Genomic DNA, 72,089 nt, shown 5'->3' on the forward strand with positions numbered 1-72,089 from the left:
TTGCTATTCCAACTCGAGGGTTGATTGGGCCAAACATGTGTGTGATATGAGGGTATTCCATCCTAGGGATGCATGGACCCATCGTAGGCATGCTTGGTACTAGCCCGAGGCTGATTGGGCCAGGTATGAGTGTTCGTACTTGTTAGCTGGTTGTTCATGTGAGTTGTTTCGGGAGCTGAAGGATGCATTATCCTGTCAGCATAAGAGGATTCGCTTCAGGAAGGGGGGGGATGATGGGTCCCTGATATTTTGGATGATCAGGATTTTTTACAGGGTTGGCAAGGTAACATATAGGATAGACCTTCCGGAAGGGGTTCGGTTATATTCACATCACTTTTCACGTCTCGCAGCTACGAAAAGATGCATAATAGATGAGAAGACGGTTGTATCGCTGAGTGATATTCAGGACTGAGAGCACTTGAACTATGTAGGTAGACCAATGACAACATCGGAAAGGATCCGAGTAGACTTGGGTGCCGCAGTCCAAGATGCGGAAGCATTATCCTGAATTGTTCGCCGCAGCAGGCTTCGAGGACGAAGCCTATTTCAAGTGGGGGAGAGTTGTAACATCCCAATATTTGTCATTTATAGTCCCTGGGGATAGAGGGGTGAAGCCATGAAAAGCCTAAGGGCTAAATTGCAATTTTGGGATCAGGAGGAGTACGCTGCGCGTACATAAGAATACGCTGAGTGTACTAGGCACGCTCTAGTACGCTGGGCGTACTCATGTCAGAAGGAAACCCTAAATTTACGGTTTGAGTGCTATATAAACATCCTTATGAGCTCATAACCCTCCCTTACCCCAGCCTCCATAGTTTTGAGCCGTTTTACCCAACCCCTAATCCTTTCCTTGAGTGTGTGAGCTTATAGAGTGTGTTTTGAGTAGTTGGAGAAGAAGGTGTTGCATCAAGAAGTTGGAGCAGGAGAACAAGCTTGTAGATCTGAAGTTTTTTGGTGCCCTAGAAGCTCCAGAAGGTAAAAAGCTTCAAACTTTATGCTTGTATGATATAGATCTTTCCATTCTAGCCTTAAGGAACCATTTCTTGTCCCAAAAGTCCCAAGTTGGCACATGATGTGATTTGGACGAGATGAGTTGTCCTTTCAGACCCTTGAAGAGGTCCTAAGTGATAAAAATGAGGTCCCAATAGCTAACTGTGTTTCATGCATGGAGTAGGAAGGTCTTTATGGATTAATACCATGTGTTAAGAACTTTCTGGACGTCCAAAGTGTGAAAGTTCGAGACTTTATGATTCTTAGGCATATTTGGTCAATGGATCTGAAGTTTGGGCTTAAGTGCTTAAGCCATTAAGCACTTATTAGAGTTTTGGCAAAACCTCGCGTACGCCCCGCATATTTTTTGTACGCCCATCGTACTGGAGTCAACCACCCCAATGGTGGTCAACGCAAATGGAAGTACGCCCAGCGTACTAGAGGAGTACACCCCGTGTACGCCCTCTATTGGGCTTTTGACATTTTGGGCTTTGGGGATTGGGCCACTCTTGGGCCAGTTTGACATGGGCCTTGCTGGACTTTCTGAACAATGATGTTTTGGGCCAGTTTTGGCAATGGATTTTAGAATGAGGCCCAATTAGGTAGTTGGGATCAATTTGGAAAATTGGGCCATAAGCCCAAATTGGGCCATTAATGGGCTTATGTATATGGACTTTTGGATAGTGAATTTGATATTGCGTCTTGGCCCAAATTAGAAATGGACTATGTGGATTCTTAGTCAAGATTAGTATTCCCATTTATTGATTTAATATTCGTTATTTTGGATACTTGGGATTTTGGTGAGACAACGATTCGGGAGTTCGATTCATCAGTTGAGATCGACATTGCGAGGTGAATTATCCTCACTATACTCAAGGGTCTAAGGCACCAAGGCCGGCCCTTTGAATTGTTATTCGAAATTGTTGTTGTTATGATAGTTTAGATCGATATCCTGACTTAAGTCAGATGCTACATCGATCTTGGTTCTCTGAACCATGTAACATACTCATCTTAGTCGGACTCGACATGATATGACCACTAGGGTCAGAATAATAATCATCTTCTTAGTCATTATCGAAACGATGGTAACGACATACATGAACAAAACAGAATCAATTACTAGCGTCTTGGTAACCTTGTGACTTTCCCAGATCCAAGTGCGAGTCCTGTGCTTCCGGTAGTATAGGCATCTACTACCATTCACACCTACTCATACTTGTCCCAAGTATTGTCTCGCAGCTTTCCAAGTTACTATCACAAAAACAATTTTAACACATAAAAATGTGTCCAAACAATCATAAAATTTCCCCTAGACTCTACTAGGACTTCCTCCATGCGTATCTTCAATCATCAATTATGTTTCAACTCGGTTGGTGGTGGAAATTCCATACGATGGGATAACTTCATGGATTATACCAAAAAAATTTCTTTCTGCTAATCGAAAGTGCACTTCTCCGGTACTAGACGTATTATTTATTAGATGCATTCTAAAGGCAAGATATCACTCTTAAAATATCTTCCGATAGGTATCATTCAATATCGTAAGCCTTCTCATTTCCTCCATTTGCTCAGTCTGCTATGAGTCCTTATCATAAAATTCTATACACCAAAGCAGGCGTTCGGTGTATCGAGACGAGAATATAGATAGAGGAAGATTTAGACGCGTATTCCTCCTTATTACTCCAAAAAGTTACATGCCAATTCTAATATAGTAATTAAACGTTTAGAAACTTGAGCACATAAAATTTCCAGATCTGGTCGGCAACAGACCATAGATCCGATCAAACGATAGCATAAAGCATCACAAATCATTTAGCACATAAAAGCATTTTAGGCATCTTCCCTAATTAAGCTAGTGCTTGTGTCTATTCAGGTGTACTTCGTAAAATATATTAGACACGCTCCTCACGATCATCGCTTAGCATTTTAAGTTTAAGTCTAGAAATAAATCGTTATTCCTAGTTCGCTTAAACTAATGCTCTGATACCAACTGTGACATCCCCATTTTCACGGCCAGAAAAGACCGATTTGTTTATGCTTTATTTTGAAAATCAAAGTATCTTTTAAAGAAATATGTTGCAGAATTTGTTCCCAGAAAAACATGATAAATACGTTATCAAAGCATTTCCGAAGAAATGTATTTTTATCCATTTTAAAACATTTGGGATGTCATCGTCAATACAGAAACATAAGCATAAACAGAACTTACATTCATTTACACTAGGGATCTACATCTCTTTTAAATCCCTCAGTGTAAAGTAGCTTCATATCGACACCTGTGATACAAATAAGCTTGAGTGGGTCAGGTTGGGAAACTTGGTGAGTACATAGGGTTTTCAACCCACAATAATATAATTATTATGTTAAACATCAAACAATCAACCCAATTACCCATCCCCATTATCTTCTTTACTCTTAAGGATCTACCCTAAGATCCAGCTATTCCTCATTCATTCATTCCTAAGGAGTATCCTAAGGAATCGACACTAAGTCTGCATAGTCGCCAGGGTTTATCTCGTTTATTGACAATATCGTTTTCGAGAGTCCACTCGTAATACCTGTCAATGGGGTTTTAGAGTACACCGGGTGAACACATAGTTCACAACACCTACAGGTTGCGAGCCTGCTAGTGTTCCACTAGATTGTCTAGAATAGTCCGTGGTTGTCATCCATACTCTGCTAGATGACGGGGCCATCGCTTGGATCATCGTATGGCTCATCGTTTTGGCTCATCGTTTTGGCTCATCGCTTTGGCTCATCGTTTTGGCTCATCGCTTTGGCTCATTGTTTTGGCTCATCGCTTTGGCTCATCGTTTTGGCTCATCGCTTAGGTCATCGCTTCGCACCATATTTTATCACTCATATATCATCGCTCATCATCATCTCATATTTCCTCGCTCATCATTTATCTTATCTTTCATCGCTCATCATTTATCTCACCTCTAATCTACCCATGTTTTACCCAACACATTTTGTAGATATAAAATACATATACAATTTAGATCATTTAAAACATGTATAAAACGTTTCATCCAGCATAGACAACAAGTATTCAGACAGTATACACACATAGCACGTAATTTATATAAAATACTTCATATCTATGTGTAAGATGAAAGTAACTATGCACTCACTTGTTGAGGTGGTGATTCCAAATTCGGGCAGCGCTTCGCTTCTAACGATTCTATTTTCCTTTGACGAAACCTAACATTATTATCGCTAAGTTTTAGTCTAATCTTTATTGCGACTAATTATTAGTCTAGATTCATCATTAAATCAAAGTCTACTTTCATGATCTATCAAGTAAGGAACAGCCAGGTAGGATCATATCAGAGGTAGGGTCCGTTTGGTATACGAAGTATACTGTTTGGAAATCCCACTTTAAACACCTCACTAAATCACAGCCTAGACATCATTCCCGTAAGTAGATCAATCAGTATAACGACTTTGAATCACTGATAATTATTATTTCTAGGTTCATAATAACGATATTATATTTAAATATAAGCTATATTTAAAGTAGGGTAGGCGTATCTTACTTACAGCGGGTTTTTATTAAAAACCGGGCTTCGTTGGAGCAGCGTTTCCGAGCCGTAAAGCTCTTTTTCTCGGAGCCGTCGGGTGCTCCGGGGCTTCCTTCTAATGCTAGGGAGGTTCCCTAGACTTGGGAGGGGTTTAATGAGGTTAGAGAGAAGTTAGAGAGAGAAAGAGAAGGTGAAAGGTGTGAGAAATATGAAGGATTCACCCTTTATTTATAGATGTTTTATCGTAAAGTAGTCCCTAAGTTTCGTCCGCAACTTCCGCGTACGAGCTCCGTTTTCTACGTTCTTTACATCCACGCGTTGGTATTTACGAGTACTACAACGTTCATTTAGACCCCGTCGGCTAATTCCCATTCTATCTCAGATTTACAAAACTGTATCGAATTTGTCGCGCTTGAAGAGTAGAGACTAAGTTTCGTCCATATCTTTAACATGCGAGCTCTATTCTCGACGTTATTTATATCCATGCGTTGGTATTTACGAGTACTACAACTTTTATTTAGACCACGTCGGCTAATTCTCATTTTATCTCAGATTTACAAAACTGCATCGAATTCGTCGCGCTTGAAGAGTAGAGACTAAGCTTCGTCCATATCTTTCGCATACGAGCTCCGTTTTCGACTGTATTTTTATCGTTTGACTCCTATTAATGATATCTTCATTTCTCGTTTAGATTATTTTGGCTAAAAATCGACCGATCTAAAATTCGAATTTTCGGGTTGTGCACTGTTATGCTAAATCTTAGAAAAATCATAACTTCCTCATACGAAGTCAGATTTGGACATTCTTTTTATGCACACTCTCGGTTCAACATATACTAAGAATTTCATTTAGATCACTAAGGCTAGAAAGTATTTTATCGTAAATTCACTTATTACGATTCCCGGTGTCGTGCCGGTTTTGCCGTAAAACTTTGACGGGTCATAACTTCTTCGTTATAACTCGGATGTCGGCGTTCTTTATATGTACGGCACCCTTGTGACATATACTATAACTTGTTTAAGATTACTCCTTCTAAATAATCTTCCATAAAAAAATAATTTTTGACGCTCATTGTCTCTAAATTTACTAGCCCGAATCTGCGGGCGTTACACGTATCTTACCTACGAGGGGGTTTGGCTAGAAGTCGTGCTCTGTAGGGGCAGAATTTCCGAGCCGAAAGCTCTTCTTCTCGGAGTCGTCGAGCGCTCCGGGGCTTTCTTCTAGCGCTAGGGGAGTTTTTAGGAGGTTTAGAGAGAGTGTAGAGAGAAGAAAGAATGAGAAAGGTGTGAAGAAAATGAGGGTGAGAGAGGTTCTATTTATAGGGTGAAATATGGCTGAACTTGGTGCCACATTTCACCATCTGGTGGCAAGACTTGGGGAGAAAGCAATGGCCAAGATTGTGCCACGTCACCCATTTTCGCACAACACACTTCCGACTTCTAAAATCAGTAACTTTCGCATACGAGCTCCATTTTTGACGTTATTTATATCCACGCGTAGGTAAAAATAAGATCTACAAATTTCATTTTGACTCCGTCGGCTAATTCTTGACCGATCTTAAATTTAACAGTAGGAGGACATTATACTGTTAAATGACCGCGAAAAATTCGTAACTCTTTCATACGGACTCCGTTTTCGTCTTTCTTTTTATCGTTGACTTCCTATTAATGAGATATTCAAATCTCATTTAGGTCACGTAGGACAAAAACCGCTCGATCTAAAATTCGAGTTTCGGGTCGTGCACTGCTATGCCAAATCTTAGAAAATTCATAACTTCCTCATACGAAGTCAGATTTGGGCGTTCTTTTTATGCACGCTCTCGGTTTAACGTATATTACAACTTTTGTTTAGATCACTAAGGCCAAAAAGTCCTCTATCGTAAATTCACTATTTACGTCTCCCGGTGTCGTGCCGGTTTTGCCGTAAAACTTCGACGGGCCATAACTTCTTCGTTTGAACTCGGATTTCGGCGTTCTTTATACGTACGGAACCCTTGTAACATATACTACCACTTGGTTAAGATTAATCCTTATAAATAATATTCCATCAATAACGCATTTTTGATGCTTCTTGTCTCTAAATTGACTAGCCCGAATGTGCGGGCGTTACACCGATGGTTGAGTGCCTGGGGTATTCCAACCCGTTGGTTGATTGGACCCATAGTATGCTGTTTGTTATTATATGTGTATTGTTGTGTGTATGAGTATTTTGGGGGTAACTCACTAAGCTTTCGAGCTTACATTTATCGATTATTGTTTCAGGTACAATGGATGACCATGGGAAGATAAAGGCGTGATTGTGCACCTCCTCATTTTTTTTGATTTGGTTCTGGGGATACTTTGATGTCTAAACTATTTTGAAAACACTTTGTAATTATTAATGGTTTTGAATGGTTGAAAAGGTTTTAAATTGGCTCGAATTTTATGGATGTTACAAATAGTTTATTTTTTTATAATGTTTCTTGTATTTATTTTTTAAATGTTGCACAGGTGATGGCTACAAGGTGTGGTCAAACCTGTCTAGGATCAAGGATAATTTGGTAACTCTTTAAATATTACACTTTATTAAAGAGTACAAACGAATATTTTTGACTTTTGGTTCCTTATGAAAGAGGCAAGGGTATAATGGTCCTTTAAATATAAAATGTTTATTACCTTCTATGTCTACAACATAATTACCACCTTTTGATTATGTTTATTAAATATGTCATAATATTTTATTTGATCTGAGTTTATGATTTTTAGGTGTATGGAATTGTAAGAGTTAGAGACTGTTTTCAATTCATTAATGTCATTGATTATTTCAATATATTTTGGGTTGTAAGTGCTTTGGATGTTGAAGCTTTTGATTGTATTGATAAATAGTAGTTAAAGGGGGTTGTTTTTTAGATTACTGATTATATATATATATATATATATATATATATATATATATATATATATATATATATATATATATATATATATATATATATATATATATATTAAAATTAATAACATTATCTCAATCATTCAATATGGAAACCATCATTCGTGAACTGAATAATGCTTAATTGTTTCTTTCTGTATTTTGTGTGGCAGATTCATTGGTTAAAGCCTTTGGCACCAAGGCGATGATATATATTTTACTCTATAGAATCCTACACAAAATGTAGTGACATCTTCAAGGGTATCTTACCTAACTTTTCTAAAGCCTTTGTCATCAACAAGTTCTTTCAAGAGGTTAGTTTTGACTTTTCCTCTTCATTTCAATTGAATGACTAAGCTCAATGCACAATGTCTATGTGTTTATATATTTTATATAAAGTTGGAGGTTTTGAATGGTATTTCCGGTGCAATTGGAAGTTGTTATACCCAAACGTATACAAGTGGTGAGTACCTCACTTCATGTTTTTTTGGTTTTCATGTTTTAAGAATTAATATGCTCTGGATAAAAATCGTACCCCCTGTTTGAGTCCAAAATCAAAATTGTTTTTTTTTTTTGTACATTAAAGCTCAGTTGTAGGACAGTGTTCTGGAAACAAATTTCATTAATAACATTGAAGTTTGCAAAAAAGGTCATTAATAGCACCGCACTTTGAAAAAATTACTTCGAGGACGAAGTCTAGGTCAAGTGGGGGAGAGTTGTAACATCCCGAGATTTGCAGGTATTTCCGAATCCCCTTTATTATTATTATTTTGTCATTGGTAGTCCCTGGGGTTGGAAGAGTCAAACAATGAGAAGCCTAAGGGATAAAGTTTCAACTTTGAGACCAAGAAGAGTACGCTAAGCGTACATAAGGTACGCTGAGCGTACTAGGCATGCCCTAGTACGCTGGCGTACACTTGTGTACGCTGAGCGTACTCACGTCAGATGGAAACCCTAATATTAAGGGTTTGGGTGCTATATAAACGTCCTTATGAGCTCAAAACCCTCCATCACCTCAGCCTCCATAGATTTGAGCCGTTTTCCCTAAAGCCTAACCCCTTTCTTGTGCGTGGGAGCTAAAAGTGTGTGTTTTGAGTAGTTAGAGAAGAAGGTGTTGTTGGATTAGGTGTCTAAGCCCATAACTATAATTGGTATGTACTTGAATTGATAGCAGCACAGTCCTTTTGGGTTGCCCTCAACCTAGCAACTGGACAAGGAAATTATGAAAGGAGAGATATTAATTTATAAGATTAATAAATTAATATAAATGATTTATTAATATGTTAATGGATTAATATATTAATTAGAAATCATTATGTTTAATTAATTGTTAGCCAGAAATTAATCAGAATTAATTTTGGGGTTAAAAGAATTAATTATAAAGTGCAGGGACTAGTTTGCAATTAACTAATAGTTGAGTGGAAGGTTCCAGAACCCCCTTGGAAGGGGGTGGACGAAAACCCTAGGGGAAACCCTAGAGAATTCGTCCAAGGGCTCCAAGATAAGGCCTTGGGTCTTGCTTAGGCCCTAAGCAAAGGATAACTAGGGTTTTCCCTAAACCCTAGTTCCCTCAACTATTTAAGGAGCCTCCTGGCTCACATTTTGGGTACTGAATTCTTTGGAAGAAACCCTAGTGGCCGAAATTGCATACTCCCTCCCCTCTCTCTTCTTCTACTTTCCTTCTTGCTAGTTCTTGGGTGTGACTCCATTAGAGGCATTACACTTGTGGTGCTAAAGCTTCCAAGAAGATCAAGATCAAGATCAAGGGAATATCAATTGTTTGCTATAACAATTGAAAGGTATGTAAATCCTAAACCCTAGTTTACTATTTTCGAAAATAGCCCCTCTCCTCTAGGGTTCTTGTTTTGCAATTCAAAGTTGTATGTTCAATAGTTAAAACATAGATCCAAAGTAGGTTGCATGTGAACTTAGGAATTGTTTTCTAGTTTAATTGTTGTACATAAAACCCATCAGTGGTATTAGAGCCATTGTTGTTTTAAATTGAATTGCTACAATTGTTGAATTGCAAATTAGGGTTTATAGCTATTAAACCCTAAAGGCCAATTTTTCGATTTCTAGGGTTTTGGATCAAAGGGTTTTTTCGAAAACCCTAGCCTCCAAAGAACCCTAATCGAAATTAGGGTTAGGGTTTTGAAAACCCTAGCCTCCTCCCTTGTAAATTTCGAAATTTGCTTAGAAGTTTTAGGGTTTCTTGTTTTGGATAATTGTTACTTAATTAGATTAATTGGATAATTATCCTTACCCTATTTTTCGAAATTTAGAGGGATAAGGATTAGGATTAAATTAATGGATTAATTAAATTAGATAATCCTTACAAGATTTAATAATTTGATTAATAGTTAATTAAAAGATAAATATTAAATCTAGTTAATTGGTTTATTTAAATTTAAATTTAATAGCTTAAATTTCGAAATTTATAAACCCTTGAAGTTTTAAAATGTTTTAAAACACACCTTATATATATATTATAATTAAAAGTTTAATATTATATATGTATAAGAATATGGTCAGTCAAATCGCTAGTATGCCTCATTCACGAAGCTAATCTATAAGGGGGGTATAAGGAAACTGCCTATAAAATGGTAGTTGAATGAGTGTCCACTCTCACCCACCGCTTCCTTGATTAGTGGAGGGTCGTTAGCAAAATGGATTTGATAGGAAAACTACTTCTCATTAAAAGTATAATGATATTAAAAGTACTAGAACGTTATTTTCAAAATCCCAACTCTAGTTACTTTAGGAAAAATGTGAAAAGTATGCTAATCCATGAAATTGCACATTATGCTTTATTGGTCGTTAGTGGAGCGTGTGTGGTTAACCAGCACACTAAAAGGCACTAATAAATAGTAGTAATGGGTATCTCATAATTGTCATTTTGATGGAGCGTGTGTGGTTTACCAGCACATCAATAGTTAATGATAAAGACAATGAGGTTACCAAGCACATTTGCATGGTTATTCACATCTTGTTTGTGATCCTCGGCATCCCAGTCACAAATAGAAGAGCATAATCTGAGATTAAAACATGCCATTGAATAGTTTCAATGTATCTCAAAAGAATTAGGAATTTCACTTCGTTTGTTTCGTCTAATGGTGGAATTGGTGAATCGTCATTCACCTACCTTTATGAAATTTGCACTTGGATCTCGGCATCCCATTTCTAAGTTGTGAATCTTCATAGTTGGATCCTAACCTTGATATTATATCTTTGGGTTATTCTATTAAGGTATCTTGAAATCTAACTAAAACTTTCTTTTTTTTCAGATGTCAACTCCTGGAAACACTTCTGCTTCATCCTCCTCCAACCAGAACTTCTCTTTGCTCAATATCTGCTCCAAAGTCGTTATGGATGGCTCAAACTATAACGATTGGATGCGCAACATCAAGATGGCTCTTCGTTTCGAGAACAAAGAATATGTTCTTGAAAAGGAGCTCAAAGAGCTTGATGAGAATGAAGCTACTCCTGAAGATCTTGCTGCCTACAAGAAACATTACGATGATGCTACCAAAGTGGCATGCATCATGGTGGCAACTATGTCCCCAGAACTGCAGAGGTACTATGAGGACTACTGGCCTTTCGAGATGAACAAGGACCTTATGGAAAAGTACCATAAGCGAGCTCGTCAAGAAAAGTTCGAAGTAGTCAAGTCACTCATGGCTTGCAAGATGAAAGATGGGGAGTCGGTTGTGTCACATGTGCAAAGAATGCAACGCTACATAGAGCGTTTGGTCAAGCTCAATATTCACTTTGATGAGGAATTGGCCATTGACATGGTCTTGAACTCACTTCCTGAATGTTATGGTCAGTTTATTCTAACTTACCATTTGAACAATACTGAGCAGACCTTGGCCCAATTGCACAACTTGTTGCAGACAGCTGAGGCAGGGATGAAGGGTAAAAGTATACCCTCCACACCTACGAGTGCCCCTGTTTTGGCTATTGGACAGGGAAAGGGGAAAAAGAGGAAAGGTCCTCCCAAGCAAAACTGGAAGAGCAAGGCTCAAGCTGGGTCATCTAGTAATGGCCCAAAGGCTAAGCCCAATGGTTCCACTCCCCATGTTTCTGATCCAAAAGAGGCAGTTTGCTTTTACTGCAACCAAAAAGGGCATTGGAAGAGATCTTGCCCACAATATCTGCAAGATATCAAGGATGGCAAAGTGAAGCCATCTTCGGCAGGTATTTACACTATTTCTGCTAATAACTCATTATCTTCTCGTTCATGGGTCCTTGATACAGGATGTGGTTTTCATATCTGTTCTGATTTGCAGGGTCTAAAGGAAAGTGGGGAGATAGAGCGAGGAAGGATAAACCTGATCATGGGAAACAGAAAGTCTTCACCAGTAACCAAGATCGGAGTTTATCAGCTTCTGCTTAGTAATGATGTTAGATTAGATTTAATAAATTGTTGCTATTCGTCTGAGATGACGAGAAACATTATTTCATTTCATGCATTGTTCAGACAAGGTTTTACATATTCTTTTAATGATTTGAATGGTTCAATTTCTGTTTATAAGAATGGTGTTTTTATGTTTGAAGCTTTGCCTTGTAATGGTGTGTATGAAACAGTGACTTGTGTTGATAGCCTAGGAAATAGTGTACTTAATATTGACTTGTCTAATAGTGTAGACAAGGCATGCTTGTGGCATTGTCGTCTTGGACACATTAACAAGAAACGCATAGCCCAACTCCAAAAGGATGGAGTGTTGGAATCATTTGACCTAAATTCAGATGATATGTGTGAATCTTGTCTTTTGGGAAAGATGACAAAATCACCATTCACAGGGTCTTGTGAAAGAGGTGAAGGTCTTTTGGATCTCATACACACGGATGTGTGTGGGCCCTTCAGATCAACTACAAGAGATGCTAATCGATTCTATGTGACTTTCACTGACGATTATAGCAGATATGGATATATCTACTTGATCAAGCATAAGTCAGAAACTTTTGAAAAGTTCAAAGAGTTTAAGCATGAAGTCGAAAATCAATTGGGCAGAAAGATAAAGATACTTAGATCCGATAGAGGCGGGGAGTATCTTAGTATCGAGTTTAACGACTATCTGAAAGAATGTGGGATAGTCTCACAATTGACTCCTCCTAGGACACCACAGTTAAATGGTGTAGCTGAGAGGCGCAATCGAACCTTGTTAGACATGGTTCGTTCTATGATGAGTCGGGCTTCGCTTCCTATTCACTTCTGGGGGTATGCCTTAGAGACAGCCGCCCACATCCTCAATCTTGTCCCTACAAAGAAGGTTGCCAAAACACCTCACGAAATGTGGACAGGGAAAGTTCCCTTGTTAGCACATATTAAAGTCTGGGGTTGTGAAGCTTTCGTAAGACGAGAGACTCACGACAAGCTAGCAGCTAGAAGTGAGAAATGTGTTTTCATTGGTTACCCAAAGCAGTCTTTTGGATATTTGTTCTACAGGCCTAGTGAGAACGTGGTCTTTGTAGCACGAAGAGGAGTCTTTCTTGAAAGAGAGCTCATATTCAAAGAGGACAGTGGGAGCACTATTGACCTTGAAGAAATTCAAGAGTCAGCCAATGAAGGAACCTTAGATGACACTAGCACTCAACCAGAGGAAACAGTTCCTGTTGAACCAATCGATAACTCATTACCTCTTAGAAGATCCACTAGGGTGAGTGTGCCACCTGAGTTGTATGGTTTTCATATTACTTCAGATGGTGACACATTCATAAGTGACAGAACACTGGTAAACTTAGATGAACCAGTCACTTATAAGGAAGCAATGGCAGGCCCAGAGGCTTCCAAGTGGAAAGAGGCAATGGACAGCGAGATTAAGTCCATGTATGACAACCAAGTTTGGAATTTGGTTGATAGTGCACCAGGTCGTAAGACAGTTGGGTGCAAATGGATCTTCAAGAAGAAGACAGACATGGATGGAAATGTGCACACATTCAAGGCTCGACTGGTTGCAAAATGTTTCACTCAAACCCCAGGGGTTGACTATGATGAGACCTTCTCGCCAGTGGCTAAGATTAAATCTATTAGGATATTGCTCGCCATAGCTGCCTTTCATGATTATGAAATCTGGCAGATGGATGTCAAAACTGCTTTCCTTAATGGGAAGTTGGCTGAAGATGTTTACATGAGTCAGCCAGAGGGTTTTGTTGATGCAAAGTTCCCCAATAGAGTGTGAAAGCTTGAGAAATCCATTTATGGATTGAAACAAGCATCTCGCAGTTGGAATCTTTGCTTCCATGAGAAAGTCAAAGAGTTTGGTTTCTCTAGAAGTGAAGATGAGTTTTGTGTGTATATCAAGGCTAGTGGGAGTATAGTAACTTTTCTGGTGTTATATGTCGATGACATATTACTCATTGGTAACGACGTTCCAACCTTGAAAGAAGTTAAGTCTTGGCTTGGAAAGTGTTTTGCCATGAAAGACCTTGGAGAAGCTGCCTATATTCTTGGGATTAGAATATTGAGAGATAGAAAGAAGAGACTAATTGGACTTAGTCAGAGCACATACTTGGATAAGGTACTAAAGAGGTTTAGTATGGAAAATTCCAAGAAGGGAGAGCTACCTATCCAAAGCAATACCAAATTGAGTAAGAATCAATGCCCGAGTACAGATGTTGAAATAGATGACATGAGTCGTGTACCTTATGCTTCCGCTGTCGGATCGATCATGTACGCTATGACATGTACTCGCCCTGATGTGGCATTTGCTTTGAGCATGGTCAGTCGCTATCAGGGAAACCCAGGTAGAGCTCATTGGATAGCAGTTAAGAATATACTCAAGTATTTGCGAAGGACAAAGGACTGGGTTCTTGTGCTTGGTGGCAGTGATACTTTAAGAGTAGACGGTTACAGTGATGCCAGCTTTCAGACGGATAGAGATAACTTCCGTTCTCAGTCGGGCTGGGTATTTTACTGAATGGAGGAGCAGTTACTTGGAAGAGTTCCAAGCAAAATACGGTGGCTGATTCTACTTGTGAATCAGAGTACATAGCAGCAAGTGAAGCGTCGAAAGAAGCAGCTTGGTTGAGGAACTTCATCGGGGATCTCGAAGTTGTTCCAACCATCCAGGAGCCTATGGAACTGTTCTGCGATAATGAAGGAGCGGTTGCCTTGACAAAGGAACCGAGAGATCATGGTAAGACCAGACATATCGACAGAAAGTACCATTTCATCAGACATAGAGTAGAAGAAGGCCATCTTATAGTAAAGAGGGTGTCATCTGAAGATAACCCAGCAGATCCTCTCACAAAGGGTCTGAGTAGGGCTAAGCATATCCAGCATGCTCGGAGCATAGGACTGAAAGATGATATTAGTTTTAGTAGTTAGATTAGTTTCTGAAACTTGTAACAAAGTAAATGTAATTGACTTTTGGTGATTAAATAATAAAGTATTATTTATAAGTTTGGCTACTACCTTTTGTCAATTGTTTATTATTGTGTTTCATTTTTGCATGTTTTACTTCCTGAATAATGAGATTATTCAAACTCCACAGTCGCTCGTACTCTTGGAAGTAAGTAGTGAATTAAGACTGTCATGAATTGGATTGCAGATTGTCTAAGGATAGACATGGCAATAGAATTGCTGCAACGTTCATGAGTACTCAGAAGATGAGATTTGAGTATTGGATAAACCCTCGCTCAGAGTATTACTTCATGGAATTCATCACGAGTAATACTGAGACGATAATATCTTATAATCTTGAAACGAAGATATATGAGTTGTGATTTACAAGTCGGTCATACATTGGTGATACGAAAACGCATCAGTAACTTGGTGTTATAAAACGTATTGTCATGCATAATTTGATGAATAAAAGACACAAGCATATGAGTCAACGTTTATTCGTTCCTTTTGCCCTAACAGGAAAAGCGATATCTGTGGGCCCCTCGATGATTTGGTGTTGACTTATGTGCTGGGCCCAGCCAGGACTAAATTGATGTGTTCGATTAGAAGTCCTACATCATCACAAATCAGGAATCGGGAAACATAGATTCTGGACAAATAGATTGATTACATTCCATGTCTTTTGTCTGGGGATATCAAGCAGAACGAAGGGTTATATGATCACTTATCTTAGGACACGTAACTGACTGGGTCAGAGTTCGGCAGTAGCTTTTTGGAAGCTACAATTTGCTGGTCAAATTTAGAAGGCATACTAGCAATTATAGTTACAGACTTATCCAAGTGGGAGACTGTTGGATTAGGTGTCTAAGCCCATAACTATAATTGGTATGTACTTGAATTGATAGCAGCACAGTCCTTTTGGGTTGCCCTCAACCTAGCAACTGGACAAGGAAATTATGAAAGGAGAGATATTAATTTATAAGATTAATAAATTAATATAAATGATTTATTAATATGTTAATGGATTAATATATTAATTAGAAATCATTATGTTTAATTAATTGTTAGCCAGAAATTAATCAGAATTAATTTTGGGGTTAAAAGAATTAATTATAAAGTGCAGGGACTAGTTTGCAATTAACTAATAGTTGAGTGGAAGGTTCCAGAACCCCCTTGGAAGGGGGTGGACGAAAACCCTAGGGGAAACCCTAGAGAATTCGTCCAAGGGCTCCAAGATAAGGCCTTGGGTCTTGCTTAGGCCCTAAGCAAAGGATAACTAGGGTTTTCCCTAAACCCTAGTTCCCTAAACTATTTAAGGAGCCTCCTGGCTCACATTTTGGGTACTGAATTCTTTGGAAGAAACCCTAGTGGCCGAAATTGCATACTCCCTCCCCTCTCTCTTCTTCTACTTTCCTTCTTGCTAGTTCTTGGGTGTGACTCCATTAGAGGCATTACACTTGTGGTGCTAAAGCTTCCAAGAAGATCAAGATCAAGATCAAGGGAATATCAATTGTTTGCTATAACAATTGAAAGGTATGTAAATCCTAAACCCTAGTTTACTATTTTCGAAAATAGCCCCTCTCCTCTAGGGTTCTTGTTTTGCAATTCAAAGTTGTATGTTCAATAGTTAAAACATAGATCCAAAGTAGGTTGCATGTGAACTTAGGAATTGTTTTCTAGTTTAATTGTTGTACATAAAACCCATCAGGTGTTGCATCAAGAAGTTGGAGAGGAAGACAAGCTTGTAGATCTGAGGTTCCTTTGTGCTCTAGAAGCTCCAGGAGGTAAAAAGCTCCAACATTTATGTGTGTATGATGTAGATCTAGTCATAGTAGCTTTTTGAAACCATTTCTTGTCGCAAAAGTCCCAAGTTGGTGCATGTTATGATTTGAACGAAATAAGCTGTCCTTTCAGACCCTAGAAAGGGTCGTAAGTGATAAAAATGATGTCCCAATGGCTTAAAGTGTCCCATGCATGTAGTAGAAAGGTCTTAATGGGTTAAGACCATGTATTAAGAGCTTTCTGGACGTCCAAAGTCTTAAAGTTCGAGACTTTATGGTTCTAAGACACATTTGGTCGATGGATCTGGAATTTGGGCTTAAGTGCTTAAGCCATTAAACACTTATTAGAGTTTTGGTAAAACTTGCATACGCCCCGCATAAGTTCTGTACGCCCAGCGTACTGGGTCAACCACCCCGATGGTGGTCAACGCAAGGCGGAGTACACCCAACGTACCAGAGGAGTACGCCCCGCGTACGCCCTCTGTTGGGCTTTCGATGAATTGGGCTTTGGGATTGGGCCGCCTTTGGACCTGTTGGACTTGGGTCTTGCTGGACTTTCTGAATAATTGTGTTTTGGGCCAATTTTGGTAATGGATCTTAGAATAAGGCCCAATTAGGGAGTTGGACCCAATTGGGAAAATTGGGCCATTAATGGGCTTTGGATATATGGACTTTTAGATCATGGATTTGGTATTGGGCCTTGGCCCAGATTGGAGAAAAGGCAATAATGGACAATTACCCTATGGGAGACCCTTGGTCAAGATTGATATACCAATTGTTGACTTAGTATTCGTTATTTTGGATAGTTCGGGATTTTCAGTGAGACAGCGGTCAGAGACTTTCAGTCCAGTTTTGCACTCTTGTGAGGTGAGTTTTCCTCACTATACTCAAGGGTCTAAGGCACCAAGGCTGGCCCTTTGGATTGTTATCCTGTTTTGTTACTGTTATGATCTGTTAGATCGGTACCCTAGTAGATAGGATGTTTCTATGTGATTATGATATGTTAGATCGATATCTTGGTAGATAGGATGTTTTTTATGCTTAGTGATCTGTAGATCAACTTGACTGTCTGTAGAATGTTATGTGGTTATTTGATATGTGTGCACATGTTTGATTGGTGGTTGAGGCATCTGCTTAATCATGAGCCAACAGACATGGGCATTCCAACCCGATGGTTGTGGGCTGAGAGTATTCCATCCCAATGATGATTGGACTCTTAGTATGTGGGCATTCCAACCCGATGGTTGTGGGCCGAGGGTATTCCATCCCGAGGATGATTGGACCCATAATATGTTGGCATTCCAATCCGATGGTTGAGGGCCTGGGGCATTCCAATCCAATGGTTGATTAGGCCCATAATATGTTGTTATTGTATATGTGTTATATGTTGTGCGGGTATTTAGGGGAACTCACTAAGCTTCGGGCTTACAGTTGTTGATTTTTTTCAGGTACTTTAGATGATCGCGGGAAGGCGAAGACGTGATCGTGCACCTCCTCATGTTTTTATGATTTGATTTCTGGGATACTTTGACATGAAACTATTTCGAAAATAATTTGTAATAATTATTGATTTTGAATGATTTAAAAAGTTTTAAATTGGCTTGAACTTTATGGATGTTACAAAAACATTGATTAGTTATTAGGATTATATATATATATATATATATATATATATATATATATATATATATATGTGTGTGTGTGTGTGTGTATTTTTGATATGTCCTCCCCTCCCCCTCCGCGTTTTACGCGGGTCATAATCTAGTAGTATAAAATACGAAAAATATGTAATGTTATTATGATAAATGAACTTTGTGACCAAAAATAATATATATATATATATATATATATATATATATATATATATATATATAAAAGTTCAATTGAGAAAATAAAAAAGGTTGAGAATGGGGAATTATTCTCAGCCAATCATTTATTTTTGCCGCAAAAGCCTCCAATAGACCGGCGGAAATGAGGAAGGAATATACATGCGTTTTTCATCAAAACATATTTCCTTAAACTATGATAATCATTACCTTAATATATACAAAAACATAGTTTTTTTTTTCGTTTTTTTAATTTTGAAGGAGCTATTTTTATCGAAAAACGATTTTAAATATATCAAAATTCATAATTTTTTATTCACTATAAATAGACATCCATATTGATATAACTTTAAGATAAAATAATTTTTTTTTATAGTTTCAACTCTTGTTATTAACAAGTGAATAAAAATGCATCAGATTTTTACTACAGTACATTCGTTATTCACTTATGAATAAAAAACATGATTAATTTTTTTTATAGTTTAAATACCATTCATATATAAATATAACATACATAAACTCTTTACATTTTACATCAGCTCTCGTAACATGTTATACTCACATATGAATAAAACCTGTATTAGTTTTTTCATAAGTTATATTCATATATGAAAAACACATTTATCATAATTTTGTTACAGTTTATTTGTTATTTATATATTACTAAGTAGTTCAAAATTTTAAAACACGTCGTCTTTTATTAACATACTACTTATTCATATTCGAATAACTAATGAACCGTAACAAAAATCTGATAATTTTTTTAATTATATATGAACATAAAATATGACGACCACTAATACACATTTTATTCATATATAAATATAACATGTGACGAAAGATGATGTAAAAAAATATATTTTAGGTAACAAAGTTTTATTACGTGATATATTTATATATGAATGATACTTAAACTGTAAAAAAAGTTAAACATACGTTTTATTCATAAATGAATAACAAATGTACTGTATTAAAAATCTGATCGATTTTTATTCACTTATGAAAAACGAGAGTTGAAACTCTAAAAAAAATAAAATTTTTATTTTATCTTAAAACTATATCAATATGGATGTCTATTTATAGAGAATAAAAAATTATGAATTTTGATATATTTAAAATAATTTTTTGATAAAAATAGCTTTCTAAAAATAAAAAAACAATAAAAAATATTTGTGTGTATATTAAGGTAATGATTAACATAGTTTAAGGAAACATGTTTGGTTGAAAAACACATGTGTATCCGTTATCTATTTCTGACGGTACGCCTTAGTTTTTACGACAAAACAAATGTGTGGCTGAGGCCTGAGAATGATTCCCTCATTCTCAACCTTTTTTTTTCTCAATTGAACCCTCTTCTCTCTCTCTCTCTCTATATATATATATATATATATATATATATATATATATATATATATATATATATAAACATTATCGGGTGATGACTCGTTTTAAAGTGAGGACTCGTGAGAATACTTTAAAAAAATTGAAAAAAAAAATCTAAAAAATACAAATCATAAAATCGAGCATAATATTATATTGAAGAGAAAAAAAACTTTGGAAATTTTTTTTTGGATCATTAAAATTGAAGCATGGATTATAAAAATGATCCATGATTCAATTTTTATGATCCATAATTCAATTTTAATGATGCAATGTTTTTTTCCAATTTTTTTTTCTCCCGGATATAATACTATGCTCGATTTTATGATTTGTATTTTTTTTTATTTTTTTTCAATATTTTTAAGGTGTCCTCACTTTAAAAAGAGTTTTCACAGGAACCGGAGTATATATATATATATATATATATATATATACTAGGTATGTTTGAGGCCCGTGCTAAGCACGACCCACAGAGGATAATTTGCGTATTTCATGCACCGTTGTCGAAAGTGTAATGTGCTAATAACTAAAAAAGTGAAAGTACATTGTTATAATCAACGAATATATGGAAGTTCATTCCTGGGTCATGATAGATATTTCAATGTACAATGCATAAAAAGAAAATGAAACTGGAAGTACATTGTTATAATCAACGAATATATGGAAGTCTATTGCTAGGTCCTGATAGATATTTTCATCTTATTGAAAACTCATCATCATCATTGGGATTAAACGAAAAATACCATGTTTGATTTTTGTATTCTTGACTTCAGCCACTTCTATATAGGGTTTGATAAAAAGTTCAATTGCACATCTTCGTCTTAACAACCTTTGGTGTAACAAAGCAGATCTTATCACCATTATATTTGGCTACACGATATGCAAAAAAAAGCAAATTGGTTTCATGTTTGCAAGATCCCAATCAAGTCCAACTTTAATTTCATCCAACTCTCCTATCTCTTTTCGAACTGTGCACACATCAAGAATAACCAGAGTAGGATGCTACATGGACCATCCCCATCATCATTTATAGTCTTTCCAGTTCAAAGACTTGTCTTTCTTCTTCTTTCCCCTGATGCATTCATGCTCTACCTAAGATAAATACAAAATGACACAAAATATATATTATTACTATAAGAAAAAACTCAAAATCTGAATTTAAGGAAGGTCGAGTGTTCCTCCATGGAATAGGTCTCTAAAATTTCGGTAATTTTAAAAACTATAAGCCCAAGTAATATCCAAATCCAGAAGTTTATAGTTTGTTGAAAAAATCACTAAAAAGAAAGAACATATGACTCACATTCTAAAAGTAATTATACCGGATAATAACACTTCAATTAATACCACTAATCAAAGAATAGAAAAACACAATTGAAACCCAGATCTTACATGGTCTATTTGCAAGGTCGGTGTAATAAAAAATCTTGATAGAAAAAACTATTATAGATGCTCTTAAACATTATTTAGTTTGAACATACCATCAAATCAGTGTACCTATTCTGTATTTTTAAGAAAATGAGTTTTGAAATTATAAAGAAATGTCATAGATTGTAGTAATATTATTTATGTTACAATATTTCTCTTGTTTCTTATCAATTATTTAGATAGAAAGATGAAACCTATTAATATTACACATGTGGTTGCATTTAATGGATGTGCACCGGGGCCATAGGCATGACTTATTGTGTCTATTTTGGCATTTATTCTAAAATCATAATGAATAACTTGTGTCCAAAAAGCTAATCCACCAAGTTAAGTTAAGTCTAAGTCATTTTTTCCATCCTTTCTCTTGTTGGTCCAAGTATTTAAACCTTTTTTTTTAACAACAAATATTTAATTCAAAAAAGATCCTTAACGAGAAGGTAGAATTACATAAGTTTTTGACAATGCCTAAAAGGGTCAACACAACAATCGTTCTAGTTAAGACTTGTACATTTTCGCGATCTAACTCCCAATCATTTAAAAGCAATGATTTTCACCTAACTAACAATAACATTACAATTTTTTTTTACCACACCATTGAAAATACACTCATTTCTTACATTCCAAAGAACCCAAAACAACAAAATTGTTCATGCATTTTGAAAGTCGGTTTAAAATAATGATACTATAGGTAGTTTATTACTAAAAACTTATATAAGTTTACAATTGCTGTACATAGATAACCATAGCGAGAAGGACCAGTTGTAGCATAAATTAATAGTTGGAAACTTTTGCAATAGGCATGTTGGCATGTTCAATCATCTCGGCTTTCTATACAGTTTGTTATTAATGAATAATAAAATTATTATTATTTTAATATTAATTATATTTTATTTTTTAAGGATTTGCTGTTTTTTCATAACTAAATGGTCGTCGACTGTATAGGTTTGAATTTTGGATATATTTTTTTTTCTATTGAAGTAATGAAGTCTACTCCCGAACGTTTCATTCAACTTATAGCATCTACTATAATAAATGAAGATAATTTTGCCACATGTCAATCTCTAATGAGTTTTGACACTTGTCATTTTGTGATATTTTTCAAATAAATAATATCCACATGCCAATTTATGGTTTTTTTTAATTTTTAAAATTAAAAAGCCACATAATCTTATACTTATATATATGTAAAGTATCAAATATAATAAATATTATAATAAATTGTAATTAATATGAAATTTCATTCCTTATTTCAAAATTTTATTTTAAAATTTACTTACCATTTATATTTTAGTATTTTATTTTCTTTAATTAACCTGTGTAATACACGGGTTTTACACCTATTTAATTAATTTACACAGAAAGAATACATAGTATTCATTGATATTGATATGGTGTTGACACTTGTACAGCCAAATGAGTGTCTACAATTCGGAGACGTCTTTCTCATTAGAGAGAGTGATTGGGAACCACAGTCTCTAGTAAACCAACCAGTCAACATGGCAACCCCCCTTCCGCCTCACCAGTCCGATTGAATCCTCTCTCTCTTTCTTATCACATACGTACCAGATCCAATCTCAGAAAGCTTTAATTTACTCACACTTTCTTAATGTTAATGGTAGATTCATATATGAAACTGGAAAAATCTCGCCGGAATTTGCTAATTTCTCATTAGAAGTGGTTGCTGCTGGTATGTGCATGCGATTGGTTCTATAATCTTCTTTGGTTAATTTCGAGACGTATTTCGGTCTAAAGAGATATCTAGAAGGAGTTTGATCATGGCCGTTGCTCTTGCTCAACCTTACCATGGATTAAAAGCGATGCTGCAGTCTGCTGTACAATCTGTTCAATGGACCTACATTATTTTCTGGCAGCTTTGTCCTCAACAACGGTACGGAAATCAAATTTGCTATTCGATATTGTTCTGTGAAATTTCACCTAAGTATACTTGTTTTGTATTCCTTCAATGGCGGTTAGGGTTTTAGTATGGGGAGACGGGTACTACAATGGCGCAATAAAGACCAGGAAGACGGTGCAGTCTGTGGAAGTTAGCACGCAGGAGGCGGCTTTGTGTAGAAGCGAACAGCTCAGAGAGCTCTACGATTCATTGGTTGCCGGTGAACAGCAGGCGACGGAGAACCAGCAGCCCACGATACGGCGGCCGGCGGTGGCATTGTTACCGGAGGATCTCACGGAGGCTGAATGGTTCTACCTCGTTTGTGTCTCGTTCTCTTTTCCTCCAGGCGTCGGGTACGTACGTCATTCTAGCTACTATTCCTTCACATTTGACCTAAAAGGCTAAAACTTCAGAATCTTTTGTTATGGGTTTTGCTTGCTATGACTCATAAATCATACTGTTTCATAAATTTTTTCCCAAAATTTCAGAATCTCAGCTGCGGCTGCTGCCATTGATATTAAATTCTGATTTCTGTTCTTGCATTAATACCACCAAAAGATCTCTGTTTTTCAGTATCGAATAATAATCAGCCTAAAATAAACCAAATCTATTCCAAACACTTAGGCGTGGAAAAATTTCCATCTTTTCTGGAAAATTTTCCAAAAAAAATGATGAAAATTTTCATTTTTTAAATATTTATAAACCCTACAACACACCCACCCTTCACTTACACCCTCAACCCAACCCTCACACCCACCTCTACCCTACCCCACCCCATACCCACCTCTACTCTACCCTATCCCCACCCCTCCCTGCATCTACCTTTCCCCCACATACCACCAACATCCAATCCCCATATCCACCCCCCACCCACCCACCACACCACATCCATCCTTACCATTTTTTATTGAAAAATGAAAATAAAAAACTCGGTTCAAAATTTAAAAGTGTTTTTTATAGTTTTCCAATGTTTTTCTAAATTTCTAAAACATAAAATGAAAACTCCATCCGTTTCAACCAAATATATTTTCTAAAATTTTCATTGCAAACTAAAATAATTTTAGTTCGTATTGCATACCCAAGTGACACGTCGGGTGGGGTCAAGTTGTAAATTGTTTGAACAACATTAATTCAAAATCACATTTAATTACATTAATTAATAATGTTTATATATGCATGGTTGTAGTTTAGTCGGAGAGGCATATGCAAACAGCAATATCTATGGCTCACAGGTGCAAACGAAGTCGAAAGTACAGTTTTCACAAGATCTATCCTTGCCAAGGTACTTGTTTTATTTCATTAAATAAACGGAATAACGAACTATGCAATGAAAATTTTGAAAAGGATATTGTTATATTCTTTTATTCTTGTTTGAATAATTTGTGACATGGAATGTAACACATAATTTGATATAATAAACACTTAAAATCAAATTAGTAGATACAAAAAATAGAAATATCATTTGATGTAAATTCATACCGAGACATTCTATGCGTGTAACAGGACATATAATAAAAGGTCAAACACATATTTATTCAACATAATTCTGTGGAAGGATCTACATAGTTTAGTCCATTTCACTTTATCTATACTTCATGATATGAAGCTAGATTGTAAGATTAATAAAATCCTAATAGCACAAATGGAAAATTAAGGTAAAAGAATATCTATCTGAGCCTGTGTTCGATTCTTTGTGACTCAATATTGCTGACATTTTGATCATGTTGATGGCTGCTGTTTTGTCTCGGGTTCTTGCACTAGAGTGCTGATATACAGGCAAGTTGATTTTTTTCCCTTAAAAGTATTAATTATATTCAGTCTCTTTATCTGTTGCTTAATTAACTTTGAACATCCACTCCACAGACTGTTGTATGCATCCCACTACTGAATGGAGTTGTTGAACTTGGCACAACTGAAAAGGTTAGACCGATATATCATATTTAAAAGACTCGTTAATTTGCTTACATCCACTCTCGTTAAATTTAAATTATTACCTAATCCATGAATTCATTTGGGATAAGTATAATTTATTAGAGGCATGCATGAGATAAACTTTGTTTTTCACCATTCGATGTAAAATTTAATAATTAAAATTTTTTTTGAACGGAAAATATAATCTAATCCTAATCTACACCTAAATTCATCTATGTCTCATATGAGACTTGAACTCTTAACCTCAAGAAGAAAAAACAACACAATATCACTGGGCTAGAAGCCCTTTGGTAATAATTAAATGTTATATAATAATAATTTTTCATTTTCCAACCACATTCTAACACTAAAATGGTCTCAAAATGTATTCCACGCATCCAATATAGAATATTATTAAAAAAATAATATATAAAAGTGTATATTAGTCGAAGTTGAATAACTAACTTGTATAAAGAAAATTTTAAGATGCAAGGCCATTTCAACCCAACAACAACACCAATTCCTATTTTTAATTTTTTTATACCATTTTGCTATAACTAGACACCATTTGTGAGGAAATAATATAAGAGCAAATGGTGTAAAATTATTTTTACACTATTTTCTATACCGTTATGGTTTTAAATTTCCATGTATATATTTTGTTTTTATAGTTGAGTTTATAGATTTAAAATAATTGAATTATATAGTTATAGTTTGAATATATTATTTTTTACCTATAATATAGTTTTATATGATATTAACTAATCACATATACAAATAATCTATTTGATATAAATGTTTAGTATATAATTTGTAAAATTATTATAACAATAAATATGTAATCAATAACATTTTATTAATGGAACTATTGGCTTCATAATCTTATTTTTATTGGAACGATTGTTGTTAGAGCTTGGTGGAAATTTAATAAAAAAAGAGTTTAGACCAATTTTATAAAAAAGTTCAAAGTTGGGCAAATTTTATAATCAAATAAAGTTGGATAAAAAAAGTTTTTATTTATAGAACAAAGGTATAATAGGAATGAGAAAAAAAAACGTAAAATAATATTTAGCTATATTTAAAAGAAATAATAAAAAAGACAATTTGTACAAAAAAATAAAATAAAATAAGGTCAAAGTTGAAAAAATAGGGTTGTTAGTGAGCCCCTACTATTTTTTATTACCTTAAGTCACAAACGGTTGCTAGTGAGACAATCATTAGTTTATGCTTGTGTCCGCCACATAAATACTATAAACATAAGTTAATTTACTATTCATTAAGTTCCATTAGATAATGTATATTGTATGGGTTATATATAATTTGAAATATCTAATATAAAATTTGAAATATAATTTTCACGAAATATGTCGTTGAAAATATATCCAAGAAAAAACATTCATAATAGTTTGTAGATCTTACTTATTTTGTTATCATGTTTTTACTGAAAAAATATATATTTAAAAGTTTTCTCCAATCTATGTTTGAAATCTAATTATAGCTCTTACGTTTTAATGTTAGAGACATTATAAATCTTAAAAGCGATTTGGTCCATAGCATTTTCCATGTTTATATCAAAACCTATTAGCATTATGCTTGACGATTGTAGCAGGTGAAGACTAACGGTCTAAGCTGATTTGACATCTTAACTTGTTTTAGGATACAAAGAGAAAAACAAGTTTAGAATTCCAAACATTCTAAGATATCAAACAAGCTTCGATCATTGTTCTTCATTTCGTACAATCTCTTAACATCTTGTATTAGCGTGTGATATTCTACGATCTCTATTTTTCTTTTTTTAATATCCCAAAGGAATGTATGTGTGTATATATATTCTTTAATAAAAAATTATTATTAAAATGTCTAATTACATATTATAAATTTTATGTCCGACACAATAATATCATGATACTGACTTTGTTATTAAAATATTAAAAAAAATCTTCTGAATAGATGTTTTGAATCTATAATTAGAGTGAGGGATAATGATTTAAAAGGGTAATGAATTTTTCGATTTGTACACATTTGGTCACTGAGTTTTTTTTCGTCCACATTTACCCCTTCAACTTGTTAAACTATACACATTTAGTCTTTATGACCGGTTACTCCAGGTTAGCCGAGAAAAATGATTTAATAGGGTAATATATTTTTTATTTTGTACACATTTAGTCCTTAATATTTCTGTACATATTTAGTCCTTAACATTTTTTTGTTTCAAAATAAGTCATTTTTTGTACTCATTCAGTACTTATAAATGATTTCTTTAGGTTTTTCTCACGACATCTTACGTGGGACAATCATTGATGAACTGTTTGAGGTTGTTGATGCTTATGTCCAACACGATCTCGACTGCCTGGTTGCGTAGGTCTTGTGGTTTGGCTTAGGTCTTGTATTTTGAACGTCGTAACTTCTTCATACGATATCAAATTTTAACGATCTTTATATCCACGTGTTCATTTTTTGAGTCTACTACAACTTTCATTAAGATTACTCTCGTTAAAATGTAATATATTTTTACGTACGATTTTATACAAAAAAAACATCCATACATGCATTCATAAAAAACGTATGGAAAGGGGCAGACGCAGGAATACATAGTAGGTGTTGCCGAGATGAAATATGTGTTGTCGATACATGAAAAATAAATATAAACGAAAAAAATCGAAAATTTTTAGACTGCGAACAGAAAAAACAGGTGTTGTCGGTGCAGCACCGAGACCATACTAAATCCGCCCCCGCGTATGGATATAAAAATCGTAGGTAAAAATATATTATTTTTTAATGGGTATAATCTAAATGAAAGTTGTAGTAGACTAGAATACGAACGCATGAATATAAAGATCGTTAAAATCTAAGATGATATGAAGAAGTTATGACCTTCAGAAGACATGACCTAAGCAACCAAGTAGTCGAGATCACGATGGATATAAGCATCAAAAACCCCATACACATCATTAATGAATATCACACGTAAGATTTCGTGAGAAAAAAACCTAAAGAAATCATTCATAAGTACTGAATGATTACAAAAAAATGAGTTATTTTGCAAAAAAAAAATGAAGGACTAAATGTATACAAAAATATTAAGGACTAAATGTGTACAAAGTGAGAAATATATTACTCTATTAAGTCATTTTTACCAGGTAACCTGGAGTAGCGGGTCATAAGGATCAAATGTATACAGTTTAACAAGTTGAATGGGTAAATGTGGACGGAAAAAAAAACTCAGTGACCAAATGTGTACAAATCGAAAAATATATTACCCTTTTAAGTCATTATCCCTTAGAGTGAGACAAAATCTTGATCCTAAAAGTCGTCATTTTTTTATTTTCGTTTGTTATTTGATGTTAGGTGGGAGGAGACAAAGTAACATTATTATTATTATTATTATTATTATTATTATTATTATTATTATTTTGTGTAACATTTATATAAAGTGATAAAGTCATCAAAGTATCTTATATCATTCAGATATAAAGAAAAATAAATATACTATTAAATCACTACTATATTTTCTGTAATAAAAAGATCATAGGTTTTGACAATTTTCACTACTTTATGTATGGGCTTAATAATAAATTGTAAATTTTTAATTAGTTAATTGGCCGGTGGGTCCAAGTTATTTACGTATAAATGCATGTATGTATATGTAGGTGGAGGAGGGTGTCAACTTAATTGAACACGTGAAATATTTCTTCAGGCCCGAAAACGACAAGTCAATTCTCCCGCTTCCTAGACCCGCCCTTTCCGCCCATTCTTCCAACACCAGTCTTCTTTCCCCTCACCAGTTCAAACCTTTTGACAACCTATATTCAGTGGATGCATACGCCGATGATGATATTGAGAATGAAGAAGATGATGATGATGAGGAGGAAGAAGGAGAAGAAGAAGATGAAAATGAGTCCGATTTTGAGGCAGAAACGGATCATATTTCTATTGTTCAAGAACCTCATGATGAAGATAGCATCGTGATGGAGGCGAATGAACTACAACTTGATATGTCTACAGATATAAGGTTTGGATCACCCCTTGACGATTCGATTAACTTGGACTCTCATTTTGATCACTTGTTACCAACTAGCCAAGATCATGACTCAAGTAGAGCTATGTCAAATGCTTTGGAGCTGCACAGCCCATCCACCATTCATTTACAAGGATCACGAGGTATCTCCATCTTCATATTCTAATAAAAAATCAATTTTGTCACATGACATCTCCTCATATCCTCATCTATAAAAGTTAAATTACCATTCCACCTTTCATTCTAATTAATATAAATTTTATAATTTAGCAATAAGTCAGAAATGCACAAACTTCCTTTGATTTCGTCATCTTAATTTTGGAAATCAAGTCAAATTTTAAAATATTTAAATTCCTGATCAGATGAAGAAACCAATCAACCCCCCCCCCCCCTTTTTTTTTCTATATCTTACTTCGTCTTTATATACACAAAGTAATTATTATAAATTTACAGATAAAACTTCTATCTTTATAAATTAATAAATTTTTACAAATTTTTGAGTAGTCATTACGATTTTAAATTACCAGTACCAATTTTTTTTCTTAATCATGGTTTTCATGGATATTAACCTAGTATATAATATATGCATTATGAATAAAAATTTTAGAATAATTAATACCAAAAGGAACCCAAAAGCATTATCATCAATCATTTTCTATATACTTCAAAAAAATATTTTTTGAATAATCTTAATAGATTTTTATGCTGTATTAGTAATTATTATTTGAAAATCATCAACTTACTTTAATATTATTTTGATTAAGAAAAGTTACATATCCCGTTTACAACTTCTTTGTCTTTTCTTAAACACAATACATCACAATTCAAATTTATATAATGATGTTAATGAATTTATTAAAGTTTATAACTTTTTATAATTGTTTTTTATTAAAAGGGGTATTCTAGATTTTGTAGGCATTCTATTGTTTTCCTTTGGTAACCATGGCACCAACTTTTGGTTGAGTTCACCCATATGATAAAAGTTCGTATCATTTGATACTCAAAACCTAGCAAAAACACTTTACAAATACATATTTCTTTTAACAAAATATTATAGTTCAATACATATCGATTGAAGGCAAAGTTGAGTAGATGATTGATTATAAACCCTACAAAATATTTTTGTGAAGTTGTATGTAACTAGATTTTGTATCTTTATCCGAATAATAATAATAATATTATGCTCCTCTTTCCAATAGTACTACACCATATTAATATAGCATAAAATGACATCATTATATAATATGTTAACTTTGTCCATTAGTTATTAGATATATTTTACTCAAATGTTGTATGTATATATTGCTGAAACAGAAATAGGACAGGAGGACAGTCATTACTCCCGTACAGTTTCAACCATTCTCCACAAACAACCAAGTCAACTGAGTCAATGGCACGACTCACACTCAGCATCACGCCACAACTCAACATACACGTCCACCCAATCATCCTTCACCGCCTGGGTATCAAATCACCATCATCACACGGCGGCGGCTAGATCTAACTCACAGTGGCTCCTAAAGTACATCATCTTCACCGTACCTTTCCTCCACTCCAACAACAACAACAAGTCCACCGAAGGTGACGCCTCGGTGTCCGTCGCATCTCGTATACGGAAAACGACATCGCATGAAGAGCTCAGTGCCAACCACGTCCTCGCAGAGCGACGTCGCAGAGAGAAGCTAAACGAGCGGTTCATGATTCTTCGATCGCTGGTACCATTGGTTACTAAAATGGACAAGGCGTCGATCCTTGGTGACACCATCGAATACGTGAAGCAACTTCGTAAGAAGATTCAAGATCTGGAAGCACGTGATCATCGTCAGGACACGTTGGATACGTCAAAGAGGAAGATCCGAGTAGTAGACGCCGGAAGTACTGGTGGCGGAAGGAAGACGGCGAGGGCGGTGCAGGTAGAGGTGTCGATAATCGAGAGTGATGCGTTGGTGGAGCTGCAGTGTCCGCACAGAGAAGGGCTGTTGCTGGATGTCATGAAGAAGCTAAGGGAACTTGGAGTGGAAATCACCACCGTTCAATCTTGTTTGAACGAAGGAACGTGTACGGCTGAGATGAGAGCCAAGGTAAATTTGTCTTTTTTACATGAGCCTTATATTTATTTTCTTTAATAACTTTTTATTTGGATTTTAAATTTTGGTGAAGGTGAATGGTAATAACGGAAAGAAAATTAGTATAATGCAAGTAAAGAAAGCCATTAATAAGATAATATCTCCCTTGCTACTCACACAACGACTATACATATGTTAGTGTATGTTAAGGTAAACCGAAATATGTTACTTTTGTATTTATCAGTACTTAATGATAGGTTCTGTGTCCAGTCCTAATTAGTTAGGTTAGTATTTCAATTATATTGTAATCAATTTGTACACTCTCTTCTTCAATAGAAAAAAAAAAAAAAAGTCGACTTCAAGCTTTGCCACATTGATTTTTTTTTTCTCAATAAAATGTCATACATTATTATTGCTATTATGGTTATTAGAGCTGTAGACAATTATGTTAATATGGTTAGAATTTATTAAAGGGTATTTTGGTCTTTTCATAACAAATCTGTTAGTTAGTTAGTTGATTGTTATTTCTCTTCTTCATGTATATATGTAGCTGTTGGTTTAGAGTGATAAGTTAATAAGTTAATCAGATTAAGATCCTTCTCATCCCACTTTTTCGTTGATCATATTCTTCCTTCATCGTGTTCTTTGAAACCTCACCTAATTCCATCAATTCAATCGATTCATCTAGTACTTCCTTCATCAGTTCATCGGTTTTATTGATGGTAATATTGTTGCTCCTGCATCTACATCTTCTTCTTATTCATCATGGCATCCTGCTAATTCCATGATGATTAGTTGGATCCTCAATTCCTTATCTAAGGCTGAAGGGACTGGGCGCGGTCTGGGACCGCGGTTTGTGCCACGTCAACCACAAACACCGCCCCCAGGTCGCGGTCTGGTGTGGTCTTGGCCGCAGTGCGGTCCTTTAGTGTCGTGTTTGGTGATTGGTGGATGATGCATTGACCGTTGAATGGGTTGGGTTGTTGGGTAATTATTTTTGTTTTTTTATTATTTTTATTTTTTTGCTTATCTTTCCTATATATATATACATATCAACTTCATTTGTTTTTCACAACACAATCTCTTCTCTCTCTCAAAAAAAAAATTTAAAAAAAATCACCATTCTCTCAAAAATGTCATCTTCTGAAGAATTTCAGACTATTTTTGATACCGCTATTGCGTGTGTTCAAATGGCGGAACAAACATACAACGTTGTATGTAACAACACAGCTGCAAGTTCTCAACGGAGAACACGAAGATATATTTGCAGAAATCGTGAAGAAGCCAACCAACGTTTGGTGCAAGACTATTTTGCAGAGAATGCCACTTATCAAGAGTATTATTTTCGTAGGCGTTTCAGAATGCTCAAAGGTTTATACGAACGTATAGTTGAAGATGTAACGAGGGAGTGCAGTTTTTTTCAACAACGCTACGATGCTAGAGGTACACCCGGTTTCACTCCTTTACAAAAATACACGGCCGCACTTCGTCAGTTACCATATGGCATTCCGCCAGCGTTAGACGAAAGTTTTAGAATGTCTGCTAGGATTGCACGAGACAGTCTCCATTTTTTCTGCAAAACTGTGATTCAGTTTTATGGTCCAAAATATTTACGTAAGCCTACACGTAATGACATCCTGCAATTGCAAGCTCATCATGCTAGTGTGCATGGGTTTCCTGGAATGCTAGGAAGCTTAGACTGTCTCCATTGGGCATGGGAAAATTGCCCTACAACATATCATGGGCAATTTACCCGAGGTGATCATGGTCACCCAACGGTCATACTTGAAGCAGTTGCATCACAAGATATGTGGATTTTGCATGCTTTTTTTGGTTCTCCTGGTTCGATTAACGACATCAACATTCTTAATCGTTCACCAATATTTAACAAAATATACGATGGATCCGCACCAGATTCTTCTTTTCAAGTGCGTGGAACGCCATATAAGTATGGTTATTATCTGGTCGATGGAATCTATCCTGAGTATGCTGTGTTTGTTAAATCGTTTACGAGTCCACATGGTTCTAGACGAAAGAAATTCAAGAGAGCTCAAGAAAGAGCTAGGAAGGATGTTGAGCGTGCTTTTGGAGCTCTGAAGAAACGGTGATTCATATTGAAAAAACCAGCAGCTTATTTAGGCGAGGAAAAACTTCAAGAAATCATGTATACATGTCTTATATTGCATAACATGATTATTGAAGACGAAGGAAGAGCGATATGTGTGTTTGACGAGGAAGAAACCATACCAGAGACACAACCAATAGAAATTGGTGGCGAAGAGTATATAAACAGGAGAGCAGAGATACGTTGCACTGAAACATTTCACAATCTTCGCAATGGCTTGGTGAAACACATTTACGGGGTTCAAAACATTAACCTTAATTTAGATCCACCGGATGACCCCGAAGACGAGTTCTCGGAGAACGACTTTATGTAGTTTGCTTTAGTTATTTTATTTGTGTTTTTTAAGTTTCTAGGATTATTTAAATGTCATGTGTGTGGTTTTTGTGTTTTTTTTTTTTTTTTTTTTGGTAATGCAATGTAATGTTTTTTTTTTAATTTTCAAGTAATGAAAAATTATGTTTTTTTATTAAAATAGAAGTTTTATTAAATTAAAATAGTTTAAAAAAAAGAAGTTTTATTAAATTAAAAAAGTTAAAAAAACAAAAAACAAAAAAAATAAATAAATGTGTGGCACCACTCCTTTGGTGTGGGAAGAAACCACACTTGAGTGATAAAAAATGACATGATGCTTAGGTGTGGGAAGAAACCATACTTGAGTGATAAAAAATGACATGATGTTTATGTGGCGGGGGAGGTAATGCGGTTTCGATGACACCACTAAACCACACTTGAGTGATAAAAAATGACATGATGCTTATGTGGCGGGGGAGGTAATGCGGTTTCGATGACACCACTCCCTCCAGCCTAAGAACATAAAAGTCATTGAGTTTTCAAGAAATGTTTGGTCTTAAGCTTTGGGGTCTTTTAGGTTCATTAAAGGCTGATACCTGGTTTCATTTTTGCATTTATCGGAAGAAATGCAGAGAATGCAGATTCGAACTCAGCTCACCAACTAATCAACACAAGCGCCTTACCACTAGGATCGAAGTCATTTTGTGATTAAAAGTCCAACTTCTTTTATATAATGTGTAACAAAGCTAAAAAAATATGTTTTAAAGGTATAAATATATTTTTAAGGTATTTAGATGTTAAAAAACATATTTATATATTTAACTACGTATTTATATACTTGAAAGCATATGTATATTATAAAATCAATTTTATACATTTAAAAATGTATTAATGCATTAAAAAAAGTATATATATTTATATTTAGTAATATATATTTATTTTGTATAGAAAATATCATATACATATAAATATGAAAATACGTACTAATACGGTTTATATTGTAAAAACCACTTCTTCGGAAAACATATATATACCTTGAAAAGCAAATTTATACTTTTAAAAGTATATTTATATGATAATATATGTGTAAAACACGTCTAAATATGTGGTTTATATATATTTAAACTTGTTTAAACATATTTAGCGTATTTATCTGTAACATTAAATATAAAAACATTTTTATACGTATAGAAATATATAAAAAAACGTATGAAATGCGTTATATACAAATATGTATAATAAAGGTTATGTATAAATACATATTATATGTTTATTTTATCGTTTGAATATGTATTTTTTCAAATAAAAACGTTATATGTAACGTTTGGTTTAAGTATGAGCTTATTCTTTAAATTGTTTGTATTTTCCTTTGGGACTCGGCGAGTTGGAAGCTCCAACTCGGCGTGTCGAGAGGGCTTTGGCCGCGAAAATTAATGAACCAACTCGGCGAATCGAGCTGCTTCACCTCGGCGAGTTGACGGCTGGGAAGGAAACCCTAATTTTTAGGGTGTTGCACCATATTTAAAGGCCTTAAGTCCCTTGGTTGGCCTCCTTACCAACCTCCTCTGTCCAGAAACCCTAAATAGCGTGTATCATCTTCTTTTGTGAGTGTGTGAGCTTGTGGAGGGCCTTGAGTGTTGATCTTTTGTGCTCTTTTGAAGAAGCTTGGAAGATTGGAGGTGTAGAGCTTGGAGGGGAGACTTAGATCCAGAATCTCCCCACTTGTTGCAGTCTCTTGGAGGTATCAAGTTTATACCTTGCTTTGTTATCATCTATATCTCTTTGTTTGGGGTTTTATCTTGATTTTGGGCTCATGGTTGGGTTGTCCAAGAAGTTGAATGTTCCAGGGGTTATTATGTTAGATCTGAGCCTTTTATGGCCTCATTTGGCTTAAAGTTGCAAGCTTTTCTAAGTTCTAGGTCCTATTTATGCATTAAGTCCTTTCTTAGCCCATCTTGAACCCTAGAGTTTCTTTCTAGCATGCATGGACGTAAAGTTGGAAACTTTACGTGATTTCCCAGCCTTTGGATGCCAGATCTGCATTTTGGGTCAATACGTTTGGAGTTTAAGGGCTTAATGGGTCAAGCCTCACTCTAATGAGTCTAGGGTTTGGGTTTGGCTCATTGTGGTGGTTCCTAAGGGTAAAGGTTGAAACCTTACCCTTCTAGACATCATTTTAGAGGAGATCTGAGAATTGGAGTTCCTAGATTCGATGGAAACAGCTTAATGCATTAAGCTGTTGGATTTCTGGCTAACTCGACGAGTTCATTAGTGAACTCGGCGAGTTGATAAGGTTTTTCCCGATCTGTGCAGTTAATGGAGAAACTTGACAAGTTGAAGGACAACTCGGCGAGTTGTGTCAACTCGGACCGTTGACTTTGACTTTGACTTTAATCTTTGACCAAGTTTGACTTATAAAGGTTTTGGGGCATTTTGAGTTGCATTTAAGGACTTGTTTCTGTTTAGGAATTGAGTAGAGCTGATATTCAGAGCCAGGACCTAGTTAGCTATCGTTCAATATTCAATGTGAATCTTCTCACTACACTCATGGGTCGAAGGCACTAAGGCCGAGCCATTAATGGTTATGATATGATTTGTATTCGAGTATGTAATTGTTTGCTATGTGATCTATGTGTGGACTTATGTGTAGACCATGGGAGGAGCCCATGACATTTGCCAAGACCATGGGAGGAGCCCATGGCTCGGGGATATAGGACCATGGGGGTAGCCCATGGCATTCCAAAGAAGGCCATGGAGGGAGTCCATGGCAAACTTATATGTATGTGTTCATGATATTATGTGATTTTATGTTTGCATGTTTTGGGAAACTCACTAAGCTTGTGCTTACAGTTTTTGTGGATGTTTCAGGTACTTCTGGTTCTAAGGGCAAAGGCCCGACTTGATGGCGCGACATGCATTCTCCAATAATTCCACATCTAATTTTTGATACTCTGATCTTTTGAAACATTGTGGCTATGTAATGGGATTATTTTGGAAACAATTATGGTTGATTTTTATATGTAATAAAAGTTAAAATTTTCTATAAAATTCGGGTTGTTACAAGTTGATATCAGAGCCTTGGTTTGAGGGATTCGGGCACACTCTTGGGTGTGTCAGAAATCAAACTGAAGAAATGGTAAAAATTGTTTTTCAAAAAAAAAGTTAAAATTTTTCTGAAAAAAAAGATTTTTGTAAGAAAAAGGGGAGAGTGCAATGCGTAAGTGTTCCCAATGTTTTAGCCATGCTATATATATATATATATATATATATATATATATATATATATATATATATATATATATATATATATATATGGAAATTGATGTTGAATGGATTATTTGCTAAGTGTATGCTTTCAAGTTGTACACGCTTAGGATTACATAGCCCTAGAATGAGGGAATCTGCCTTATTCCTATTCCTTGTCTGGTTGTGGTTTAGGGTAGAAGTTTTATTTGACAGTCTATGTGATTCTCTTTGTGTATAACTTGTATGTATAGGGCAACCTGTTATGATTGATTTGAGTTATGATTTGAAGAGGATTGAGAATCCTAGAATAGTTTAGGATTTGAGTTAGTGTTGTAATTTTTGGGTCATGATTTGTGGTTGGATGATTTAGGGATATCAGGTATGGCCTTGGGGAAGGTATAGTAGGTGTGGAAGGTAGTATTGGGCTCGAACTACTGAAAGCACGGGACCTATACCCGAATCAATGACAGATCTGATAGTTCTTAGGAGTCCAGTGAGGAGGAATCCCTTTCGAATTCTTCATCGTTGTTATTTATGATATTTTCAGTTGAGGATGGTGATGATCACACGAGGTTCAGGATCAGGATCAGGATCATGTTCAGGTTCTGGTGTGGAGCCCATTGATGAGATGTTGCGCGATCTTATCGCAGCCGAGGTTACTCGTGGTATCCTTGACGCTACCCTGGTGATCTTTGGTACCGTCAAGGAGGGCATCATGGAGATCATGGAGGAGCGGCTCAGGTATTTCCTATCCGAGATTGCTTTAGGCCAGAATGGGGCTCGAGCTCCCTCGTTCAGGGAGTTCAAGGCGTGTGGAACGCCTAAGTTCTTCGGGGTCAGAGATCCCATCACTAGTCGACGCTGGGTGGCAGACATGGAAAATGCCCAGCGCACGAGCTTTTGCCCCAATGCGGAAAAGGTGGGGTTCGCATCTAGTATATTGAGGGATCGAGCACGAGACTGGTGGGAGGAGGTTACCCGTGAGGTGGGATCAACAAGTCTAGCTGTGATGTCTTGGGAGGAGTTTGTGAGAAGGTTTGATCAGGAGTTTGCACCGTCCATTGAGGTGCAGCGTTTGGTGAGAGAGGTCCACGATTTTACAGCAGACTACTGAGACGGTGGTGGAGATCACCGCTAAGTTTCGCGAGAGGGCATTATTGGTCTCGTAATACACTGCGAATGAGGAGATGAAGAGGACGAGCAATCATTCCATGCTGAGGGATGATATTCGGGAGTTTGTGAGCTTTTCGGGGTGCAAGACCCTGAATGACATGGTGGAGAAGGCCCCGTAACGGGAAATTGAGTTAGAGCTCCGCACGAAGCGGAAGCCGGAGCAGGTTCAGGTAGTTGTGGGTCAAGCTAAGAAGCCTAAGTCCTCCGATCCTCCCCGCAGGGGCCAGCAGGGCCGTGGCCGATGTGCCAAGTGCGGTAAGCTGCACAGTGGAGCTTGTCGAGCTGCAGGCTCGGCATGTTATGCATGTGGTCAGTCGGGCCACATGAGTCGGGATTGCCCCAAGAAGGGCTTGATTTGTTTCCACCGCAACCAGACCAGTCATAAAAAGACCGATTGTCCGAGGTTGGATAGAGGAGGAGGAGCGGTGGCAGCGCCTGCGCCCGCCACGATGAGGATTACTGATGGCCGCCCGATCAAGGCGGAAGCTCCTACGGTGAAGAGTCGCGCATTTCAGTTGACTACCGAGGAGGCCCGTGCAGCATCAGACGTCGTGACTGGTATGTAATCTATTTTTGTCCTGTTTATTTTATTGTTATGCTCATGTTGTTATGATTTCATATAGGGACCTTTCTGGTCAATGGTTTGTCGACTCAGATTCTTTTTGATTCGGGGGCTACCCGATCATTTGTATCTCTTACGCTCAGCAAGAAGTTTCAAGATGCTCCGGGGACTTTGGATTCCCCACTCGAGGTGGAGATTGCAGATGACCGCACCGTTAGTACTGCAAGGGTATTTCGGATGAGTGTTTTGAATATGTTCGGGGAGAGGTTTCCTATCGATTTAGTTTCGATTCCTTTGCGTGGTTTGAAGGTGATCATCGGGATGGATTGGTTGGGGACCAATGGGGCCATGATAGATTGCGACCGTCAGTTGGTGAGAGTTCGAACCCCATGTGGGGGAGAACTGGTTATTCATGGAGAGAGAGCCTCACATGGACCAGCTCTCTGTTCGGCTGCGAGGGCTAGGAGACTCCTTCAGCACGGTTTTTCTGGGTTTTTGGCTTATGTTTTGGATACCAGGGTGGAGGCCACGGTAGATATGAGCAAGGTACCGATTGTGCGTGATTTTTCGGATGTATTTCCAGAGGAGTTGATTGGGGTGCCTCCCGAGAGGCAAATAGAGTTCTGTATCGATTTAGTGACTGGTGCGGCTCCAATAGCCAAGGCGTCGTATCGTCTAGCTCCGCCTGAGATGCAGGAGTTGTATACGTAGCTTCAGGAGCTGCTAGACCGGGAATTCATTCGTCCGAGCAGTTCCTCGTGGGGAGCACCAATCCTGTTCGTGAAAATGAAGGATGGTTCACACAGGATGTGTATTGATTATCGGGAGTTGAACAAGCTAATGGTGAAGAACCGTTATCCGCTTCTGAGGATTGATGATTTGTTCGACCAACTTCAGGGTGCATCTTAGTTTTCCAAGATTGATTTTCGGTCAGGGTATCATCAGATGAGGATATGGGATGAAGACATATCGAAGACGGCATTCAGAACTCGTTATGGTCATTACGAGTTTGTGGTGATGCCATTTGGGCTCATCAATTCTCCAGCAGCATTTATGGATCTCATTAACCAGGTTTGCAGTCCGATGTTGGATCGATCTATGATTGTTTTCATTGATGATATTTTGGTCTATTCTAAGACCAAGGAGCAGCACGAACAGCATTTGAGGGAGGTGTTGGAGACCTTGAGGAGCGAGAGGCTTTATGCCAAATTCTCCAAATGTGATTTTTAGTTGCGGGAGGTGCAGTTTCGGGGGCATATCATAAACCAAGAGGGTATTCTGGTAGATCCGGCCAAGATCGAGGCAGTAATGCGTTAGGAAGTTCTAAAGAACGAATTCGAGATCCGGAGTTTCTTGGGTCTAGCAGGATACTATCAGAGATTAATCTAGGATTTATCCAAGATCGACATACCCTTGACCTATTTGACCAAGAAAGGTGTGATTTTTCGGTGGGGTCTAGATCAGCAGTCGGCATTCGAGACATTAAGGCAGAAATTATGTGAGGCCCCGATTCTGGCCCTACCCGAGGGAGTGGATGATTTTCTAGTATAGTGCAACCCTTCTATTTCGGGATTGGGAGTTGTTCTGATGCAGAGGGGACATGTGATTGCTTATGCCTCGAGGTAGCTGAAGCCTCATGAGGCGAATTACCCCACTCATGATTTGGAATTGGGGGCAGTGGTTTCTGCCCTCAATATTTGGAGGCATTATCTATATGGGGTTCGATACACCATCTTTACCCATCACAAGAGTTTGAAGTATTTGATGGATCAACAGAATTTGAATATGCGTCAGAGGAGGTGGTTAGATGTGATGAAAAATTATGACTGTGAGATTTTGTACCACCCTGGGAAGGCCAATGTGGTGGCCGATGCCTTGAGTCGTAAGACGGCATGTAACACCCATTTATTTATTAAATAAATAAATAAAATAATGAACGAATAGTAGCCCTAAAATAAATAATTATATACCAAAGGATGGTCTCGAGGGGCCAATTGTCATAAATTTAGAAGTTGAGGGCTGAAGGGTAAATTCTGGACCTTAATTGAAAAGAATTTGTCAAGCAAGGGGCTGTTTTGTAAATCTCGGACTTAATTAGTAAAGATTTTCAGGGACAGGGTTTAAAAGGTAAATACGGGATTTATTTTGTAATAATTTATGGGAATAGGGGCTGAAGGGGTAAAGCGAATTGAGACCCAGGAGGTCTCGGTAGCTTTTGGGAAGCATCCATGTGGCAGCATACTACTTCAGGCAGTTCAGTGTTCGGGCAGTTTCAGCGTCTGGGCGGTATTAGTATTTGTGTTTTGGGTTGCAAGTTCGGATGGAATAACAGATTGTTTGGGTTATGCTAAGTCAATCACAGCGGGATTATCTGAGCTTTAGCCGAGTATAAGTGACCTGCAGCGATAATTGGGTCTGTGATTTCCGTTTTCTAGTGGGAGCCTCGAGTTATCAGAAGTTGAGTAGCCAATTGAAGAATTAAGTGGACTGGGTTCAACGATAATGATTCAGAATGGGTAGTCTGTCAGGGATTCAGACCATCTCGAGACAGCAGATTCAGACAAAGTGGAAGTGAACTTGTTGCGAGGGATCCGTCCACCTATAGATTTTAGGGCCTTGCGGAGATTGGTCACAGCTACCCTGGGAAGGCTAGGGTGTACCCTGGGATGGTGACCATGTTACTAGAGTGTTTGGGTGCGTAAGGAAGGATAAGGAATGATTTCGAGGACGAAATCTAATTTAAGTGGGGGAGAGTTGTAACACCCGTTTATTTATTAAATAAATAAATAAAATAATGAACGAATAGTAGCCCTAAAATAAATAATTATATACCAAAGGATGGTCTCGAGGGGCCAATTGTCATAAATTTAGAAGTTGAGGGCTGAAGGGTAAATTCTGGACCTTAATTGAAAAGAATTTGTCAAGCAAGGGGCTGTTTTGTAAATCTCAGACTTAATTAGTAAAGATTTTCAGGGACAAGGCTTAAAAGGTAAATACGGGATTTATTTTGTAATAATTTATGGGAATAGGGGCTGAAGAGGTAAATGTCGGACTTGAGTTGAAGAAGATTCTATGGGGAGGGGCCGATTGTGTCATTATGGCAAAATGTCTAAGAGGTATCGGGTATAAAGGGTTATGAAACCCTAACCCTAAGACAAAACCCTCCAGCCGTCACCCCTTATACCTCTCGTTTAAAATCGCCACCTCTCCATCACCTTATGCCCTCTTCAATAGTTGGCGCCGTTGCTACCTTCGACCATCAATGTCGGGAGCAAGAACCGGTAGCGCGAACCAACGACCGCCGCCTCCTTGACGTTGAAGCTGGAGTCCACCGCACCCAGGATCGCCGGCGAAGCTGCTGCCATCGACGAAGAGCAGCATAAGGATGCCAGCAGCGGGCTGTCGCTGCCCTCCTCCGGTGAAACGAGCTATGTTCGCCACTGTGCAAGTCGTGTGTGTGGATACGAAGTTCTCGGTAATGATTGTAACCACCCATCTACTCCTTTCTTTTCATTCTTTCTGTGATTTGGAGTAGTTTATGTCGACAGGGGCTGTCGGTGGTTTTAGATCACCGTTTTTGGTGTTTCCGATCGGCACCTGCCACCGTAGTGGCTGGATTGGGAGTAATTCGGTGTCCAACTCTTGTTTACGAGTGCGTGTGTATGTTTGCTCGGCTGGGGACAAAGAAAAACCACCGCCATCACCGTGAGGTGGTGGCTATCGTCGTAACCGCTGCTGCTACTGCCGTGAGGTGGTGGCTGCCGCCATGTGCCACCTGTGTGTGCTTATTTTGTTTAGTGTGTGTGTGTCATCTTGAGATTTAGCCTTGTAAAATGTAATTGGAAATGGAATAATGAGAAAGAAACCCTAACCACCACCGTAGGGTGGTGGCTGCCGCCACCGGCCGCCGTGTCGGGTGGCGGTGTGCCTCGTTGATGTTGTGTTTTGGTTTGGATGTTTGGACAAGGGACTAAAACCCTAATGGGCCCAAAGAAGACCTAATGGGCCCAATGAAGCTTAATGGGCTTAGTGAAAACCTTAATGGGGTTAATGATATTCTAGTGGGCCTAATAGGCCCAATAAATCCTTAATGGATCTAAAAGCCCAAACAGATGACTAATGGGCCTAGTGAAACGTTAATGAGTCTAATGAACCTTAATTGATCAAAAGACATGTCAATTGGGCCTATTGGGCTAAGATGGGGTTGGAAACCCTAATTAGGGTTTAGAAAACTCTAATATTTGGATTTATGGGCTTGGACTTATTGAGACCCACTTTTGGGCCATTGGAATGAAATTGTGTGATTAAGCCCAATCACACCATATGACTTATTTAGAAGAATGATGGACTTAATGGATTAAGTCCTTAACGGGTTAAGTAGGAAACTTAACCCTAATCGTCATTTTATGTGAAACCCTAATTTCATTTGGGTTTATTGTTGGGCCTTGATGATTGGGTTACTAATGGACCATCTAAAGTCAAGTGATTAGATTAGAATAATTTAGTGGGCCTAGGGTAAGGCCCATGTAAGGGGTTTGGGACCAATTTGGAAAATTGGGCCATAGATGGGCCATAGTTTGGGCCTTAATGATTATAGGATGTTGGGCCTTAGAATAAGACCATGTATAGGCCTGGGCCCAATTTGGAAAATTGGGCCATGTGTTGGGCTTTGATTCCTAATTGACTTTGGGGCCTATGGATTGGGCCTCGGGCTTGAATCAAGCCAAGTTAGGGGTAGAGTAGTCTTTTACCCCCAAGCATGGACTTATGGTTATGTATTGGAACCCAATTATTAATTGGGTGTTATTTTGGTGTTGACAGTTCGGGAATCTGTCATCCAGCAGCTGGGGTTGGGTCTGCGGGACTTCAGCAGTGTGGGATTGTGTCTACGGGACTTCAGCAGTGTGAGGTGAGTTACCTTCCAGTAGCGGTGGGTCTACGGCCATAATGTCGGCCCACTAGTAGGAGTTGTATGTTAGATGATTGTCTTTGTGATATTCATCTAGGTTTGCTACTACCTGATATGTTATGTGCTAGTATAATATGATGTTAGCAGTAGGGGAGATAGTCCCCAAGATTTCCGGTCGATAGGGCCGAAGGGGGTAGTCATACCCAGCCATGCTAGATAGAATGTGATTATGTGTTACATGTTATGTGGTAGTAGTAGTGGGGTGAAATAGTCCCCAGTATCCGGTCGAGAGGACCGAAGGGGAGGCCAACACCCAGATATGCTAGGCAGTATCTGGTCGAGAGGACCGAATGGGAGGCCAACACCCAGATATGCTAGGCAGTATCCGGTCGAGAGGACCGAAGGGGAGGCTAGCACCCAGATATGCTAGGCAGTATCCGATCGAGAGGACCGAAGGGGTAGGTCGGGCACCCAGATATGCCTGACAGTATATGTATGTTATGTGATTGTATGGTATGTGGTACGATGGGGAAACTCACTAAGCTTCGTGCTTACGATTTACAGTTTTGGTTTCAGGTACTCGTTTTCAAAGGAAAGGAGCCGGCTTGATCGCAACGCATCACACTATGTTTTCCGCACATGAGATCTATGGGATTACACTCTGATATGGTTTTATGATAATATGTTTTGATTACTGACACTTTGGTTTGACACGAGATATTATTATGAATGTTTTTATACTGATGGTTTTATGTAATAACTTATTTAAAAATGAAATTTTTGGTCTTGAATTTTGGGATGTTACACGGCAAGTGCTCCGATTCGATATGTTTGCTTGAGGATGAAGGTGATTTCCCCCTTATTAGATATGATCAAGGAGGCACAGGTGGAGGGTTTGAAGAAGGAGAACTGGAAGGTTGAGTGGATTCAGGGTCAAATCCCATTTGTTGTTCGAGATATTCGGGGTTTATTGACTCAGTGCGGAAGAGTTTGGGTTCCGGCATTTCCGGAGGTGAGACAGAAGATCTTGGAGGAGGCGCACAAGTCCAAGTTTTCCATCCATCCAGGGGCCACAAAGATGTACCGAGACCTGAGATTGAGTTAATGGTGGCCCTGCATGAAGAGAGAGATTGCGTGGTACGTCGAGCGATGTTTTACCTGCAGGAAGGTCAAATCCGAACATTAGAGGCCTTACGGCAAGGTGCAACCGCTACCTATTCCCATGTGGAAATGGGGAGGGATCACCATGGATTTTATCACGATGTTACCTAAGACGGCGCGAGGTATGGATTCTATTTGGGTTATTATGGACAGGTTGATCAAGAGTGCGCATTTTATCCCGATTTTCGAGAGTATCTCCGTCGAGAAATTAGCAGATATCTATTTGCGGGAGGTGGTAGTTAGGCATGGAGTGCCGGTATCTATGGTCTCGGACCGCGATGTACGTTTCACCACCAGATTCTGGAGGAAGTTTCATGAGGAGTTGGGTAATCAATTGCATTTCAACACTGCTTACCACCCCCAGACCGATGGTCAGAGTGAGCGGACGATTCAGACGCTCGAGGATATGCTCTGGGCATGTGTATTAGACTTTGGAGGGAGTTGAGATGCTTACCTTCCACTAGCAGAGTTCTCATATAACAATAGTTATCATGCTAGTATTAGCCGACCCCCGTTTGAGATGTTGTATGGTCGGAGGTATAGAACTCCAGTTTGTTAGGGCGAGGTTGGATATCGAGTTATGGGAAGCACCAAAGTAGTGCTTAAGACCACTGAGTCGATTCAGCAGGTACGTGACTGACTGCGAGTCGCGCAGAGTCGTCATAAAAGTTATGCTGACCGGCGTCGTTCGGATCTTGAGTTTTAGGTGGGAGATTTTGTTATGCTAAAGGTGTCACCTTGGAAATGTGTCATTCGGTTTCGGAAGAGAGGCAAGCTGGGGCCCCGATTTATTGGACCATTTAGGATTTCTGCCCGAGTCGACAGGGTCGCTTATCGATTGGATCTTCCAGATAAGCTAAGTCAGATCCATAACACCTTCCATGTGTCTCAGCTCCGGAAGTGTGTATCAGATAAATCTGTAGTTATTTCATTGGATGACATTCAGGAGGATGAGAGCCTCAATTTTGTTGAGAAGTGTTGGATAAGGTGTCTAAGTCCATAACTATTTCTGGTATGTACTTGACCCGACTCGGCATGGTCCATTTGGGTTGCATGGCACCATGCAATTGGATAAACTAAAATGAGAGAAATAACACTTATGGTTTATTAATATATTATAAGTTCTAATATATTAATAATATTATTTAATTAGTTTGATCAAGAATTAATTTAGAATTAATTAAGTGATCAAAAGATAACTAATTAAATATATGGGTAGATTATGTAAATCTTCCATATCTTATATAGTGGGCTAAGAGGCTCCATGGATTATCAAGTTGGGTTCCACCCATAGGATGCTCCATGGATGCTCCATGGGAGTTACAAACCCATGGGTCATGGAAATGAAGAGTCATGACACATTAGGGTTTACATGGTGTAACCCTAGATGTGTCAACACTATATAAGAAACCCATTCTCCACCAAAATTGGCTACACATAAGAAACAAGAGGGCTAGAGCCGATTTTGCAAGTGTAAGATTCTCTCAAAGTTTACTCCTTTGCATTTGGTGTTGTGTGAAGCATTTGAGGCATCACACTTGGGGTGCCAGGCTCACAAGGTTTCAAGGATCATAATCAACAACAAGGTAAGTTATTCTATCTTTCATTCAAGTTAAAAATGGTCCCCATGTATGCTAGATAGGAATATAACCTTGGAATTCAACTTTGCATGATTATTAGACAAACATAGATCCAAGGTTATTAGGGTTGCATGTACACTTAGGAAGTGTTAGAATGCTCAAAACCCATCAGTGGTATCAGAGCCTAGGTTTGTTTGTTGTTTTTTTTGTGTGCAAACAGCTTGAAAAAAAATCGTTTTTCTGTTTTCTGCTCGTATGAAAGTTTGCACATTTGTTGCTGGAAATGGACTAGAAACATTACCCTAAACTGTTTTGATGTTTTAAAGCTTGTTTTAGATGGTGTAATGTTTATGCTAATCCATTTACAATGGCAATTATTAAAATTACATGTTTTTTTAAGTGTAATTTTTTGATTCTTGAAAGTGTTCATATTCATGTTCTTGAACTTATGAAGATTAGATGATCATAGGAATTGTTTGTAACCTTCATGGTAGTTTAATTCATGATCATAATGTGTTTTAATGGAGTCCATAACTTGTCCTCAAGTTATGGAAAACCAAAAGTCTTACTTTTATTAAAGCCATTAAAAGAACACAAGAGTTATAAAAATGAAGAGTCTTCATTTTTATTACTCAATTAATTCATAAGTTATAAGAAATGAAAAGTTTTGGAAGTTTACAAAACTTGCCCTCAAGTTTTGGAACATGTAAAGTCTTGATTAAAACTTTAGTTCCAACCCTTAGAATTTTAAAAGTTAAAATTCAACCCTTATACTTTATAATATAATAAGTTACTAATACATATATATGTATAACGTCAAGTCGTCTTACCGCTAGTACGCCTCATTCACGAAGTCGGTCTATAAGGGGGGTGTAAGGTTGTTGCCTATAAAATGGCAACTTAATGGGTGTCCACTCTCACCCACCGCTTCCTTGATCGGTGGAGGGTCGTTAGTCGAACGGGTAAGACAAGGACTTATAAATTCTCATTAAAAGTGTGATGAATATTATAAAGTAACTAAATGCTTTTATTAAATTCCCAATCTTAGTTACTTTAGGAAAATATGAATAAGGTGCTAATCCATGAAATTACACTTTACACTTTGTTTAAGTCATTGGTGGAGCGTGTGTGGTTAACCGGCACACTAACTTGGACTTAACAAGGTAGGTAAAGGGTGACTTAAGGTTTACCATAGCATCGGTGGAGCGTGTGTGGTTTACCGGCACATCGATTGAGTGATAAACCTTGAGGGTACCAAGTGATTTGCATGGTTACTTCACACCTCGTTTTGTGATCCTCGGTATCCCAGTCACAAAACTTGGAGGGCACACTCGAGATTGAAACATGCCTTTGAAAAGTTCATTGAATCTCAAAAGAATCTAGGAATTTCTAAGAACCAATTAAAAACCTAATATTTATATTTCGTTTTTCATGGTGGAAATTGGTGAATCGTCATTCACCTACCTTTCAAATATGTTATAGCTTGGATTACGGCATACCTCTTCTAAGTTATAATATATTATGATTGGATCCTAGCCTTAATATTACATTTGGGTGTTTTATTAAGGACTCTCTTAATATCTAAACTAATCTTGTTCTCTTCTTTCAGATGTCTTCAAACAATGTTGCTTCTGGCTCTAATCCTAATGGCTCCTTTACCCTTATGAACTTGTGTGGGAAAGTCACTTTTGATGGATCCAACTTCAATGAATGGATCAGAAACATCAGGATGATTACCCGCTACGAGGACAAAGAATATGTCCTTGACAAGGAGCTTAAGGAGATTGATGAGACCACTGCAACTCCCCAGGAGATCGCTGACTTCCGGGCACATGAAAGGGATGCTACAAAAGTGGCATGCATCATGTTGGCCACCATGACAGCGGAACTCCAAAAGTCCTATGAGGACTTCTACCCTTTTGAAATGCACCAAGATCTGATGGAAAGATACCATCAAAGTGCACGACAAGAGAGGTATGAAATCATATGCTCTATCATAACAACCATGATGAAGGACGGGGAATCCGTCATGAGCCACATGCAGAAAATGCAAAGGTATGTGGATCGGTTGCTGAAGCTTAATGTGAAATTCCCTGAGGAGCTTGCAATAGATATCATTTTGCACTCCTTACCATCGTGCTATGATCAATTCCGCATGACATATCACATGAATAAGGAAGAGGTCACACTCAGCAAACTTCAGGGACTCCTCAAGACCGCATAAACAGGTCTTAAGGGTAAGTCGGTTGTTAACACTCCTACTCCAAACTCCGCCCCGGTTTTGGCAATCGGGAAAGGTAGAGGGAAGAAGAGGAAGAGCTCTTCGAAGGGTACCAAGGCTAGGACCCTTGATGGCTCTTCTTCAAGTGGAACCAAGAAAGGTTTTGTCACTCCTTCTTCTGACCCTAAAGAGGCTGAATGCTTCTATTGCCATGAAAAGTCACATTGGAAGCGGAACTGCCCAAAGTACCAGCAAGATGTGAAGGATGGGAAAGTTAAACCCAACCATGCAGGTATTTACACTATCTTATCTAATAACTCACCCCATTCTAACTCTTGGGTCCTTGATACCGGTTGTGGTATTCATATCTGTTCTGATTTGCAGGGACTAAGAAGAAGTGAGAATGTGGAGCATGGAAGAATAAACTTAATCATGGGGAATAGGAAAGCTTTACCTGTCACCAAGATTGGAGTTTATACTTTATCGCTAAGTAGTGGGTTTAGTTTAGATTTGAATAAATGTTGTTATTCGCCAGAAATGGCAAGAAATATTATTTCCTTTCATGCATTGTATAAACAAGGTTTCACCTTTTCATTTGATAATGAAGTTGGTTCGATTAATGCTTTCTTTAATAATGTTCTTTATTTTAAAGCATTACCTTGTGATGGTGTGTATGAAACTGTATCTGTGGTTGATAACTTAGGAAATAATGTATTGTGTATTGATTCTGTTAATGATAATAACTTGGATAAAGCATCATTATGGCATTGTCGTCTTTGACATATAAGCAAGAAACGCATAGGCCAACTCCAAAAGGATGGAGTATTGGAGTCATTTGACCTAAAGTCAGATGATAGTTGCGAATCATGCTTACTTGGAAAAATGACAAAGTCACCCTTCACAGGTTCTTGTGAGAGGGGTGAAGGTTTGTTGGATCTTATACACACGGGTGTGTGTGGGCCCTTCAAACATGCCACAAGGGATGCTAATCGTTATTATTTGACTTTTACTGATGATTACAGTAGATATGGATATGTCTACTTAATCAAGCATAAGTCAGAGACTTTTGAGAGGTTTAAAGAGTTTAAACAGGAAGTCGAGAATCAATTGGGCATGAACATTAAGATGCTTCGATCCGATCGAGGTGGTGAGTATCTTAGTTCAGAGTTCCTCGACTATCTTAGGGAATGTGGGATTGTCTCACAATTGACACCTCCCAGGACACCGCAGTTGAATGGTGTAGCTGAGAGGCGTAATCGAACCTTGTTGGATATGGTTCGTTCCATGATGAGTCGAGCTTCGCTACCAATCTCATTTTGGGGGTATGCCTTAGAGACTGCCGCCCATATCCTTAATCTAGTTCCCACAAAGAAAGTTGCCAAAACTCCTCATGAGATGTGGACTGGTAAAGTACCCAAACTAGACCACATTAAGATTTGGGGTTGCGAGGCTTTCGTGAGACGCGAGACTCATGATAAGCTCGAACCTCGAAGTGAGAGGTGTATTTTCATCGGCTACCCACAGAAATCCTTTGGTTACCTCTTCTACAGACCTAGTGAGAATGTGGTCTTTGTAGCTAGGAGGGCTTTCTTTCGAGAGAGAGAGAGTTCATAAGCCAAGGAGACAGTGGGAGGCAAGTTGTCCTTGAAGAAATTCAAGAGTCAAGTGGTGAAGGAACTTCAAACCCTAGCACTCAACTTGAGGAGGAAACTTCTGTTGAGCCAATTGACAAGTCTGTACCTCTGAGGCGTTCCACAAGGGTTAGGAATGCACCTGAGCATTACTATGGATTCCATATTACTACGGAAGGTGATACACTTATCAGTGATGAGACACTGATAGGTCTGGATGAACCTAACAGTTACGCGGAAGCCATGGCAGGCCCTGAGTCAGCCAAGTGGAAAGAGGCAATGGACAACAAGATACAGTCCATGTATGACAATCAAGTTTGGAACTTGGTTGAGAATGTACCAGGTCGTAAGACTATAGGGTGCAAATGGATCTTCAAGAAGAAGACCGACATGGATGGTAATGTACACACTTATAAGGCACGAATGGTTGCAAAGGGTTTCTCACAAACTCCGGGAGTTGATCATGATGAGACCTTTTCTCCAGTGGCCAAGATTAAGTCTATTAGAGTTCTGTTAGCCATAGCTGCATTTCATGACTATGAAATATGGCAAATGGATGTCAAAACCGCTTTCCTTAATGGAAAGTTGGCTGAGGATGTTTACATGAGTCAGCCAGAGGGTTTTGTCAATACAGAGTACCCTAATAAAGTGTGTAAGCTTGAGAAATCCATTTATGGGTTAAAGCAAGCACCTCGCAGATGGAATCTTTGCTTTGATGAGAAAGTCAAAGAATTTGGCTTTTCTAGGAGTGAAGATGAATCTTGTGCATATGTCAAGGCTAGTGGGAGTATAGTTAGCTTTTTGGTATTGTATGTGGATGACATACTACTCATAGGAAATGACATCCCAACTCTGCAGGAAGTTAAGTCCTGGCTTGGGAAGTGTTTCTCTATGAAGGACCTAGGAGAAGCTGCCTATATTCTAGGGATAAGGATCTTGAGAGACCGGAGTAAAAGACTAATTGGACTTAGTCAGAGTACCTACTTGGATAAGGTGCTGAAGAGATTCGGCATGCAGGACTCCAAGAAAGGAGAGTTACCCATCCAGAGTAACGCCAGATTGAGTAAGACACAAAGCCCTAGTACTGAGGCTGAGATAGCAGAAATGAGTCGAATACCTTATGCTTCGGCTGTAGGATCGATCATGTATGCTATGACGTGTACTCGACCTGATGTAGCCTTTGCTTTGAGCATGGTTAGCAGGTATCAGGGGAATCCTGGCAAGGCACACTGGACTGCGGTAAAGAATATCCTCAAGTACCTACGGAGGACTAAGGACTGGGTCCTTACCCTCGGTGGGAGTGAAGACTTGAGAGTTGTAGGGTATAGTGATGCTAGCTTTCAGACTGATAGGGATAATTTCCGCTCTCAGTCAGGCTGGGTCTTTACCTTAAATGGAGGAGCAATTTCTTGGAAGACTTCCAAGCAAGAGACAGTGGCTGATTCAACTTGCGAATCAGAGTATATAGCAGCTAGCGAGGCAGCAAAGGAGGCGATATGACTGAAGAACTTCATTGGAGACCTTGGAGTTGTACCAGCTATTAAAGAGCCAATGGAAATTTTCTGTGATAGTGAAAGTGCAGTTGCCTTAGCCAAGGAACCAAGGGATCACGGGAGATCCAGACACATCGACAAAAAATACCATTTCATCAGACATCGAATAGAAGAAGGACTCCTCGTGGCAAAGAGGGTATCATCGGATGAGAATCCAGCAGATCCCCTCACGAAGGGACTGACTCGGGTTAAGCATCTCTAGCATGCTCGGAGCATAGGGCTGAAGGATGATATTAGATTTAGTAGTTAGATAACCTTGAAATTTGTAAAGTGTAATTGACATTAGATGATGAATAAAAGGTGTTTTATTTATGAGTAAAGTGTTGCTATCTCTTGTCGATCGTTTACTATATTTCTTTTGCATGTTTTGACTTCCAGAATAATTATGTTTGGTATATCATATTATTCGAACCTCCACAGTCGGTCATATGTCGGAAGTAGGTATGAATCAAGACTGTCATGATTGGTTGCAGAGGTCTAAGTTGTTGGACATGGCTACAACACTCATGAGTGCTCATAAGTTCTGAGCATTGGACTCAACCTACGCTCACTGGAATCACTTCATGGAATTTATCTCGAGTGATCGTGAGACGGTAATATCATATAAGTGTTCAAACCTAGAGATATGATTTGTTACTTATGAGTTGGTTATGCATTGATTGTACGTTAACGCATTGGTAACTCGATGTTATAAAACGTGCTTTTGTGTATAATTCAATGAGTGGTAGAACAAACATATGAGTCGAAGTTTATCTGTTCCTTCTTGGATTAGAAGCTGATATCTGGGCCCCTCGATGATTTTGTTTTGACCTATGTACCGGGCCCGGTCAGAACTAAGTTGATGTGTTCAATTGAGTTCTATGTCAAACAAATCGGAAATCGGGAAACAAACTGCTGGACACAAAGTAAGACACTGTTCCATGTATTTGTCCGGCTGATATCTAGAACAGAGGATTATATGATCACTTATCTTAAATGGCGTATCATCATCTTCTCAGTTCCGCGAGACCTTGAAAGAGCTACGATTGTCGATCGGTTCCTGAAGTATTGCAGTTATAGTTATTAGACTTATCCAAGTGGGAGACTGTTGGATAAGGTGTCTAAGTCCATAACTATTTCTGGTATGTACTTGACCCGACCCGGCATGGTCCATTTGGGTTGCATGGCACCATGCAATTGGATAAACTAAAATGAGAGAAATAACACTTATGGTTTATTAATATATTATAAGTTCTAATATATTAATAATATTATTTAATTAGTTTGATCAAGAATTAATTTAGAATTAATTAAGTGATCAAAAGATAACTAATTAAATATATGGGTAGATTATGTAAATCTTCCATATCTTATATAGTGGGCTAAGAGGCTCCATGGATTATCAAGTTGGGTTCCACCCATAGGATGCTCCATGGGAGTTACAAACCCATGGGTCATGGAAATGAAGAGTCATGACACATTAGGGTTTACATGGTGTAACCCTAGATGTGTCAACACTATATAAGAAACCCATTCTCCACCAAAATTGGCTACACATAAGAAACAAGAGGGCTAGAGCCGATTTTGCAAGTGTAAGATTCTCTCAAAGTTTACTCCTTTGCATTTGGTGTTGTGTGAAGCATTTGAGGCATCACACTTGGGGTGCTAGGCTCACAAGGTTTCAAGGATCATAATCAACAACAAGGTAAGTTATTCTATCTTTCATTCAAGTTAAAAATGTTCCCCATGTATGCTAGATAGGAATATAACCTTGTAATTCAACTTTGCATGATTATTAGACAAACAGAGATCCAAGGTTATTAGGGTTGCATGTACACTTAGGAAGTGTTAGAATGCTCAAAACCCATCAAGAAGCCCATTGCAGTTCTGGATAGAAAGACTAAGGCTCTTCGTAACAAAGAGGTGAAGCTGGTGAAGGTGTAATGGCAGCACTGAAGAGGCTCCGAATGGACCTGGGAGCCGTAGGACGAGATGAGAAAGCATTATCATGATCTTATCGCATCGGCAGACTTCAAGGACGAAGTCTAGTTCAAGTGAGGGATATTTGTAACGCTTGGTTTAGGTATGAGCTTATTCTTCAGATTATTTATATTCTCATTTGGGACTCGGCGAGTTGAAAGCCCCAACTCGGCGTGTCGAGAGGGCTTTGGCCGTGGAAATTAATGAACCAACTCGGCGGGTCGAGGTGCTTCAACTCGGCGAGTTGACAGCTGGGAAGGAAACCCTAATTTTTAGGATGTTGCACCCTATATAAAGGCCTTAAGTCCCTTGGTTGACCTCCTTACCAGCCTCCTCTATCCAGAAACCCTAAATAGCATGTATCATCTTCTTTTGTGAGTGTGTGAGCTTGTGGAGGGCCTTGAGTGTTGATCTTTTGTGCTCTTTTGAAGAAGCTTGGAAGATTGGAGGTGTAGAGCTTGGAGGTAAGACTTAGATGCAGAATCTCCCCACTTGTTGCAGTCTCTTGGAGGTATCAAGTTTATACATTGCTTTGTTATCATATAGATCTCTTTGTTTGGGGTTTTATCTTGATTTTGGTCTCATGGTTGGGTATTCCAAGAAGTTGAATGTTCCAGGGGTTGTTATGTTAGATCTGAACCCTTTTATGGCCTCATTTGGCTTAAAGTTGCAAGCTTTTTTACGTTCTAGGTCCTATTCATGCATTAAGTCCTTTCTTAGCCCATCTTGAACCCTAGAGTTTCTTTCCAGTATGCATGGACGTAAAGTTGGAAACTTTACGTGATTTCCCATACCATTGGATGCCAGATCTGCATTTTGGGTCTATGCCTTTGAAGTTTAAAGGCTTAATGGGTCAAGCCTCACTCTAATGAGTCTAGGGTTTGGGTTTGGCTCATTGTGGTGGTTCCTAAGGGTAAAGTTAGAAACTTTACCCTTCTAGACATCATTTTACAGGAGATCTGAGAATTGGAGTTCCTAGATTCGATGGAAACAGCTTAATGCATTAAGCTGTTGGATTTCTGGCTAACTCGGCGAGTTGATAAGGTTTTCCCGATCTGTGTAGTTAATGGAGAAACTCGACAAATTGAAGGACAACTCGGCGAGTTGGGTCAACTCGGACCGTTGACTTTGACTTTGACCAAGTTTGACGTATAAGGGTTTTGGGGCATTTTGAGTTGCATTTAAGGAATTGTTTCTGTTTAGGGGTTGAGTAGAGCTGATATTCGGAGCCAGGACCTAGTCAGCTATCGTTCAGTATTCAAGGTAAGTCTTCTCACTACACTCATGGGTCGAAGGCACCAATGCCGGCGCATTAATGGTTATAAGATGATTTGTATTGGAGTATGTAATTGTTTGCTATTTGATCTATGTGTGGACTTATGTGTAGACCATGGGAGGAGCCCATGGCTCGGGGATATAGGACCATGGGGGTAGCCCATGGCATTCCAAAGAAGACCATGGAGGGAGTCCATGACAAACTTATATGTATGTGTGCATGATATTATGTGATTTTATGTTTTCATGTTTTGGGAAACTCACTAAGCTTGTGCTTACAGTTTTGGTGGATGTTTCAGGTACTTCTGGTGCTAAGGGCAAGGGCCCGGCTTGATGGCGCGACATGCATTCTCCAATAATTCCACATCTAGTTTTTGATACTCTGATCTTTTGAAACATTGTGGCTATGTAGGGTGGTGGTGGTGGTAATAGTGCAATCCCTTCTGAAATGACCTGTCTTGCCACACTTGAAGTAGCCAGAACCACCCACCCTACACGCCCCATCGTGCGTCTTGTCACACTTGCCACAAAGGCCCCGACCCTGCTTGTAACACTCGGTTCTGGATTTGCTTCATTATTTGGGGCTACAACCCAATCATCAATTGTCATGAGGCTTAGGGCCTTAGTGAAGGAAGGATTTGGCCCTTTTCGGATGTGGATGTCATGGTTTAAGTGATCCAAGTGTTCGATGGTGTCTTTTGAGGCCAAGGGTATCATCGTAATTTGATAACTCGGTCTTTTATGAATTTTGGGTTTTGTTTAGGAAGTTTTAAAGCTTTGGTGTGTTGTTAGAAGCGTAGGTCTTCTCGACACCTTTCCGTGGATATATGGTTCGTTGGAAACGGACCAAAGATGAGGAAGTTATGGCATTTTGAAGATTTTGGCAGGAATGACCCTTATTGGAAAAGGCTTGCATTTCAGTCCCATGTGTGCATGCCTTAAGGCACGTGCCTAGGTGAGTACGCCCAACGTAATGAGCAGAGTGCCAAACCCTATTTTTTAGGGTGTTGGCACTATTTAAACATCTTTATGAGCTCAAGGCTCTTTCATTTCTCAGCCTCCATTGCCTTCTAGCCTCATTTTGAAAACCCTAATCTCATTTTGAGGGTTTAAGAGATCTATATGAAGTTTGGTGTGTTGTTACTCATTTCCAAGAAAAGGGGTGCTTGGTTCTAGCTTGTGGTTCAAAGGAAGGCTTTTAGATCCATACTTTTGCCTTCATTTCCAGATCATTCAAGGTATAAAGTTCTCATCTTGACTTCCTCTTATGCTAGTTTGAGTTTAGGGCAAGATTAAGGGTTTTTATGGTGTATTAAGTTCTCCTTGTGAGTTTGAGCCACTCCAGGAGCTTGGACTGATAGATCTTGCCTTTTCTGATGTTTTTAGTTCATAAAAATTCTTGCTTGATGTTTAAGAATGGTCCATGCATGTTCTAGTTGGATTAGAAGGGGTCTTAATGGATTAAGTTGGTTGTTGGGTCCCATTGGGTCATGCAAATGCATAAAGGTGCCGACTTTATGCATTAAGAGCTTTATTTTGAGGTCCTATGAAGTTTGGGTGCAAAATGCTTAAGTGGTTAAGTCATAAAGTTGAGTTAGAATAAGCCAAGTTACGCCCCACATAACTGGTCATATGCCCAGCGTACTGATTTGATGGTGGAAATTGGTAATCGTCATTTACCTACCTTCAAATATTTTACAATTGGATTACGGCATCCCTTTTCGCAATTGTAGAATATTTTGTTGGATCCTAGCCTTAATATTTCATTTGGGTGATTTATTAAGGATTCTCATCTAATCTAAACTTTGTTCCTTTTCTTTTACAAATGTCTATTCCAAACAATGCTTCAGGCTCAAACCCTTCAGGCTCTTTCTCCCTAATGAACTTAGTAGGGAGAACCATCTTTAATGGATTCAACTTTAATGATTGGATCAGAAACATTCGCATGACCCTTCGATATGAGGACAAAGACTATGTCCTTGACAAGGAGCTGAAGGAAATTGATGAGCAAACTACTACTCCCGAACAAATTGAGGAGTATCGGGTTCATGAGAGGGACGCGACAAAAGTGTCGTGTATAATGATAGCTACCATGTCTGTTGAGCTACAAAAGTCCTATGAGGACTTCTGGCCCTATAAAATGCACCAAGATTTGATGGAAAGGTACCATCAATCAGCGCGGCAAGAGAGGTATGAGATCATAGCCTCCATGATCACCACTAAAATGAAGGATGGAGAGTCCATCACAGGCCACTTGCAGAAAATGCAAAGATATGTGGACCGCTTGCTAAAATTGAATGTCAACTTTGATGAAGAATTAGCCATTGATATTATTATTCATTCCATACCTCCTTGTTATGATCAGTTTCGTATGACCTATCGTATGAACAAGGAGGAGGTCACTCTTAGCAAGCTTCAGGGACTCCTCAGAACTGCTGAAAGCAACATGAAAGGCAAATATGTTGCCACTACTCCTACTCCTACTGCTACTGCCCATGTCCTGGCAATTGGACATGGTAAGGGTAAAAAGAGGAAGGCTCCTTCCAAGGGAAAATCCCGGGATGGATCTTCTTCTAGCGGAACCAAAGTAGGTTCTGTTGTGCCCTCTACCAATCCAAAGGAAGCAGAGTGCTTCCATTGCCATGAAAAGGGGCACTGGAAGCGAAGCTGCCCAAAGTACTTGCAGGATATTAAGGATGGGAAAATCAAGCCCTCAATTGCAGGTATTTACACTATTCATTCTAATGATACATAACATGTGATGTGTGTAAAATGCACTGGTTTTAATCCAACTTTTGAGTTATAAATTAAGCACACAAAGGCAGTGAACCTGTCTTTTAGTGGTATAGTTGGGTAATTAGAGTGTCGAACTCAGGGAACGGTGAATTAAAACTAAAGACTAATTTTATCTAAATTAAATAGTAAATATGGGTTTTCTCTAGTTTTACAAGACTAGAAACTTACTAATACTACTTGAGCTAAGAACTAGAAAAACAAGGATTTAACTAAATTCAATAATAAAAGGGACTTCTGTTTAGTTCAACTCAATTGATCCTATGGTTGATATTATGGTAATAGTGCAATGGATTAATTCTTCTATTGGCTACCGATTCAAGTGATTAGCCTTGCGTTCGCTACGATAATCCTTAGAAAACAAACTAACTCAAATAGTGATCAGTTGTCTAATTTAATTTAATTCACTAGATTATTTATTCGGGTTAATTTAGACTTGTAATAGCTAACTAAATTGGTCCTTTAGTTAACCTCTTGCTGATGGTCATCAATCAAGCTCACACATGAATTTACCTAATTTTTCTTATTAATTCTAGTTTCACGTTCGTTAGTCCTAAACATATGATAAAGTGGTCACATAAACATATGGGGTTGATAATTAAAAGATGTTCATACTATTCAATTATCTTCCTATTAACAGAAAATTAGTTATAATTCACACATAAGGTTCTTTAACAAGCTAGAATCAACAAAATTACCAATATTAAATTATTCCTACCATAAAATCAAACCATAATATCAATTTTGTATCCCCAAACAGAAGTTAAAGAGTTTTAGCTCATGATTGAGGTAATTAACAGCAATAAAACGAATTCTAATTGTCTAACCATAATTGAGAAACAATAGATTAAGTAGAATGATGAGAATGTGCCTCAAATCTTCTTTGGAATTGGATTCTAGGTTGTATCTTCGTTCTCTAGGGTTCTTCTGGCTCTTCAATCGCAGCTTGCTTCTCCCCAAAGGTTCCAGCCGTCCCTCAATCGGATTAAGACCCGCTATTTATAATTATCACAAAACAGAGGCTACTCGGCGAGTAGGTCGTGGACTCGCCGAGTAAGTGTGAAATCCGTGTTCGGCAAGGAATCTTGACTTTTCTTTCGGGAACATTCTAATGAACTCGTCGAGTACGTGCGTGGACTCGCCGAGTAAGTGTGTAGTTTTCCCTTTTCCTTCATTCTTTGGTCTCTAATTGCTTCTCCTTTTTCCTTCTGCTTCCAAGCATGTCTTTTGGACTGAAAACACAATATAAGCATTATTAAGTACCTTTTGTCCATATTATGCATATAATTAGCCAAAAATGAATAGAAATATATGTTAAGCATATGATTAATTATGCACATATCAACATGCTAATTCTTGGGTCCTTGATACAGGTTGTGGTATTCATATTTGTTCTGATTTGTAGGGACTAAAAAGAAGTAGGGATGTGGAGGATGGGAATATAAACGTAATCATGGGAAATAGGAAAGTGTTGCATGTGACCAAGATTGGAGTTTATTCTTTATTGCTTAGTAATGGTTTAAATTTAGATTTGAATAATTGTTATTTCTTGGCCGATATGGCGGGAAATATTATTTCCTTTCACAGTTTGTATAAACAAGGTTTTACCTTTGCTTTTAATAATAATAATGGTGGTATCTATGCTTATTATAATGATGTCTTTTATTTTGAAGCTTTACCTTGCAATGGTGTGTATGAGACTGTGAATGTCGTAGATAACCTAGGAAATAATGTGTTACACATTGATTCATCCAATGATTTGGATAAAGCATGCTTATGGCATTATCGTCTTGGACATGTCAACAAGAAGCGCATAGACCAACTCCAAAAGGCTGGAGTCTTGGAATCATTCGACTTGAAATCGGATGATACTTACGAATCTTGTTTACTTGGAAAGATGACTAAGTCATCCTTTACTGGTACTTGTAAAAGGGGTGAGGGTTTGTTGGATCTCATACACACTGATGTGTGTGGGCCCTTTAGATCTGTCACAAGAGATGCTAGCCGCTTCTATGTGACTTTTACTGATGATTATAGTAGGTATGGTTATATCTACTTAATCAAGCATAAGTCAGAAACCTTTGAAAAGTTCAAAGAGTTTAAGGCAGAAGTGGAGAATCAATTGGGCAGGAAGATAAAGGTACTCTGATCCGATCGAGGAGGAGAGTATCTTAGTATCGAGTTCCACGACTATCTTAAGGAATGTGGAATTGTTTAACAATTAACACCTCCTAGGACACCACAACTGAATGGTGTGGCTGAGAGGTGCAATCGAATCTTGTTGGACATGGTTCGTTCTATGATGAGTCGAGCTTCGTTACCAATCTCATTTTGGGGGTATGCCTTAGAGACTGCCACCCACATTCTTAATCTGGTCCCTACCAAATAGGTTGCCAAAACACCTCACGAGATGTGGACTGAGAAGGTTCCCACTTTAGACCAAATCAAAGTTTGGGGTTGCGAGGCTTTTGTGAGGCGCGAGACTCACGACAAGCTCGAACCTTGGAGTGAGTGTTGTATTTTTATCGGCTACCCACAGAAATCCTTTGGATATCTTTTATATCGACCAAGTGACAATGTTGTCTTCGTCGCAAGAAGAGGGGTCTTTCATGAGAGAGAGCTTATATGCCAAGGGGACAGTGGGAGGCAAATTGACCTTGAAGAGCTTCAAGAGTCAAGCAGTGAAGGAACCTCAAACACTAGCAATCAACCCAAGGAGGAAACTCTTGTTGAACCTATTGACGAATCTGTACCTATGAGGCGTTCCACCAGAGTTAGGACTACACCTGAGTTTTATTATGGTTTCCATATTACTACAAAAGGTGATACATTTATTAGTGATAGTACATTGGTAAATTTGGATGAGCCTAACAACTACGCGGAAGCCATGGCAGGCCCTGAGTCTGCTAAATGGAAAGGGGCTATGGATAGCGAAATTCAGTCCATGTATGACAATCAAGTTTGGAACTTGGTTGACAATGAACCGGGTCGAAAGACAGTCGGGTGCAAATGGATCTTCAAGAAGAAGACCGACATGGATGGAAAAATACACACATATAAGGCGCAATTGGTTGCAAAGGGATTTACTCAAACTCAGGGAGTTGACTATGATGAGACCTTCTCACCAGTAGCGAATATTAAATCTATAAGGGTTATGTTGGCCATAGCTGCATTTCATGACTATGAAATATGGCAGATGGATGTCAAAACCGCTTTCCTGAATGGAAAGTTGGCTGAAGATGTTTACATGAGTCATCCATAGGGTTTTTTCAATGCAAGATACCCTAATAGAGTGTGTAAGCTTGAGATATCCATATATGGATTGAAACAAGCATCTCGCAGTTGGAATCTTTGTTTCGATGATAAAGTCAAAGAGTTTGGATTTTCGAGAAGCGAGGATGAGTCCTGTGTGTATGTTAAGGCTAGTGGGAGCATAGTTAGCTTTCTCGTGTTGTATGTGGATGACATACTACTCATAGGAAATGACATCCCGAACTTGCAGGAGGTTAAGTCCTGGCTTGGGAAGTGTTTTGCTATGAAGGACCTTGGAGAAGCTACCTGTATCCTAGGGATAAGGATTTTGAGAGACAGGAGTAAGAGATTAATAGGACTTAGTCAAAGTACCTACTTGGACAAGGTGCTGAAGCGTTTCAGCATTGAGAACTCCAAAAAAGGTGACTTACCTATCCAGTGCAATACCAAACTGAGTAAGGCTTAGAGTCCGAGTACAAAAGCTGAGATAGTAAAGATGAGTCGGATACCATATGCTTCCGCAGTTGCCTCAATCATGTATGCTATGACTTGTACTCGCCTCGATGTGACCTTTGCTTTGAGCATGGTCAGTAGCTATTAAGGGAATCCTGGTAGAGCTTACTGGACTGCAGTTAAGAACATTCTTAAGTACCTACGGAGGACTAAGGATTGGATCCTTACCCTCCTTGGGAGTGATGACTTGAGAGTATTAGGCTATTGTGACGCCGGGTTTCAGACTGACAGAGACAATATGCGTTCTCAGTCGGGCAGGGTGTTTACCCTAAATGGAGGAGCAATTGTTGGGTTTTAGTATACTACAACATCCTATGGTGCACATACAACCCTAAATACCTTGGATCTATGTTTTCACTAATTATACATGCAAATGGTTTCGAAGGTATTAAACCTATAACTAGCATGCAATTTGACATAAACAATACAAGATACTAGTTAGAGTAACATACCTTTTATGTGGCTTGAAGTCTTGATGTATTTGGTGTTGCTTGAAAGACTTTGGCTTTTAAGAACTTAGTGCCCCAAGTGTTGCACCTCAAATGGAATCACAACTCACCTAGAACAAAGGTGACTCTTGAGAGAGAAACTCCATGCACCAAAAACACCATAATTCTCTAAGAACTTCTAGTCTTCCTCCAGTGGCGATTTTGGGCAATTGAGTATGTATTTATATGTGGCATTTCAAGGGTCATGGGTATAACCCAAATCCATACCCATGAGTATTATGATCCATGGTTCATGTGGCCCAACTCTTTATGTATCCATACATAAACTTGGTCCAACATGGATCATAAGCCCAACACATATAAATATACCTAATTACCATAATTAGTCCCCATAGATTTAATTAGTCTCTTTTGATCACTAAATTAATTCCAAATTAAGTCTTGATCAATACTAATTAAAACATATGATTTCATATTAATATATTAGAACTTATAATATATTAATAAATCATATATAACCTTCTCTCAAGAGTCCATCCTAACAAATTGTCCTGGTGTTATGCAACCCAAATGGACCATGCTACTCTCGGGTCGAATACATACCGATAATAGTTATGGGCTTAGACATCTAATCCAACAGTCTCCCACTTGGATAAGTCTAAAACTATTATTGCGTATGACTCCAAGATCCCGACTAGCAATCGTAGCTCTTAAAATTCGCTGTCGAACTCTGACCTAGTCAATGACATGTCCATTAGATAAGGGATCATATATTCCTCCATTCTATATATAATATGGACTGAGACATGGATTATAATCATTCTCTCTGTCCATTTGTTGTTTCCCGATTTTCGATTTATGACGACCGACTAATTGAACAAATCAAATCAGTCCAGGCCCGGCCGAGCAATTACGTTTGTCATCACCAAATCATCGAGGGGCCCACAGATATCGCTTTTATCCCTCTAAGGGTAAAAGGAATGGATAAACTTCGACCCAAATGTTCGCTTGTACTTACTCATCAAATTACACACAACGATATGTTTTATAACAACCAAGTTACTAGTTGTGTTTACATATGTCAATGTGCAACCGATGCGCAACTACAACTCACACGTCTCCGTTTGAAGAATATAAGATATTATTGTCTCATGATCACTCGTGATAAAATCCATGAAGTGATTCAAATGAGCGTGAGTTTAATCCAATACTCGAATCTCATTCCAGGAGCACTCATGAATACTTGCAGCTATGTCTAGTCCACCTAAACAAACTACAGACCCATTCATGACAGTCTTGATTCATACCTACTTCCAAAGTATGATTGACTTTGGAGAGTTTGAATAACCTAGTTATTCGGGAAGTCAAAACATGCAAAGTGAAACACAAGAATAATATTAATCCTATATGGCCCCAAGCACCTTTGAGAGTAAATAAAACACCTTTTATTTAAACACCATATTGATTACTCATTATTCATTGTATAATGTTTCAAATAATCAACTTTATACTTGAATCAAAACAATAGTCATGCCATGCTCCAAGCATGCACACTATGTTTGTCCAAACAATAGTTATGTCATACTCAAAGTATACACACTATGTTTATCTATGATCCTTACTTTGTGAAATAGGCCAATTGAACATGATTCCAACGATTCTCATTTCACAATCCCCAATCCAAATCGTAAATGTAAGAATTCCAAATTCCTGCCATTTACCGAAATCTGTTAGATTGTAAACTTATATGCATTGATCCTCTTGTAATGACTATGCACAAAGTCACAAAGACTTGTCAACAAACATTACAGAGTATTCCAATGGAAACGAAGTCTCATATTCAAAGTACATTCCTTTGAACATCCTTCTTGCATTAAGTCTTCTAATCTTACACATATTTAATGAATAACTTCCACCTATGAAACATTTCCATATTCCCATTTTGACTATTACTTCTGAACAAAAGTTGCCTCCTTTCAGAATATGTCAATATGGTCCTTTCCAAAAATTTACACCATACTTCCAACTGTCCATGAGCAACCAATCTTTGGTAAACCTCAGATTGTCCTCGACAATTGCTTAATAATTTTAGTCATATCCAATTCCAGACCTTTTCCCCTCATAATGCCCTAGGCATTTGGAAAATTTAGAAAGGATAAATATTATAGCACATGTAATCGATCCTATATCTGAAGCATATGGGACACGATTCATGATGTCTCACATAAAGACATGATCCTAGACCAGTCTTTTGCTACAATATATTTTATTTGCCATGTTTTTATAATTCGACAATGAAGAGGGATGTCGTAATCATAATCGAATTTTGAGAACGCAATATATATAGAATTTCCTTATGTTGAACCATTCCAACATAAAATTCATATATATATCCTTGACTAAAGACGATTAAAACTCAATCTAAGCTTTTAGAATTGAAATGAAGTATAATTTCCTCTCCTTTAATTATAGCAAAACAACTTTTCAAACCCTGCAAAGTCACGAATTGAGAATTTTGTTTTCTATAATTAACACTTAACATAATAATCATGCTCCCATTAACATGATAATTATTAGCATAACACTTATGTTCCCACTAGCTTTGACATGTATCTAGAAATCAGCTGGACTTCTAGAAATCAATACTTTATTGACTTTCTTACCAAAGTTCATATTTCTGATACGAGATGCTTTGATAAGACTTTATCAAAATCATACACCTTTCCTTAGATAGCTCACATGTGTGTCTAAACAATTTTTAGAACTATGAAAAAAGATGTCGTCATCATAGTCTCAATTGTTTAGACCTTTTCCATTTCTCACAAGTCCATGTTAGTGTGCCGGTTAACCACACACGCTCCACTAACGACTTTGAGAATGCAAATATCACAATTGCTATCTACTTAAAATCTACTTAGTGAAAGCGTTTCCTCACCATCATTTTCATGAATCGAAGAGAAACCTTATGACACTTAGATTTCTATGGTGTATGTGATCCTATCCATGTGAATTTGTCAAAACCATAATCACAAGACAATGTTAGTGACAAATCCAAACTCATATGGACTGAACTTGTGCAATCTTAACTTCTTTCCACTTGGTAGCACAAGGGCCTACCATTGCTTACAAGTAGTTATGCAAACAATTGAGAACTCATGGAACTCACATGCATAGTCAACTTTGACTGGAATTGGCGCAGTCGTGTGCTAGTGATAAACAACAGGTTTTATTCTTGATTAGTTCTTGAAACTTTTCAAGATCTTTAAGACTCCCACGGACCTCTTGACATATAAGATTCTCTTGTCAAGAACCATTCCTTGACAAAACAAATATTCAAGAGTTAGTGCGGATTCTTATCAAGATAAACATTTCACTCAATTGGTCTTAGTTGGTCTTTTTTTTATCTAAAAACATCACAACTTACCAATTTCAAATGTACAAGAGTAAGGAAACATTTTACTCTACATTTGACAAGTGTTATAAACCTTCTTAAGATTATGTCACTCAAGTTACAATCTTAGAGTATGACTCTAAGACTTGTTTTGGAACGAAGTATGATTCATCTTTTTGATTTAACCAATTTCAACAATCCACGATTCCTCTTCTTAGCCAAACAAATGCACTAAGATGTCCTTAGAGAATCAATTGTGATATGGTTTCATAATCACTAAGATAATCATAAAACAAGATACTCAAGTACTCTCCCATCTTTTCAGATTGGAGAAACTTTTATCTTTCTGCCTAATTTGATTCTTCTTATTCGTTCTGCCTTACATTGAAACTTTTCCAATGTTTCAGAATTACACTTAAACTTGTAATCACAACCATATTTACTAAACTTTAGTAAATTATAACGAATAGCCTTATCGTTCTTTGTGGCGGACTTGACCAGCGCACAACCAAGTGTACCCGATCCCCTAGTCCTTCACTTGACTCACATATACATGTGAACAAGGAATTAGTCTTAATTTCCCAAAGATGAAAATTCTCATTCATCATACAATAGAATTTGCATGATTCCAAGTTTCTATCCAACTGAAACTGGGGTGATGGGAATTTTTCCTTATTTGGTAAATTATGACACTTCCACAAATGAAAGAATCAAATCCATTTTCCAATATTGCTATCAATGGAATCATATAAACAACACATTTTCACAAATGCCACTGTAAGGATATCAAAAATAAATAAAATTAAAACTTTTTTCTTTTATTTTAAATCTTTGCGGAAAAAACTTATCCTTAAAATGCAAATGCATATGAAAACTATGTTGTTATCTATTCCTAAGCAATCTATCATAACTCTTAAGCAACAGCTCAAAATTCTGATCACTGAACCATGCGATCGAAATCCATCTTCGCGATCAGAATCAGCATATTCTTCCTTTAAGCTTCCTTTCTTTTCTTTGATTCTTAAAACATCAACATGTGACCTAGTCACATCATGTAATAAGAATTTCCAAATAGGAACTTAATAGAGTTAGATAGTGGACTTTACCCGAAGTAGAGTCAAACTTTTTGACTTTACCAACCTTATGATCTTTCAAGTAAATAGGGCAGCTTCGCAACCAATGCCCCTTCCTTTGGCAATAGAAACATATGGACTCTTTGGGAATGGTACACGGGACTATCTCAGACTTAGCCTTTCTCTTTACCATTTGGTCAACCGAGTTGACTATGGCCAATCCCTTTCCATTGGAAGAGAAAGCTTTTCTGGATTTCCAATGTTACCATTGTCAATGTCCATGGAAGTTTGGGAAGTCGATCTTCCAATCAAATTTCTTTACCAGTGCTCCAAATCATTGTTGATTCAGCAGTACCAAGCAAATAGGTAAGATCATTAAGGGTCATGTCATGGTCGGTCATATAGTAGTCCTAAAGGAACTCACTATGTGACTTAGAAAGTGATTGAAGAACCTATTCAATAACCAATTTCCTCAAGACTTTGACACCCAAATCTCCCGGTTTGTCAATATGTGACTTCATATCCAAGATGTGAGCACACATAGACTTTGCTTGCCAATAGGGCTTGAGTGACCTTGAACTATTCAAGAACTTGTGGGTTAGGGAGAATAATTGGAGGAGGTGGAGGAATTGAAGTATGATTTCCATGATCCAACCACAGGACATCATCTTCATTAGGAAAGCTTGTTCCAAGGGATTTGGGAAGATCATAGTTGTCTGAACTAGAAAATGGGAGAAATTCAAGTTAGTTGATTTAAGTCCTTAATATAACACCCAATACGAAATATTAAGGCTAGGACCCAACACAATATTTTATAACTTGGAAGAGGGATGCCGTAATCCAAGCTATAAAATATTTGAAGGTAGGCGAATGACGATTCACCAATTTCCACCATGAAAAACGAAATAGGTATTAGGTTTTAATTGGTTTGAAACTCCTAGATCTTTTGAGATTCATTGAACTTTTCAATGGCATGTTTAAATCTCGACTGTGCCCTCTCAAGTTTGTGACTAGGATGCCGAGGATCACAAAAAAGGTGTGAATAACCATGCAAATTGACTTGGTACCCTTAATATTTATCACCTAATCGATGTGTCGTTTACCCACACGCGCTCCACCGATCTATGATAAACATTAAGTTACCCTTTGCCAATCTTACTAGTCCATGTTAGTGTGCCGGTTACTCACACACGCTCCACCAACAACTTGGTAAGGTACAAAGTGTAATTTCATGGGTTAGCACCAAATTCACATTTTCCTAAATAACTAAGATTAGGAATTTATAAGTGTTTAGTTACTTAGTATTTATCATTATACTTTTAATGAAGAGAGAATTATAGTCCTGTCCTACCCGTTCGGCTAACGACCCTCCACCAGTCAAGGAAGCGGTGGGTGAGAGTGGACACCCATTAAACTGTCATTTGATAGGCAGTAACCTTATACCCCCCTTATCGACCGGCTTCATGAATGAGGCCTACTAACGGTAAGACTGACTTTGTTCTTATACATATATATAACTATTAACTATTAATATTATAATAGTATAAGGGTTGAATTTTAACTTTTAAAATTCTAAGGGTTTACTTGGAATTAAAGTATTTGTGGGGGGAAACTTTACAAATTCCAAAACTTGAGGACAAGTTTTGAACAATTCAAAAAAAATTGGTTTCCATAACTTATGAGTTTAAAGAAGTTTTAATGGAAAAACTCTTCAAGTTCCATAACTTGAGGACAAGTTATGGAAGACTTTAAAACATTTAAAAAATGAGACTTTTCATTTTTCATAACTTATGGAAATCTTATGAGTTTTAAAAATCATAAATGAGATTTTTCATATAACTTGAGGACAAGTTACAAAAACACATTTTATGAACAACTTTTAGATCAATTTGGATCGAAAACAAATTATCACATAATTTTCCTATTAATCTAAACTAACTCATAAGAACAATATAATATAAATCAAACAATTTTCATGTAATTAGCCTAACCACTAAACTAATACAAAACATGAATCTATTGACAATTATCTTTTGAATTGGATTAGCATGAACATTACCACATAAAAAACATGTTTATAAGTTCAAAACCAGCTTAGGGTAATGTTCCTAGTCCAATTCCAGCCAAAAAACTCGAAGATATGCTGTCAGGGGGTCCAACTCGCTGAGTGCAAGAACAAACTCGACGAGTTGGATGAGTTTGTTTGTACATGGACTCGTCGAGTCCCCTGTCGAGACAGCAAAAAATTCGGTTTTTTCCAGCTTTTTTCAGCAATTTGCATCAAGTATATTTGAAAACAACCCATGGCTCTGATACCACTGTTGGGTTTTAGTATACTACAACATCCTATGGTGCACATACAACCCTAAATACCTTAGATCTATGTTTTCACTAATTATACATGTAAATGGTTTCCAAGGCATTAAACCTATAACTAGCATGCAATTTGACATAAACAATACAAGATACTAGTTAGAGTAACATACCTTTTATGTGGCTTGAAGTCTTGATGTATTTGGTGTTGCTTGAAAGACTTTGGCTTTTAAGAACTTAGTGCCCCAAGTGTTGCACCTCAAATGGAATCACAACTCACCTAGAACAAAGGTGACTCGTGAGAGAGAAACTCCATGCACCAAAAACACCATAATTCTCTAAGAACTTCTAGTCTTCCTCCAGTGGCGATTTTAGGCAATGGAGTATGTATTTATATGTGGCATTTCAAGGGTCATGGGTATAACCCAAATCCATACCCATGAGTATTATGATCCATGGTTCATGTGGCCCAACTCTTTATGTATCCATACATAAACTTGGTCCAACATGGATCATAAGCCCAACACATATAAATATAACTAATTACCATAATTAGTCCCCATAGATTTAATTAGTCTCTTTTGATCACTAAATTAATTCCAAATTAATTCTTGATCAATACTAATTAAAACATATGATTTCATATTAATATATTAGAACTTATAATATATTAATAAATCATATATAACCTTCTCTCAAGAGTCCATCCTAACAAATTGTCCTGGTGTTATGCAACCCAAATGGAGACCTTGGAGTTATGTCATCCATAAAGGAGCCCATAGAAGGTTTCTGCGATAATGAAGGGGCGGTTACCTTAACCAAGGAACCGAGAGATCATGGTAGATAAAGGCATATCGACAGAAAGTACCACTTCATAAGACATCAGGTAGAAGAAGGACACCTCGTGGTGAAGAGGATATCGTCACAAGACAACCCAAAAGATCCCCTTACAAAGGGACTGAATAGGGTTAAGCACTTGCAGCATGCAAGAGGCATTGGGTTAAAAGACGATATTAGTTTTAGTAATTAGATAAATTAGAAACTTGTAATAGCTAAATTGTAATTGATATTTTGATGATTGAATAAAAGGAGTTTTTATTTATAAGTAAAGTTACTATCTTGTGTCAATTATTTACTATTGTTTCATTTTGCATGTTTTGACTTCCTGAATAATATAATTGTTCAAACTATCCATAGTCGATCATACATTGGAAGTAGGTATGAGGCTAGACTGTCATGAGTTGGCTGTAGATGTCTAAGGAGTTAGACATGGCAAGAGTCTACTGCACCATTCATGAGTGCTTGTGAAATAAGAATTTGAACATTGGATCAACCCGCACTCATCAGAATCACTTCATGGAATTTATCACGAGTGATTGTGAGATCATAATATCATATAATCTTCAAACCAAGATATATGAGTTGTTGACTACAAAATGGTTGTGCATTGATGATGCGTAAACCCATCAGTAACTTGATGACATAAAACGTATCGTTGTGCATGATTTAACAAGTGGTTAGTACAAGCATATAGAGTCGAAGTTTATATGTTCCTTTTATCCTAAGAAGGATCAAAAGCGATGTCTGGGCCCCTCGATGATTTGTTTTGACCTATGTACCGGGCCCGGTCAGAACAAAATTGATGTGTTCAATTATGTTCTATGTCAAACTAATCGGAAATCGGGAAACTAATTGCAGGACAATAAGTATGACTATGTTCCATGTATTTGTCCACTGATATCTTGTAGAACAGAGGAGTATATGATCACTTATCTAAGGACAGTCACTAACTGGGTCAGAGTTCGACAGCGGCTTTTGGAAGCTACGATTGCTAATCGGATTTTGAAGTTACATTGGCAGTTATAGTTATTAGACTTATCCAAGTGGGAGACTGTTGGATTTGGTGTCTAAGCCCATAACTATATCTGGTATGTACTTGACCCGATTGTAGTATGGTCCTTTTGGGTGGCCTTCACCAGTGCAATTTGATAGGATGGACTTTTGAGAATAAGATTATTGGTGATTTATTAATATATTATAAGTATAATATATTAATTGAGAAATCATATTATTTAATTAGTATTGGTCAAGAATTAATTTTATGATCAAAAGTGACTATTTAAATCTAAGGGGTTGATTATGTAAATCATCCATTCTTATAGTGTGGGCCAAAGATCCATTAGGGTGGGCTAAGTGGTTCAAGGATAGTCCATGGAGCTTTAACCCATGGAGCCTAAGGGATATGGAAGGTCATGGTGCATTAGGGTTTCATGGATGAAACCCTAGCTTTGAGAAACGCTATAAAAGAGTCCCCTTAGTGACAAAATCGAAAAACCCTACATACAAGTGTGTGTGAACCGATTTTGCAAGCTAACTTATTCTCTAAAGAGCCTCCTTTGCATATTGGTGTTTGTGATACATTAGAGGCACAACATTTGAGGTACTCAAGCTTCCAAGGTCAATAACTACACAAGAGGTAAGTTATCTAACTAGTTGTTACTTTGAATTGCATGCTAGTTAAGTTATATGCTTTGGAAATTTGAAAATGCATGTATAATTAGAGAAAACATAGCTCCAAAGCATCTACGGTTGCATGTGCACCATAGGAGTGTTATAGTGCTTAAAACCCAACAATCATATCCTCCAGTGTCCTGCAACTGGATCGGCTCACAAACTGTTTGATATCGCTCCTCAAGATCTTATGGTATCTCGCTTTCTTCATCTCCTCGTCTGCCACATAATGCGGAACCAGTAACGCCCTCTCACGGAATGTTGCAGTGATCTCCGCTACCGTTTTAGTAGTCTGGAGAAGGTCCTGGAACTCCCTCGCCAACTGCTGGACCTCAATCACAGGTGCGAACTCAGCCCAAAATCTTGTCACGAAATCCTCCCAAATCATGGACTCAATCGCCTCACCTCCCAGGGCATGTCCAACCTCCTCCCACCAGTCTCAAGCTCTGTCTTACAGAAGACATTATTCAAATCTGACCTTCGCCTCCACAGGACAAAGGCTAGATCGGAAGGCATTCCCGACATCTGCCAACCAACACCTGCTCACAATCGGGTCCTTCTTCCCGAAGAACTCCAGGGCTCCACATGATCGGAACTCACGGAAAGTCAAAGTACAAGCTCCCATCATCGCCATCATCTCAAAATGAAAAGCGCCCAAGCACTCATCCAAAATTTCCATGATACCCTCCTTGACCGTGCCGAAGATCACAGGAGTCTGCTCAAGAATATTGCGGGTAATATCTAATGAAATGAACTCCCACATCTGATCATCCAAATGTCGGGCTCCAGAGCCCAATCCTGAACCCTCACCAGCACCAGAAGCACTACTAGATCCTCCTCGAGTGACCACCATACTGAAAATAGACCGTTCAAACCATCAAAACACATAAATATATAATCATCGAGGAATCCCACACTCTACAAGATTCCTGGTATTATCACAACTTTCCTTAACTCGAGTACGGATCCTCTGCTTCCAGTAGTACGGGCCCATACTACCTTCCACATCTATTCGTACTTTCCTCAAGGATTTACCTG

At 37.8% G+C, this 72,089-nt stretch overlaps 2 protein-coding genes across 2 annotated transcripts; both read left to right on the forward strand.

The window, feature by feature from the left end:
• Window positions 1-22,595: 22,595 nt before the first annotated feature.
• Window positions 22,596-31,436, forward strand: TT8 (basic helix-loop-helix (bHLH) DNA-binding superfamily protein). The gene is given in 9 exon segments (XM_079050607.1): window positions 22,596-23,069; window positions 23,156-23,428; window positions 24,262-24,281; window positions 24,284-24,357; window positions 24,837-24,851; window positions 24,939-24,995; window positions 28,637-29,147; window positions 30,319-31,085; window positions 31,165-31,436. Coding segments are annotated over 9 exon segments (1,935 nt in total). The 5' UTR covers window positions 22,596-22,956; the 3' UTR covers window positions 31,270-31,436.
• A 767-nt stretch (window positions 31,437-32,203) lies between these two features.
• Window positions 32,204-33,178, forward strand: LOC145114362 (uncharacterized). The gene has a single exon (XM_079050353.1). The coding sequence runs from the start codon at window positions 32,204-32,206 to the stop codon at window positions 33,176-33,178; it is 975 nt and encodes a 324-aa protein (XP_078906479.1).
• The last annotated feature ends 38,911 nt before the right edge of the window (window positions 33,179-72,089 follow it).

The sequence above is a fragment of the Lactuca virosa genome, chromosome 5 (genome assembly GCF_052849685.1).
Source record: "Lactuca virosa cultivar CGN04683 chromosome 5, Lactuca_virosa_CGN04683_v6, whole genome shotgun sequence".
Taxonomy (NCBI): Eukaryota; Viridiplantae; Streptophyta; class Magnoliopsida; order Asterales; family Asteraceae; genus Lactuca; species Lactuca virosa.

Coding starts and splice junctions, on each gene's coding strand:
- LOC145114362 (XM_079050353.1), top strand. CDS start 32,204: ATGTCATCTTCTGAAGAATTTCAGACTATTTTTGATACCGCTATTGCG.